Source organism: Sprattus sprattus (genome assembly GCF_963457725.1).
Source record: "Sprattus sprattus genome assembly, chromosome: 5".
In the NCBI taxonomy this organism is placed as follows: domain Eukaryota; kingdom Metazoa; phylum Chordata; class Actinopteri; order Clupeiformes; family Clupeidae; genus Sprattus; species Sprattus sprattus.
Window position 1 is genome coordinate 14495844 of NC_137924.1, and position 52135 is coordinate 14547978.

Consider the following 52135-nt stretch of genomic DNA (forward strand, 5'->3'; position numbering starts at 1 on the left):
TACAAATGGTTGACTAAATTACCTTAAATAAATTAGTAGTGTGTGTTAGTATGAAATTGACTCCCTCAAGCAGGTTTAACCTGTCACTGAATGGCTGACTGGCAGTTCAGGGCTTCTTGTGGGTTTTTGTCACCATTAAGGCTGCCGTATTCTGTTTCTACTTCTAACAGTAAGCACAATAATGTTTATGGGTATCATGACTGGAGACACTGAAGGAACCTTGTCTTAGACATGGTAAGGCAAGGTAAGACAAGATCTATGTGGTCTGGATGAACAGATAAGACTAACATTTCTTTTAGGGGCTAGTTGACAGCCAGGGTGTCTAACTGTTGGGGTGCTTGTACAAATCCACCATGAGATATTGTGCAGCGGACAGAGTGCTCCGTTTGCACAGCTGAACCAGGGCATCTTCCATGAGATGAGAATTATGAGGAATGTGAGGTCATCCCTTACCAGGGAATCTTGTAACATGTTAATTAGGAGTTTTAATTTACATATGGAACAAAATTCCTATGAGAAACACCAAATTTCCAGGATCATAATAGAGATGCAGCATAACCTTTTCTGTTTTTCCATGTTTTTCTCTGAAGTAAAAGAGAGACGTTTCGCTCAATTAAGGCAATGAATTCTGTCAGAAGTTGTTTCATCTGTAAACTTCTGTATTCTTTGTTCACACTCAATACTTCAATCATAAGCGAGCCAACCAGACATTATTTTTTTTTATTAATGACACTGAGTGTGCAGGTGCAGGTGCATGTGTCAGTTCAGAGGCAAAAAAGAATGTGAGAATATTCCGGATTCATAAAGCCTCCATCTCATGTTCTACAAAGGCATGACTCACAAATCCCTATTTCTGTTTGACTCCGACATAAAGCATTGTAATGAGATGCTGGCCCCTGTGAGGAAGCTGCCAACTGTTGGGTGTGAGAGAGGCTGAGAGGACGAGTGAGAGTCAATAAGACAGACACACTGATAATGGCTTTTCTAACGTCACACGTCACACAGAGTCCTACCCTCCTTCCATTGATATCAGGGTCAAACACCTTGAAAAGATGGTTGTGCCCTTGCAATGTGAAGTTTATTCCATTTTATTTCACCATTTTAACACAGGCTGTAGGGCAATCAAAATGGCTACTCGGCATTCAGAAGAAGTCCTGGCCTGAGAGAAACACTCCAAATGGCTTCCTATGTGTACAAATGACTCCTGATTTAAAACATGATCAACCTGAACTTTCTTCCATACAGCTGTGTGACATTCGTTTTTAACTTATTCCTAATTCATGCAGGAGATATCAATACAAACACTGATAACATATGACATATCCCACTGGGATTTTCATCTAACATGTCGATATCTCACTCTAAAATAAACAACATGTGCCTAGTAAGTCATTTGTGGCACACTGGTACCAGGAGGTGTTTATTTCCTAGAAAAAGACTTTCAGCTCATTGTAATTTCAGCTGAATTTAGACATAGGAAATCTTTTCTGTTCCACCTTCACATCTAAAGTTTGTGAGAGGATTGACAGGCGCAGGGTTTTGATGTGGACAGCACTGGGCTCTCTGTCATACTGTATGTAACTCCTGTTGTTGGGACAGGGCCTCTCCAGGGTGTTGATTGTGGCCGAAAAAAGTCCCTTTGGGCCTCGGCCAATGTCACGTCTGATTGGCGGAGAGCACGGCTGCCTGGTGGAGGTGGTCAATGATCTCGATAGCGACTGACAGCTCCAAATTGCAGCATGACAGACGCAATCATCTCCTCGGCCCGCTCCATGTACCGCGCTGGCAGCAGCTCTCGTTCTTTGAAGGCCAGCCTGCACGAAACACTAAATTGGAGCGAGACTGAAGAAAGCAGGTTGTCTACGAGAAAGAAATGTGTCTTCTCATAAATACAGGATAACGTCTTCTTATGCCTTAATACAGCTCCAACAGCATCATCAGTTGAAGTATTTTCATTAGGCAATAGCAAATCCTTGTTTTCTGGCTGTGAGGGATAGTTTTATTATCTGTCTTCTCAGCGTGAGCTACAGTGGCTGCATGAGTCACATCTCAGCGTGTTGATTGTGTTTATCCCCCCTCTCCATGAAATGTGAAAGGGATTTGGTATTCCAACAATACCTTCATGAACACTTGCTAACCCAGCCATAATCCTCTTTCCTAACGCTGTCACAATGACTCCATCAGGTTTGGAAGAAATTCAGGGAATGTCTACAAGGCATTATACGCCGCCATGTTACACAACAGCAGTGTGGCTATTCACATCAGGAGGCGTGCACAAGTGACATTATTTAAATCACAGCTGTTTTCAAATATTATCCCTCAATATATTTCCGAAAATACTTTCTGTCTTCTTTTTAGGGGGGTAAGCAGCAATGCTGTTCTGTCATGTAACAGAGTAATTTGTTGTATGTTGTTATCATTTCAAATGATTTACCAAGGGATTGTGTTCATTGATTTCAAATTAATTAAAAACATCTGCATTAAAAACGGAAAGGATTATGACGGTAAAATCCATTTATGTTTGAGTGTAGAAGCCCTGACGTATTCAGTCGATCCTGAACACAGCTGCAAATTTCCCTCGCGATACATAAAGTATACATCCATCCGTCCATGTGTTCCCTATAACGTCATCATTGCAGTACCTCAGGGTGGGTTATTTCATGCAATTGGCCTCTGTATTTATATATTTTGCATACAAATGCCAATGCCGAGTTTTGGCTGACCATGTATTAGCGCTATGAAGCATGCACTGCTGTTTGTGTAAAACATTCCAGGTTATCAGATGATTCGATCCATACCTTATGCCTAGTCTGTACAAACACTGATACAGAAATTTTGTTTACAATTTTTCCATCTGGTCAGTGTGCTGTTTACACTTGGGATTCCATAGTTTTCCATTTTGTTTATTTAAATCCATCGGGAAAAGAAATGTACACTCAACAGAATAAAATCTACCTCGTGCTTATAGATTTAGAGTACATTCCAAAGGCCACCATATTTAGTCATCCACTGGCCAGTTTTCTGTCATAACAGTCACTGGTGTTATGCTCCTTCGGAGTCAGAGTATGACATTTTAATGGTGAGTTTGAGGAGAGCTTTCCCTAAACACAGAGGTGTTTGATGGAGCCATGCATTATTCAGCCCTGTCTTATCATAATGCACACGGCCATTATCTCGCTCCTGTTTATCCTCCACCTCATCTATATTTCAGCATTTGTGTAAGACAGGTAAGACATTCAGGTAAAACGAGTATGCGATGGCGATATCACTTTCACAAAAATAGGGGCTTGCCATTGAAATTTCAATTCCATCTCTTGGGAGCCATTTTATGACCAAAATATGGTACTGCATATTTCCCGGGTCCCTGTTGGACCAGCCTTCAATTTCATGCAGTTTAACCCCTCCAGTCTGCACCACTTCAGGACCCACAACTATGGCAAGTCACCTGAACAGGAACAACATTAGGAACCTCATGCCATTGGACTTTCCTATATAGGGCAAAGGTTGTTGAAATCAAATGTAATCATGTCATACAACAGGACAGTCATTTCATATCATTTGTAAAATCACACCACACAATACTGATATATATATATGATGTACTTACATGTAATGATAGTTCTGTAATAATTGTGTGTTGTACCAAACTATGTGTAACAAACCAAATTGTAATAATCGCGTGAGCTTGTATTTGTGCAGTTTAGCGACATGAAGTTTTCACATTTGCACAAAGAAAAAACACAAAAATTAGACAAATTATTTTCATGATGTAAAGCACATATGTAATGATCACATAGTGTCAAACACTACACATTACAATCACAAATAAAGCAAATGCAACAGGTGTCCCTGAGCTAGAGTGGCAAACAGCTAGATGTCAAAAACCAGTTACAAAATGTAAACTTTTAGCAAAACAAGAGGACAGCACTGTTTTCACTCCACAACAACTTTGTGTTGGCATATTTCAAAACCCCTGTTCCCACAGAGGCACGGCAAGGGAACGGCGTTCTTTGGACATATCACGAAGTTGACTCCGTCACCATCTTTACCTCTCAGTTTGCCTCGGAGCTGTCACTATTGCTCTTGTGTCTCAGTTATGTATTTTTCATCAAATGCTTTGAGAGGTCTTATTTCCGGACAGCAGTGCCTGGAGCTCTTTGGGCTTAGCGCAGACAGGCCATCTCTGCACCCGTGACAACGGCCCTCTAAGGACACCTTGTGGAGAAGGCTCGGGGAGGTGTGTTGGTGTGTGTGTGTGTGTGTGTGTGTGTGTGTGTGTGTGTGTGTGTGTGTGTGTGTGTGTGTGTGTGTTGTTGTGTGTTTATGGGGGGGGCAGTAATCGGAGTGTACCACAGGTCCACCTCCATATCACAAATGTGCATCTGAAATCTGAAAGCCTTTTTTCCACTTTTGTGATAAGATGTAAGGCGCTGGCCGATGACAGATTTGCACGGAAAAAGCTGGAAGCTCATTCGGCCCTGTCATGTCTGTCATGCGGACAAAAGCCGGTTATGACGGCTTCGTTCTTACTCATTTCTGAGGGTGAAAGGTGACTGCTGCTGCTTTGAGAACATGGCAATCTGACCAAGGAACTTCTACCCCTGCAAACAGCACATGCAATGATAGGCCATTAAGGGTATACTTTAAAATTGTTGAGTTATTGTACTCTTTACTTTGCCTATCGTTTATTTCATAGATCTCTTTTGTAAATCTCTTATCTTGTTAGATTCTTCAGAACAAATTCATTCACTCTTTTTGCATGTTTCAAAATACACCAGATGAAATTCACTTTGTCCCCATTTGAACCCTTCAACAGCACAGGTTACAGCTTAAACAGGTCACTGTCAGGCCATGGGAAACTATTTGAATGTTTTTGCATAATATTCAGCTTGATTTCATGCACTGAAACGGGATCAGTCTTGTCCTAGCTGGCCCACTAGTTCTGTTCAACTTCCTCCCATCTGTTTGCTGCTGTCAGACTCTAGGGCTTAACTCAGGGGGGGGGGGGGGGGGGGGGTAACTAATTATACAGAGTATCCCGCATATAACAGCCACAATGTCAGACCTTTACATTAAAATAGTTGGTCAGTTTAAAGTTGAGTCAGTGAGACATATCATGTAATCATATCGACTACCTTTCATTAAATGTTACTCTGACTTTTAAACCACATGAAGCCTCAGTGACGTAATGAGTGCAGTATAGAGTGCATCACCACATGCCCCCTTCTGCTAAAGGTGGGGATTCATTTTGCCTATTGCATTTGCCTGACCCTTCCCCCAATCAATAAGAGAAGAGCATGCTAAGAAATCTCTCCAGTGAAATCCTTAGAGGGGATGTATTAAAGTGCACACCATGCTTGAGAATCCCTGACAAGTCTAATCTGATTTGCCAGTTGAGCAGGAGTCTTCTGCCGGAAAACTCACAGGGCTGACGGCCGTGCCCTGGGAATTCATGCCTAATGGTCCGCTGCCAGGCTCTGTCGCAGTCTATGAAAGTTCCTCTGAGTGCTCCGTGGTGAAACATCACCAGGTCATGACTTATTGAGTCTTGTCAAGCTGCTTGTGTGTGTGTGTGTGTTGAGGTGTTTGTGTGTATGTGTGTGTGTGAGAGAGAGAGTACGTTTGTGTTGTTGTGTATGTGTGTGGATTTTCTAGAAATACTTTCACATGCTGGGTCTGAGTCCATTATCGCCTGGGTCAAGAAAGGCAGCAGCACATAGATGTCTCGCCACATTAAACTGTATGTTGACATTTCCGAGAAGACTGTATTTTTCAGGGCAGGAAAATGAAAGAAGCAGTTCTTATGGGAAAGATAGAGATGGTAGTAATGATACCATGTGCGTTGTTGGTAAGTGATCAAAAGCATGAGCCAGCTGAACATCAGTGTTTTGTGCCTCAGCTTAGTGTGAATACATTGACGCCTTAGATGTATCATTGCATGAGCCTAATTGTTTCTGCATGCTAATGCTTTGAACACTATAAGAAGAAAGAATCTTAGTTCCTGTCAAGCAGATTAACAAACTATAGGTTCCATACCCACTTCTTTGTGTGCTTTAATATCCTTTTTCCTCAAAGATTGAGCACCAAAATCCGGTATATTTGTCACTGCTCAGAAGACTGCCTCATTTCTGTCCAGGGAGAATATAGCCTCCAGAACTCTGGGGTAACAGAGGTCCACATGATAAACCTCACAAAGAAATATTTAACTGGTAGCCCTTTCAGCAACGCCAAACATTCGTATCTTCAGCATACAGACCTTCTGTGCTTTGATGGTTATCAGCAACAATCTGCTTCCAGAGCACTTTTAATTTTCAGCCTTGTACACAAACGAAGACTCACAGTAAAGTCACTTCCGTGGAAATAGAAGAAGAAAAAAACCGATAGATAGATTTCACTTGGCAGCAGGGAGGGATAGCATCTCTGTGGAAAAACCTGAAAAGCCACGCTTCTTCTTCCATCTGCCTGGCAGATCGATAACGAAGGCCAGCTGTATGTGTGGAATCTGTGATAGAGAAAATTCATCAAACAGCAAGGCAAAGCAAAATTACAAAGGACCGTAAGCAAACAACACTGGCTCTATGCAGAAAATAAAATGGAGTGCTTATCAAAAGACAAACAAGTACATCTACTCATTACTGGTGGTGCTGTGATGAAACAAAGACTAAAACATGAATTCAGATGTTTAGGTTTCCTTTCTCTCCTGTATTGTCTTTTCTTTGTATGAGCTGGAAACCATGTAGAATACAGAATACAGTGTTTGGTCTGGCAGAAGATGAAAATTGCCAGACAGAGAGACTTTTGCTGGCAATGCTGGTTGTGGCCAGGGGGTAAGTCATAGAAAATCAACACATCCTGGATGGTGTGTGGGTGGCTTCATGTGACAAACACAATACACTCTACCACCAGCATAAGCCATTCCAGCACAGTGTTTTTTACACTGGAGTCCAAACACAAAGCTTTTACTCATATGTAAGGTGTCCTAATATGAATTCCATATAAATAATTTCAATTTCATTTCATTAATCGTTATAAAACAATGTTGAAAGGAATTCAAAGGTCAAATTTTAATCTCAATGTATGTGTATACTTCAAAACTGAACGCAGCCTTGAGTTAGGGCACTCAGAAAGTTACACTAGATCTTACCAATCTATCTGCATCTTTCTGGTTTCAGCTGAGGTGGTGGTCCACTGGGCACTATGCATCTGTGTGCATCTGTGTGCATCTGTGTGTACGCTGTAAAGTCACAGTCCTACCCTGCAGTCATATAGCTATGGGCAGGGGCACAAGGTTTTCTCTGGAATGAAGATACAAATACAGTAGTGGAGCTCGAGCCTCGACGTGCAGCTGTCATACCGAATCAGTGTCTGTGGGCGTCTGAACACAGAGCTGTTGTCATCTTACGCAAATCGCCATGGCAGGGTCACAGCCCGGCTGGCTGCTGCTAAATTAGATTAAACAAAAACACAACTTCAAACAGTCAAGTGGAAAAACTGATGTGTTGTAGCGGTGGACAGCCTGTACCTTCTTTAACATATGCAAGCAGACTGGATCAAGTTAAGATATAATCCTTTTATCCTAGTTGCTTGCTTCTCTAACCAATATGTACACCAGTATACTTCCAATATATCAATGTTGCAATTTTGTTTTTAGGAGGTGTGGGGTTGGTAATACAGTCTAGGTTTTCTTCGTAATGCATTACTCGTATTTATAACCTATTTTTCCTATTTATTCTGTTTCCCCGTCTCTTTGAACTGGGCTGAGCTGAGGTGAGCAGCCTGGATGGCCGGCTCATATCTCCATGTCCTCTGAGTACACCCATTTCAACAGGCTGATGAAAGCACACTGCCTCTCAGCTTTGCACCTGGCTGAGGTTAGCCTCTTTGATCCTTATCCCACTCATTTCGCCCCTTTGTAACCATTACTCTCTTCCTCTCTGTCTCTCTCTCTCTCTCTCTGTCTCTCTCTCTGTCTCTCTCTCTCTCTCTCTCTCTGTCTCTCTCTCTCTCTCTCTCTCTTTCCCTCTCTCTCGCCCTTTTTCTCTCTCTGCTGAAAGGGTCCAGAGATTGAATCAGTCGTTGAAAAAAAAAAAAACCTATGGCAAGGGATGTCATCGAGAGAGAAAGCCTCCATGTCTGTGCATCTCAGAGTCAGTGCAACAGCGGGGGGCAGCAGCTTGTGACACAGCCAGCCAGGATGTGTTTAAAAGTGTTGACAGGTCAGATAGTGCGGCGGTGCGCCTCAGAGAAAGGTGCGACTCGTGGGCAGTCGCAGCATTGTTAATCTCAGTGCACCAAAGGTGACCAAAGTGGCACGTCCTTTAGAGCCTGCCCAAGGCTTGCCCTCGGAAGAGTCTGAGGGAGCCGGTTTCAGAAGCCACGAGAGGACCGCTGACCTTCGCAGGCTAGCCATGCAGCTCACTGTCATTGCAATGCCTCTTTGCCCAATAGTGTTCTGGTGGACATAAGTACTGGGACAAAAATTCAGCATAGAAAAAAAAAAGAAAAGAGGAATAGAATTTCAGATTCATCACAGTGCACATCCAGGTCCAGGTCCCAGATGGCTTCGAGGGACACTTGAGTCCTGTCACGTTGCATCGCATGCTTTCTGCTCACAGCATCTGTTCTCAGCCATTGCTGATGCATGCGGCCAGGCTGGCCTGTGCTGTGCTGGACTGGGCTGTCTTGTCTCGTGTGAGAGCGCCCCGAGACATCTCCCACAGTGCCTCCTGGCTGTCAGAGGCCCAAACTGGCCTCACAATGCCTCCGTTTTTGAATGTTTTTTTTGCATGAGCAGGCCACCGCAAAAAATCGATGCTTATGAATCCATGCCATTTTCCGCTGCTTTGATTCTGCCCCTCTGACAGCCTGTGACATGACTGGTTTGGATGACACTTGCTACGAGAGCACATCACTCGTCTGTGACATCAGGGTCTAAGGGACAGCGATAACCAGGCACCACAACTGTTATTATACATTAACTGTAAATGCACCCTTACCTTTGGCTAAATGTGAGGTCATGAAATCTAGTGTCAGTAGAGGAGCTCATGTGGCCGCAGCTTGAGCCCATTGTGACTGTGGGCGAACGTTGACAGAATGCATAAAGACACTGGGGGCTTCCAGGGTAGAAATGGAATCCTATTGTTACGTCAGTCACGAGTCACGAGTCGCAAGTGTGTTCTGCGAAGCCTACAGGAGTTTTGGTTAGTGGCGGCATGTGAAACACACTGATGTCATTCTGTGATATTTTTGGCTCACTATTCGAGCGCTATGCGCCTGACGTCTCATTAAAATACCAAGACAACAATCTTTCGCTTCACACCAGCTTTACATTCACAGCTATCTCTGCCGTGGCATGGTGTGAGGACCTCTAGACAGCTGGTTAATACCTATCTATTGCGGTGTGCACAAAAAAAAGGCGGCTCCTGCTTGTGTTGTAACACCCAGTTTAGCAACAAGCCCCAAACAAAAGAAGCTTTACACTCTCAGTGACACTAATCCACTATCTCTGTCAGCCCTGTCATGTAGCCAATACAGTCCTCTGCTCTGTGGTGTGGGGGGGTGTCATATCTTGCCAGACACAAAGCATATCTGCGTGGCGGCACAAGGCAATTTAAAGCTGTTCTTTTAGAGACAGGTTTCACGGCTGCCTATTGATTCACAGGGGGGTGTGTGACGACTTAGGGGTTCATCTTTGGTAGGAAGGATTCCAAGTTTAGTCTAACTGTGAGCTGAAGGCACTCTGGCCCCCTAAGGAGACCCCCCCCCCCCCCTCACCCACACACACCCACACACACATGCGTCTCCTCACCCCTAAGGTGTACAGGAGGGAGAGATCCATGTCCTCGTCACGCAACCACATGAAACCACCCCCCCCCCACACCAGACAGACAGCTTTTCCCACATGTCAGAAAATCTCTCAGCTCAACACCCCAAAGATAGCGTGTAAATGCACCAGGTCTATATTTAGACAGACAAGTATCACTGAATAATTGTGCCCCAACCTTTTCATTTATTTCATGTGATTATGTGAAATCCGAAATTTGAGGAATTACGAGGGTTTTCAACGACATGGGCTAACCTGTAGACAATGGCAACAACCGATAGATCACACAACATGTTACCAAGGGGACAGGAAGAAGCCCCTTTTTGACAGATTTTCCTGGGAGCACTAATGTCCTCTGACAGCTAAATGACAGCTGTGATTCGTAAAGCAAGGAGCAGAGAGTGTGAGAAGTGGAAGGTGGAAATGGAGGATGTTGTAATGGGGTTAGACTGAGCTTGCTCTGTGGCGCCACCTCCCCGTTGAGGCGAAGTGCAGAGTGTGGAGTCTGATGGAGGCTGCACGTGGCTGACTGCTCAGAGAGAGAAGATGGGTGTCTTCAAGGCAGGGAAAATGTGGCACAATTAACGGTGACATTTGAAAGATTGCTCCAAGGGGAACTTTTACGATGAAATGGCAGCCATTATTGTTGTTTTCAGGTTTAGCTTCAAACCAAAAAATATCGTAGCGTGTGTGAAATGAAACCTCCTATGCTGTGAAATAACCTGTGTGTACATATGCACAATCTAATCAACTGTTTCATTTCTAAAAAAGGTTAACAAAAGATGTTAATGTGTATTCTGCACAAACACTACTTTGAAGTGTGGTAAAATTGATACAAATATTGATCAAAATACTGGATGTGCAGAAGGATGCAGTGATAATGTGATCTTTTTCTTCTTTGACCAAGGTCTGTGACTTCTACCTCTCTTTCATACTTCCGAATTCCCCACTGTGAAATGGTACAGTATACTGTATGTAGCCATAGCAACAGACTACATTTTGGAAGTGAGTGAGTTGAGGGTGGGAGGGGCAGACTTTGAAAAGTAATTGAAGTCGAGTAAACATTCTCAGGCACCCATTTTGATTAAATGTCAACCTTGTATCTGGGTGTAGTCTCTCTCCCTCTGTCTCTCTCTCTCCTTCTTTCTCTCTCTCTCTCTCTCTATCTCTCTCTCTCTCTCTCTCTCTCTCTCTCTCTCTCCTTCTCACTCTCTAGTGTGTTGAAGTCCCAGTGCTGGCATTCTGGCCCGTCTCTGTCACGCAGTCTGTTGTCACAGCATGGCAGCGACATCAGGACTGGCACGCCTGGCCAACTCTTTTGCGCCCCCCCCCCCCATAAGCCTTTCCTCACAAGGTCATCGCCACTTCCACCCTGACCCCAGACCAGATCAGTCGAGCCACTGTCACTGCCAAATACCAGACCAGACGAAGCATCATTTCAATCCCCCCCCCCCCCCCCCCCCCCTCCCATCCTATCCATCGCTCCTACCTGAAGTAATTCAATCAAAACATGAATACGTTTACCAGAGGACAATAAGCCGTGCAGAAGCGCAGAAACATCAGACACATTTCCATTGGGTGCATAGCATACACAATTTTTTCTCTGTGAGACTGGAAACAAAAGAAATACCACTGATTGCCTCCGCTCTCTTTGGTGTTTTTCTTTGTGCAAACCAAAAAGACCTTGGGAAAGCAATTCTTCCTGAGAGGCTGCCCGCAGTGCATAATTACCATCAGATCAAGACGCTCTCACCCTGGGCCTGCGAACTGCAGTTTTGCCAAATGCCACTCCAGGGGCTTTTCTGGAAGCTGAGTCCACTTGGGCTCTCTCTCTCTCTCTCTTTCCCTCTCACAGAAGAAAGCCTGGGGTGCTGATGCAGCCCCAACAGGGCCATCCAGTAATTTGGGGACGGTGTGCGTAAAACCGGTTTAGGGACAGAACCGACGGTAAAATGTCTTCTCTCAGAGATGTTAATGAGTCTTGTTACGAACTAAATGAAATGCTGCCAAGGACATTTTAAACCAATTCTACTGTCGGCCTCCTGGCAATGAGACACCATTACACCATTTCACAGCACACTGACGCTGATTAAAAGCAATTTTTTTCATCGTCAGGAATATCTTTCAGGTGTATGGTCTCCACACAGAGATAATGGTTTGAACAAGCAATCAAACTCTGCCATTATCGCCCGGGTGCTGGAGCTGATATTCGGTACGGTTCGCATGCGTTGTGCTGAAGGAGGGAGGGAGAGACAGGGCAGACCACAGCAGGGGTGCCATGACTGTCAGAGGCCATTATACAGCACAGATGATGGGTGCTCAGTGACAGCTGTCTCAGACTGGACAGAAGGAAACAGACTCTTCTCTCTTCTTTACGATTTCTACTCTGATTGAGCTCTGGAACCTTGTCAAGAGGACATCATTATTTATTAATCTTTTTTTTTTTTGCTTCCTTTTGATGGGCTGCAGCCACCTCATGCGGGGCCAACAGATGTCATGCTCCGATGCTGGAGTACAGCGCACACCACAGAATACACATACACACACACAAACGCACGCGTCATTGCTGTAGTGTGAAATGAAAACAAAATACTTCAGAATCACATTTGAGCACTAATCTTTCCACTGTCTATTAGCAGAGTAGCTTCACAGGAAAGTTTAATTAAAAATGTGGTAGATGAGAAACAAGGCATTTGGCCAACAAACGGATGTGAAATGCTTCAGAATGCAGGGTATGTTAATGAGAGAACAGAGCCGCGCAGGGCTGAGTCTGCCACGGATGAGCAGTTTGAAGATTCAATAAGCCAGTCTAATAAAGAACACCTGCCACTCACGGCTCAAGGAGTCTAGAGGGGAGAGAATGCAAGGCTGCTATCTCAGGTGCAAAATCACAAACTACTCAGAAGCTATTCACACAAACTACCAGTGTACCTGTGACACCTTCTTTGTGTCCTTGCCAGACTTTTTAATGCATCAGTAAAAAACACCTTTAAAAACTGTCCTCCTGAAAAACTGAAGTATAACTTTACTGACTACAGCAAGCCTACCATGTAGTCAGTACTAATGTTGTAATCTATTGAGCCATTCTATAAATGATGATTGAATTTAAATGCTACACTGAAATGAGAATAAATCAATCGGGTCACTGAGTGCATGCAGTTTTATTGGTATTAGGTTAAAGGGCAAGGGATTAATTAGCTTGAAACAGTGAGTGAGATGTCATGACTGATGTGCACACAGAAGCCCTGAGACCAGTTCTATATGTATCCATCTCGTGCCCAAATCAGTTCCTCCAACTCACGAACATGAAGCATCGATTCTTCTGTGACCTGCTGAACCACAGTGATGATGCCATTGCTGCTTTGCTTACAGGTAAAGTAACCGCATCAGTCTGAAGCCCGGCTGACAAGAACACCAAGGCCAGTCGCTGCTGCTGCCTTGACTGACACTGCTTTAAATAACTCCCGGGCGCATAATCACTCAACGTCGAGCTCATCTTTCTGTCCATATTATAGTACTGGGGGACACACAGGTTATTTTTACATAATTAATACATAGTGAGTTTTTTATTACGTATCCAAACTGTCAAAGTGCATAGAAATACTGAATAACTGTGTCTTATTCCTTGTGGTGATGTGATGGTAAAGGAATTACAAAATGAGGCTTAAAAACACTTAAGTCGAAAGGTTTTAATCCTGTTAATGCTTTCTATGATAAATAAAAGGTTAATGAAAATGCCATCTTCATTGTGTGGACACATAAGAATCTTGGAATATATTACTGTAGACACATAGACTATTACAGATCATTGCAGAAGGTGCCTTTGAGCTAGGTTTCATAGTTTGTTTTAATGCAGTTATTTGAAGTAACGATGAAGGACGGCCAGGTATCACCGTCCGGACTTAATTTAGCTGAATCCACCAGCTTATTTCCCTCTCCACTTAGAGTCCCCACACTGCTATTTGGTGCTAATGGAGCAGACTGGACAGCGCTGCTCAGAGTTGTGCTCTCATTATCTCTGGCTGCATGGTTCCCCCCACTTTGTAAAGTATTGGCAGTAACCTGACAGGACCTTAACGGGGGTGAAAATGGAAGAGGAAGAGAGAGAGAGGACACAGACATAGATTCCTGTTTCAGAGTTGCATAGATACACCACAACAAAGCTACTTTTTTTTAAAAAGATGGGAAATTGTGTGAATCATTTGTGTCAATTCAACATCATTTAAGATATTTAAAGATTCCAATGGATTATTGGTCAACTAATGATTCCATATTTGTGTCTGTTGATTTGAAGCGAAGCGCTTGCTGTTGCCCGGCGTGATATTAATGAACAGTGACAGATTGTCAACAGCCATTAAAGTACATGTCCTTAGAGATCACCGAAGGAGCAAAAGCTCCAAGAGAAAAATGAGACCTGCTCTTTGAGCCGCCGCAGCACCGACGGACAAGGACTGAAAAATGGAAACACGAAGGGAATGGTCAGAGGAGGACGCCTGCTTATTTATTTCCCTCACTTTTTTCACTCACAGCCGTGCAAGATTGTCTGTCACCTGTTGAGTGAATTCTTTTATCTAAATGGGATTCAGGTGAAACTGAGACCGCATCATTTCATTACAAACTGGCTCTCAAGATAATGGCCTCATTATTTTCTCCCGTGTTGTGCAAAATAACTCACATCGGACAGCTTTTGACATGCCATAAATGATAAACCCCGGCCTTCCTGCTGAAACACGTCCTGGGTGTAGAATTAGCTGACTATAGTTGTGTCCTCATTGTCAAGAAAGAAACCCTTTCAATTATTTTACCCCAGAATTAAATCCTTTTTCGTGTGTGATGGGGGTTATGACGGATACTGACATAAATGACAAGGATTTCCTCATTAAATGCATGTGTTTTGGAATGGCGGAAAGATCAGGGGCTGGAAATGGAAACATGGGGCCAAAGGTACCTCTTTGTTGATCAAAAGCAGGCCGTGTAGTCCACCCAAGCGAGACAAACACAAGCCGGGGACGGACTGTTTTGGTAATGAAAGACTTGTTTCAAGTCTTGTTGAATGGACCCTGCAACGTCTGGTAAAAAGGCACAAAAGCCTGGATCCACGTGTGAAGTCAGCCTGGCTGTTCCACGCTAAATGACAGCCAGTCGAGAGCTGGCAGCAGACCAACTGCTTCCTGGAGATAAGAGACAACTGAGCGTTTGGGATGGGGATAATTTATTAAGGAGGCAAGATAGCAATGCTTTAATGTGTAATCTAATGAACAATCTGGGATCAGAAGACATCACGGCGACACAAATGTTCTTATATTCAAAGGGGGGTAATGGTATATTTGAAAAGATCACATATTTAGTGAATGCTTCCCTCATGCGTCTGAGTAATCCATGGTGTCTGCTGGAAGTTAATCATTAAGGAGCAGGCAATTTCACAAGAATAGTGCCTAGACACAGCTATAAACAAAAGGAGTGACTAGTGTTTTAAATTTTAATGAACAAACTGTTCTGTCAATACATTAATCATGGTTATGTAAGCTATTTCAAGTTGTTTCACTGACTTCTTAGTATACATAAAACTTTTTTGTAGCTTAATTTGTACACATAAAGACTTGTGCAAGGCATCAGGTTCGTGTAAACAAATGGCAACTCATACATCAAGACATGAAACACATTTTTATTTTTCCTGGTTTGCCATGTTTCCTAAAATTGCTTTAAGCCTCATAGGGTTTTAGGGTGCTTCAGCTCTGCTACAAATGGATGAACAAATAGAACAATTTCCTGTGCAACGCGAGTGACAGAATACCTGTCTTATAACATTACTGTGGGAAAAAATAGCATGCTTTAAACAAAAATGTTCTCAATCATATAGCAATAGGTGATGGTCTGTTGGAGTAATTTGGCATCTTGAGCGATCCAGGCAGAATCCCAGAGAGAAAGCTGACTTTATAGCTTTTGGGGAGATTAAGCAGAGATGGAGGGAATTGGCAGCCGTCGCGACACTCAAATGAATTATCAAAGGCCCACACCGTCTGAAGTGGGTGCCAATATAAATGGAAGCCCTCCACCTGAGCTTCCGCGAGAGGTTATTATTTTTTACTTTGAATACGAGATCCCATCAGGGCCTCCATCCCTTCGGCTCACAGGAGGGCTCCGCAACCTCCACAAGCTCCACAAGCTCATTAAAGTGCAGGGAGCAGGTGGGCTCACCTAAGTGAATATTATAATGCAATGTCAGTCAAGGAACACAGTCGTCAGAGTGGTGCTGCCCACAGCCTGGCGACTCCCACGTGCCCCCTAACTTCAACAGCGCTCACTTGAAGTTAAGCAAAAGCTGAAACCAAAACTCAGATGCTCAGCCATCTACTAAATGTTTCGTAGAATTAGATTGCACTTCAGTATTACAAGGGAAGCATTCCCAAGTGTGCAAACGCGTTTTTTTTAATTACTGGAGAAATCACTCCTCAATGAGAACTTTCATGAGGAGCAATTGGGTGAAATGAATGAAAATGGGCACATCATCATCACCACCCGAGTCAAGGCCACCAGGGATCAGACCCCTGTGTTCCAAAGTCAGTAAAGAAATGCAGGTCTATTTCTGTAACTTAGCAGCTTGCCTGAATACAGAAACTATATTTAGGGGTGAAGGTGATGCATCTGTTCTGAACTGCATTATACATCTGTAACGACAGCTTGAAAAAGAAGGGTGCGAGAATGGGTAGTGCACAAGTGTTTCCTTCATGTCCTCCTCAGAGCATGTGTCTCTAAGACGAGGACACAGGCACGCAGGCAGTTATATAGCGTTTATCAAAGTTTTGTTTTTTCTTCTTCTTCTCCTTCTTCTTTTTCTTCTTTTTCTTCTTCTTGTTCTTTTTCTTCTTCTTCTCCTTCTTCCTCTACCCTGTTTCTCATTCATTTTAGGTTGGTGATATGACATACTTAGATTTCACCAATCCACATGGAACTTGGTATGGTTGTAGTCCCACATTGCTGATATGGAATAGAAGGTTGGTAGCCCCAGGTGTGCGTTTCCCTTGCTACTAGCGCCCCCTGAAGTGGGGTGGGGTCAATACAGTTAGCCAAAAATGTTTTGGCAAACTGGCTTCTAGGAGGTGCATTTACCTGCCTCATTACATTTAATTTGTGGAGTGGCGGCACCTGATTATTCACAGTGAATAATGTTCAAAGCAAAAATCCAGCACTTCACTAGCCAATATCTTGTGATGTTAAGGTTCAAACTTCAGGAAATGTGAGACCCTGCATTGGTACCACATCCTTTCGATCCACACCGAATTCGTGAAATTGGGATGCTGCACCTGACCCATCAGAACCGCTTAAACTAAAATGCTGACATTTTCTATGATTATACTTTGCTACATTGGCTTACATCAAATGGAATGTAGTTCCATTTGGCTCCTTTGACAAAATGGCCACCAAGGCCAATCAAAAGTCAGAAGCCAATACATTTAGGGATGGGAATTGATAAGATTTTATTGATACTGATTATCGATTCTGATAAATGTTTTTGTGAGGAATTCCCTTTTGTGAGGAAACTAATTTTCTATAGATATACAGTTGATAGTTGACAATATAACTTGGAAAACAAATGTAAAACTGACTGAGAAAATAAACTTTTCACCTTTAAAGAAATAGGCACATATGCCTACAAACATTTGAAGAAATTGCAATACTGTTTTGCATTTAGCAAGCTTGTCAAACCCTCAACTCATTTAATTTTCCCAATTCAGACCTTTGGTGTTATAAGGGCTATCCCACAGTAAAGTTATCTAAACTGAGGCTATAGCCTAACTACAACACCTTTAAGGCTCGGACACACAAAGCAGGTCCTGTTACTTCAGAAGATCATGCTTATAACGTGATGGTTGTCACGGTAAACTGGAATAAGGTAAACCACGCAAAACTTAACTGCTGTAGTCTCTCTTTCCCAGTTAAAGTAAACCCCAGTAGCTAGATCCGTAACACCGAATATCACTGCTCATTTCATGATACTGTCAAAACAGAATGGCTCTGCACAAACATGATCTCATAAAGCTTCTGTGATTAGGATTGTTCATTGCAGTTTCACTCAGTTGAAGTAGTCTAATCTGCAGTCAGTCTATGCGCCGTACTACCATATGTGGCCAAATCAGTCATCCTTCCACTATTTGGGGCAGTTTGCACAATCTGCTTGGACTCCCATGATTGCTGCTTGCGGCTATCTCTACACCGGTTATTATTACCCCTGTCCTGTTATAAATGTTGTATTTATGTACATATTTATATAGCATTTACTCTACATTTAGTATGGTATTCTCTAGTTCCTTAGATTTTCACTCAGAATAAATTATACAACAAACATTTTAATCTATTGTTGCCAGACACATAATCATTCAAGATAACACACTTTTCTTGAAACGGAAAATGTCTTAGTTATTTCAATTAATTCTTGCTCATTCTCTCACTTTATATTACGGCACCGCTATGCAGTATGTCTCGTTTACAATTGATGTAACAACACTGCTATCTACAATGCCCCAGGTTCTCAGGACTGCCCCTCCTTCTCCCTCACATTACATCAGAGCTGGTGCTGCCTCTCCTAAAGAGAGACTTTAACTCCGCCATCAGTAAAGAGTCTGTATTATTATTCCTAATATTACAGAACAAAACCTTACCCTACAACATTGTGTCACAAGTGTCAAAGCATGAAGTAGCCCCCCGTGTAATATATGCATTAGGTATTTACCACAGCAGGGGTTTCTCTAATTCAGATTTCAGCTCTCACCAGCTGACTGCAATAGCATTGCCTTGCCAAACCACCCTTAGATGAGTGCCAGGAGTGATCATTTCACATCGCTCTCTTGTTCAAACACTCACATACATAGGTAGTAAGAAAATCACACACACACACACACACACACACACACACACACACACACACACACACACACACACACACAGTGTGTTAAGTGGCTCTCTTCCCTGGGCTCTGATAATCTCATCATACACCTCTAGTTACTCTCTCACCTCATCTGGTACTACCAGCCCAGTGTCCCAAAACAACCCTTAATTCCTCTCATCTCAGCCAGGATGCATCAAGCAGTAGCAGGTGGACTTTCTGCAGGCATTGGAACTGAGGCGAACGCATCGACAGCTCATTACTCAGTGGGTCTGCACGAGAGCGACGCCGCAGATTGTTTTTTTCTGAGGGACTGAATGGAGCCGGAGATGAATCCATCAGGAACTTACAAGAGGAACTAATTAAATGTGTTTTTAGAGATGATTAAGATTCTGCCCCGTCCATTAAATACATACAAGCAGCCTGAGTGAAAAATCAGTTATGAAAAGCTGCCAGACTGGCTGATAGAGGCCATTTGTTTTTGCCAGTGGAAGCCTGAAGTATCTGCCTGTCCTAGATTCACTGCCTCACCGCCCTGAATATGTAGGAGAAATCACCTACACAAACACTCCAGTAATGACAACCTGTCTACCAAATACAAACAAATGATGTACATACAGGCTGTGCCCACAATGAATGATGGAATTGCATCAACCAGTGCTATTTATCCAGTTATCTAAGCTTAAAGTTATGTACAACATGTTGATAACATAATCATTAATTCAGATGTGAATTCAAAATATGTTGCTTCCATATAATAGATATTGTGTGGTGTAGAGAATAAACGGTGAAGTAACACTGATATTTTACCATGTACAACGTTGTCTCCTGCCGTTGTTTGCTGGAAGGGAAAGGTAAATGTCTATGACAGATATTCATGAAATCAACCACTCTCTGAAATAGTCCTAGAATTGCTCTCTAGCAATCAACATCTTTGTGCCAGATGTGAAGCAGCTTGAATGAAAAATGAATTACATACAGCTCTGAATCAAAGGCAGCACTTAATATGTCCATAAAATGACCTGTTCAAACTTTAAGCCTTTTCCTCATAACTAAAATGTTAACGTGTATTTGTTTCTGAACATTTTACACAAGGGTGACACTACTTCAAAATGTATTCTAGTCTCATTATAATTTCATGAACTTTACCGCACTTGTCACATACTAGATGAGATTATGCGGTTATGATTTAATGCATGTTCTACTTTGAAAGTAGTTTCATGAATGTACTGTCTAATGCCATAGAAATACCATCCCAACAGGGAAAAAAACTGATCAGTGCAGACATCAAGGATGGCACCTCATGACACATGTTGTCTCTATGGTAACAAACTCCTGCCTTCCTTCCAATCATTGGAGTTGAATATCTGAGAACCTAGACAAATTAACCAAATGAGAAAGACAAAACATGAAGAAGACATTCTACACCCATATGACAGCTGACACTACAGACAACTGTTCTCCACCAAAACATCTCTCTCCATTCTAAATCTGTTCAAGAAACATTCTCTCAGAGCAGATTTAATCTTTCTTTAGGAACAGGTATCATACTAGAGGGTGACAGCCACCATGTTTCAGACGGATCAATAGAACTTGGGCTGACTAAGATCAATATCTGCTAGTGGGACAAACGTGCTTTTAGTGGAACCTACCAATTTTTGAGGAGCATTAAGCATCATGGCTTGGCTATAATTTACCTTTTCAAAGTGCCGCATACAAGAAAACAAAAGTGTGGATCGTAGGCTGATGTGATGATTACACCAGCCAAACGAGCTCTATTACACTTGTTATCAGCTGCTTTGGTGCATTTTTCAGAACAGAATTAAAATTATCATCAATTTCTCATTCTTTTGAACATTTTGCAAAAGGCTATGAACAATCATCTGCTGTTTAGTTTAACCCCCCAAAACAGGAGATCTATGAATTGTGTAAGTCATGATATGAAATTGGGTGTGACCAGGTATGATTATGTGTCAACCACATTTGATCAGTTTCAGTATTTTTGGAATATTTGCTAAATGCTTGACAGACTTGACATTCAAAAGTTGATTGTTTACATCTGATTGATGAGGATTGGTTTATTTAGTCTGCTGTTCTGTTCTACTTGGTAGTTTATCCAGTCGTACTGAGCAGCCAGTGATAACAATACTTGGTTCTCAAATAATTTACATTGCATTGCATATATCTACTCTGTTACAAAACTATAGGCAAATATGTCCCTATCACTCAAATCAGAATCTATGCCACCAGACATACAGTATGACTTAAAGGAGGCTACAGAAAAAAAGGAATGTGCCCTTTGGCTACATTCAGCTGCCGTAAGATTCTTTTCATTTTGACACAATTTTTTGTTTCCAATTAGATATACCACCAGTCATCCCCGGCCATTACCTCTCATGAAGGTCAATTTGAAGAAGTGGAAGACTATTCCACACACACACAAAAAAATCATTCACTGGTTGAGTTATTTTCTCATTTTGTTTTCTGAACAGAAAGCTTAATAGATTAACCACTTGACCTTGTTTTTATTTTCCCTGGACTGTCAGTGTAAAATATGTGTCTGTTTATGGCCTAAATTTTGAAAAATGGGAGATAGGCCAGGAAGTTTCTGGTAAAAAAAAAACTCTCTCTTTCCTAAACAGGCCAGTCCATCAGAGGAAAGAGTGTGGCTCTGTGGCTCCACAACCAGGGCAAGTGGGACAGACGTCATTACATAAGCCAGAACACCAAACAGGCTTCCACTAAACATTTGACACAATTGCAAATGACAGGAGTGCAAGATGGCCTCATAGAGATGTTTTGCCTCAGTGCTGTCTCTCTGCACTTCAGATAAGGGCAGTCCAATTGGTCTTGTTCATGATGATCTGTTCCTTATCCCCCGTTTGGATTATATAGAGAGGGAACCATATCAGATGCGTCAGTAGAGTTTAAGGGGCTTAATTTCACCTGTAAACAAAACTGTGTAAATTCTAAAACTTTGATTTGTGTGCACTAACCATGTTTTTCAGAGCTTCAAAGAAGCTAGAAGTCCTGTAACTGCAAAGTGCAGGGGGGACATGGGCTCTGCACATCCCCATTTGCCGTACGCTTTGAAGCCACCACTTACCTCAATCACCTATGATAGAAGCCAATTTGACAACAATAGCCTTTTGTTCCTAAAAGTATCTCCATCATCATTTTGGGGTTTCAACATCCACATCCGGAGATTTTGTGATGAATCAATGAATAATTATGTCCTTTATTTACCTAAATAATTATTGTGTTGTTCACTCAATGTATTCACTTCATGATGCTGCCAGACTGGTTTCTGAAATGGATCTGTAATAGATGAGTCTATAGACGATTATAACAGATACATTTTGCATTAACTTATCAAATATAAGTAATACATGTGTTTTTGTTAGACAGGAAACTAGAATAAGTCTCAACCAACGAGTTGAAAATGTGGATTAGAAAGCATGAGCCAATCCTAAACCACCCAGGTTTAAAACTGACAGTATATCCCTTAGAGACAGAGTGATTTCAGTTTCTATAAAATAAATCATAATGACTTGGGCTCTCATGGCGGGCTATAATATGCCTTTTGCCTCAAAATATGACCTCCTTGAGGCAGAGTTAAAAGACAATTTTCACAGATGAAAGGTAACAAAGTTGCCCAATTAAAAACTAATGATAAATGACCATGACAAGGGAAAAAGTCCGCCCAGATTTCCCACACTCCCTGCAGAGGATTTATATATAGACGGTGTGCCAGCCCCATTCCAGACACAACAATGCTTCCTCTGCCATGCATCATGTGCAATGCACTCTGTGGGTGGTTGCGTCGGTTTATTCTTTTCACAAAGGCAAATGACAAATGGCTGCATTTGCAAAACATGACTATTATACTGCTTTGTGCACAACTAAGGAAAGCACTAGATGAAGCTTAAAAATGTAAAGGTTAAAAATTAAACCTTGCTTTATTTGTTCATTTTACAGTATTGATATAACATGCCATCTCCAGAAATACTATTCAGTGATATTTTTCTTTTTCTTAAAGCTCAGATGTTGAAAAGAGATACAGAAATCTGTTGCATCGAGGACTTTGTGCATAACTAAATATAATCAGTTACATATGCCTTATAGATAAATGATAAGAAATATAAGGTCATCCACTGCGGAATTTAAAGAACAGTCATAGTTCGGAGGCATTAAAAGGGACTGGGTCAATTATACTAAAGGTATGATGAATTTGCGCAGCGTTATCGCAGGCAGAGGTTAATGTACGCAATATTTCGTAGGTTTGCAAATGCCCTTTGAACTTTGATGCTCTCGTCCAATCAGAAGACAGATTATTGAGGGGTGGTGAGCTGGGCCGCTAAATACTCAGCCAACATGGTGAGTGAAGTTTCTCTCTATTTCCCTCCCTAATATCATAATAAATGTTTAATCTAACTTTAGAAAATAATTAAATATGTTATTTGAGTACTCCGCGACATATTTCCAGTCTCTTGTTTCATTAGAGGCAGAAGTAGCACGTTTTAGTCATGATTTGCTCACCGGTTAGCATATAGCTAGCCATGATTAGCATTGCTAGATGCTATATGTGGTGCGACAACATGGCTAACTAGAACAACGTTTGAATGAGTGTTAAGAAGCACATCTTGGGCTATTCGTAGATAGCTGGCTAGCCATAAGACGTATAAAAGCTGAAGAAACTAGCTAACATAGCTAATTAAGGCGCTGTATAGCACACTTTAACTTCACCATTTAAACAATTCACCACCTCACTTTATGTCTTTGTATCACCCAATATTAGCTAACCAAATTGATTAAAGTGTCCAAGAGGTAACATGAAGTTGTGTTATGCTCATGGTTAGCTAGCTAAACTAGCATTGCTATGTTGTGGCGGTCTTTCATACTGTCTTGTCTTATGCATGTGCTATGGGTTAAATATACTTTAGAACACACTATATACTTCTTAAGTAATATTGGAGTTAGACATTTTATTAGACCGTTTTTCTGTTACGTCAATTTAGTAGTATTTAACGCTCATGTAACGTCATTCTTATACGCACAACTACCGGCACAATTAGTGGCCAAGTCAACAGAATAAGATGACGTTATGAGAAGCGATATCTATTCCCGAAGACATGGCGTTAACTGTCATTAGTCTACTGTGTAAGGATGTTGTATACAATTCGACAACTCACCGGTCTGTTCATATCATTTTGCAACAGACGTATTTGTGTATGTCTGTAGATATATGCTAGTCATTTAACGAACATCCACTTCAGGAGCCCACTGTTTCACTGATTGCCTGCTTACTTTTGGGAAGTTGTCATGGAACTGCACCAGTTACTCTTACCATAAGTTATTACAGTCCTAGTAGCCTGGGCTGTAGTAGTAACTGTTTGGGGTCTCTTGTTTATGACAGTCATCAGATGCTAATAATGGTCCGAGCCAAGCACCTCCTTTTCCTGGTATCCCACTAGCAGGCATGCCGTCTCCCTTTGTAAGTCGGTATCGGAAAGCTCACTTCTTTCGTTTATTCTGTTGGCATCTATTTTTCGTGGGGGCTTTTTAGACCAGAAGATGGTTTAGACTCGATTTTTTTGTTTTGCCTTTTCAAAGATGGGACCACCTGGAATGCCGCCTCATTACCCTCCCATGGGAATGCCACCAATGGGACAGAGGCCCCCCAACATGACTCCAGGCATGCCACCTGGCATGATGCCACCCATGATGCCGCCGATGGGAGGGCCACCTATGGGACAGGTGAGAGAAAGATTCCACGTCATTGTCTATTGCACATCTCATTTTCATTGCTGCTTTTGTGACACATATAGTTTTTTTTGTGCAAATTGACTGTTTGTTTTATAGTTACTTCACCAGTTTGTGAGGTGCATTGTGTGCTTTCACTGCAGTAAACATATGTCGGTGTCAGATGTGGCATCAGTGTCAAATTAACCTGCAGGCTTTAGCAGGATGGTATCACTATCACAGCTGGCATTTCATTTTGCTGCCTGTGTGATGACATGTTTTTTATTGCTAATTAAAAAGTGTGATGTCAAATTGTGAGGGGACTGTGGGATCAGGAGGTGGCAGTGGGGTGCAGATCGTAGCCATGGCACGGACCGTTTTGCACAGAGCCACGGCATGCGTTAACACTCAGAAGAGATGCGCCAAGTCGCTCTCACCTAGGCTCGGCTCCGCCGCCTCTTGCTGGGTATTCATACCCACTCCTGCCCCCCCATGGGTGCCAGGCAGGCAGGAAGGGGGGAATTAACGGGTCAGATGAATATTTCATGAAGCTCTTTTATTAGATGCCAGGCATGATGCCGCCTATGATGCCCGGGATGATGATGCCACCTCGCATGCCAGCTGCGTCACTGCAGCCGACGGGACCGGTAAGCCACGTGTCTTCTCACAGTTTTTTTTAATGCTTTTGCCATTCATTACGTGCATTCAAAAATAGATCCCACAAGCTGTTAGTGGTGGAAGCATTAACATAATTAACACATCCTCAGTGTGGGGAGGGCACCTGCCCTCACCGTATCTACTGATGTTGGTGACGTGGGAGGTTGTCGTACACACCTGCGTGGTTTTACAGCCATGAGGGCTTTTGCATGTATTACAAAGACTTAGAAATGGCCTGGTATTGTGCTTTGACTCATTGTATAACAAAGGGAGTTCACAGCTGTCCATCAGATCAATCCAGCGAAAAACACGTATTTAATTAAAGTAGGTGCACTGCATTGATTACCTTTTTGAATGCTTGAACCACATCTCTATATAAAGGAGGTGCTGACGCAATGCTGGAAGTGCGTAGTTTTTTGCTCCTATTAATTGACCCATTCCTCATTTTGAAGCCAGTGCTGAATGACACTTGTGATTTTAGCATGGAATGGTGCAAATGTCATGTAATTGTCACCTAGTGTTGCGAAGTGAGACATCAGACAGAAGCCAGCTGCTTGGCTTGCTGTTTTAAGAGCTGACGGAGAAAGTTTCCACCCGTCAAATCGCATCCTTCAACATTTCCATTTTTCACACCAGAGTTTGGCAGGAGCTGTACTTGTGGAAATCAAATCAGCCTTGAAATGCGCAGCACATGCACCCAGATTTCCGTTTAAAGGCCCTGTAAAGGGTGCTGTTTGAAGAACAAAGTGAGCTTTGTGCCACTCACATCAACAGGTGTTTTGAGAAAGTAAACTGTGATCTGTTAGCCTGGATACCAGCCTGAACTCCGCCCACAAATGTTTTGCTCTGGGAGATTCAGTCTGGAATCGAGTTAGTTGGGAGAGATTTAACGTTTCAAAAAGGTTGAAACGCAATCTAAACCAATCAAATTGTAAGGGCGGGCTTTATACGTTGATGGACAGATATAGATAGAATATACCGGAATATACATCGAACAAAGATGGCGCCGTCTCGGGAGCTTAGTGGGACATATTTTATATGATTTAAGCTATCTACACGACTTTTTTATGTCTACATTGACTCGGTTAGTTGTGTATACGCAAAACGAGTGTTGCCGAGGATTTTAGGTCCTAACTAAAGCACTCTAGACCATTATTGATCGGTTATGCTAACGCGTTGGCCAAAATAATCGTTGAAACTAATGGTAGCTTCTAGCCTTGAGTGCTAATTAAGTAACGTGAGCAGGCATATCTCAGCAGATATTGACAGCGCATTCATTTTGAAAGAGGAACAGAGAAACGCGATCAAGGCATTTGTCGATTGAAAAGATGTTTTTGCCGTCCTTCCTACGGGAGCAGGTAAAAGTTTAATCTGTCAGATGGTAATACTACGTTGCGCTGATTGGTTCTAGGTATCCAATTCAGCGAAGAGGAATTTTCTTTCCTGGTTCGTTGAAACACGCCCCATAATCACAGCCCAATTGTCCGATCTCAGACTCATATTCTGACTAGAATTATGAGTATGACATCGTCAGGCTAGTGATCTGTTAGACACCATCAAAAACCTCTCTTTTTCTTTAACTTGAATTTCTCTTGTATCCACAGCCTGGTGTGAGCCCTGTAGACAATACTGGTAAGGGCTCTGTGTTGATGGAGATAGTCTTTTGAAAATAATGACAATGTTTACATATATTGTGTGATCCAAAAATAAATAATTAAATAGATAATGATGTTTACTTCCTCTTTTGCAGGCTTGAGTGCTTCTACGACAACTGTAAGTATGCCTCCAAGCCAGCTGTGAATAGCGGTTTACTTTCTAATTGACTCTATAATGTTCCTTGTAATAATGGTAGATGGTGCCCATGAACAGATTTGCTTGAAAGTCTGCCATTGTTTAGTTACTTATGAAATTGCATTTTGTCAAAATATTTCAAGATGACTTATTTATTATGTGAAAGGCAGCCACGTCCAATGTCTTTATTCCTTTTATTTGAATTCTCTCTGTTTTAGTCGAGCACCACAGCAAACGGCTCCCCACACGATGACCAACCAAAGAAGGTAAAAATGATACTATAAAATTATATTAAGAGAGGCTACATGCAACATGGGGCTTATTTGTGTCGTACATATATTGTAAAACTCATCTCTGTAGACACGGGCCAAATCTCTTAAATAATCAAATAATAAGCACATTATAACAAAGTTATAGTCGACTGACTGACTATGTAAAAGGGTAAACTCTTTTATCCTCTGCAATCCTTAAAGCTTCACACTGCAAGTCCTGCGGAAATAACTAACTAACGTGTCAGCGTGTCAGATCTAAACTGAACTAATGAGTGATCAAATATTGCAGTGCTGATGCTACTTAAGGTCTCTCATCCCGGAGCACATTTTCTGTTCTCAGAAGTCTATGTGGACGGAACACAAGTCTCTGGATGGGAAGGTCTACTTCTACAACACTGAGACGAAGCAGTCCACCTGGGAGAAACCTGATGAGCTCAAGTCTCCCGCTGAGGTAGGGTCAGGGCCTGTGAAAAGTACAAATGATTGCGCTATTCTTTCTTTCTGGGTTTTCAGGACCAGTTTTCTTTTTTTTTTTCTGCCTGTCTGTGTACTACACAGGGATGCCATCATCGGTGACAGGCACAATTAACTTTTCTTGGAGTGTTGGATTTGACTGTTTGAAATTAATAATCTTCAGAGGAGCAGGTGCAGGTATATGGGAACAATGGTCCTCCTTAGTGGATACATCAGCCTCGGCTAACCTCTTATCAAATATTTTGTCTGGTCTAGTAAAGTCAGTGTTATTTGTGATTGCTTGGTAAAGCCAAAATCGTGAAATACGACGTCATCTGCCGCGCCCTCCACCAGAACCTAGGCTCAATGTGTGTCTTATCACGGGTGAATACTTGGCCTGACAAGATTAGGATGGCTGTGTTATTATGCAAATGCCCCCGTGGTAGCAGAATTGCGGTGAAATAGCAGTGTCTCTCTGGCATTAAACCGGACTGCAGGTGTCGGATCTGTTATCAGCAGCGTAGTGTGTGCCTGTCAGGCTGCTGTCCTGGCTCCACGAGATGGACCCAGCTGGTGTTAGTTTCACAAAAGGTGCTGTATTTTTGGAGCTGGATGGCGGGTGGGGGGGCAGCTTTCTTTGGCATTTTCCCTGCTGAGACTGGGAAGAAAAGGTCATGCTTTTACCCGTGAGGGGCTGTCCAGATAGCAGCCTCAGTCGGCCTATCTCCACACTGTGTGTCCAAGACCTTTCAGGCCATCGGTGAAGGCCAGCTAGGCTTTCTACTCCCCCTGGACAGCTTCCTAGACAAGCTTAAGCTTAATCCTTAGACAATGTGTTTCTCTGGCAATTCTATTGAATTATTGTGCAAGACCCAATGGAAGTGGTTTGGTAAAATTGCTGTTTACATCATAATTGATACACCCTGTTTGTTCCTCCCAGCAAATGTTGTCCAAGTGTCCATGGAAAGAGTTTAAATCGGACACTGGCAAGCCCTACTACTACAACTCCCAGTCGAAGGAGTCTCGCTGGACTAAGCCCAAAGAGCTGGAGGACCTGGAGGGTGAGTGTGAAAATCAATAACCTGAGACTGAGCTAAATTTAGACCTTTCAGATTGTGCCTTCATTGCGACACGTCTTTCATTATCGCCTTTTATATGTGCCATGTTAAATAAGTGCCAACATAAACTGAAAATTCAGTGCCTGATATGGTAGGCAGGGTGTGGAAGGGTATTGTCAGGTGTTTATGTGGTGTTGAATTGGAAGCAGGGCTGCTCAATTTTAATCTCCCATGCTGGTGTCTTCTCCTTTTATTTTCAGCTATGATCAAAGCAGAAGAGAACGGGTAAGTCGTGACCGATGTGCTTAATGTTCCTTATCTGTTCAGTCATTGAAAAAACTCGTGTTGGAGTACTGTGTTCTAATATCCAGAAATGTGATGGATCAGTTGACCAAACAATAAACATGAAACCTTTGTCACAGTAATGTAGCAGCATATAGAGAGGTGCGGCTATGTTGAGGTGTTTTATGTGTGTCGTTGTGCGTTGATGAATTGCAGCACGGCTGATGCAGCAGCTCCAGGAACGATGCCTACTGTTGCCGTGACCGTCCAACCAGAAACCGCCATTGCCATGGCTCCGGTCGCTGACCCCGAGGCCGCTGCCGCCGCCGCCGCCGCCAGTATAACTGCTGCCGCTGTCGTTGAAGAACAGACCATGTACATGACGGCGCCGCCTGCGGAGATCCCTCCGGAGATGCCAGTCAACAACATAGAGGAGGCGACCAGTGTGGAGGCCCCCCTCAGGTACCCGGGGTTTCTAGACTGTCTGTTTCACTCTCTCTCTCTCTCTCTCTCTCTCTCTCTCTCTCTCTCTCTCTCTCTACACCACACTCCCTTTCGCTCTCGGTGCTCCTATCCCCTTTCACAACAAGTGCTAGTGCACAGAGCATACATTATACAGACAGTACCATAAAAAAAACACCACTGTGAATAATTCATTGGGCCCTCGCCGTGTCTGTCAAATCCACAAGTGTTATGAAACCCTCTGCAGGGTTCCCACAGGCCCCTAAGAACGTCTTGTGCAGCCGTCATGCATCACTGGACAGCCGGTTGCGTCTCATGTTCTCCTTTCTTGTGCCAACCTTCCTATCAATATGTGTAATGAGGACTTGCATTTTGAGACATGACAGAGTATGAGCCCCATGAGCTGTCCAGTGCAGGTGCTGTGCTAGTGTCCTTGCTGTCTCTAATGTCCTCTCCCTGTCCTTGGTGGGTCCACAGCAATGACGTCAACAAAGACGAGCGCCCAGAGCTGGTGAAGAAGGTCTACAAGTGGAACACGAAGGAAGAGGCCAAGCAGGCCTTCAAGGAGCTGCTGAAGGAGAAGGTGAGGGATGCTGCTGATCTGGGCTGACACTCACACACGCACACACACGCACACACACCTACACACACACCCCCCTCCTCCAACGCACCAATGGCGTTAGGCAGCAAGGGATAAATGATCACTGCTGTTTGTTTGATTTTGGGTGGAGAGTGCATGCTGATGAAAGAGAAGCCCGATTCAACTCCCCTACTCCGTCCATCACATGCACTCACTCACTCACTCACTCACACATACACACATACACACACACACACACGCACACACCACCTAATTTTCCAGTAGTCACGTGAGCAGAGGTCTGAGATGAGCCCCTGTTGCTTGTGTGCGTATGTGTGTTGTGTTGTGAGGTTTGAAGAAAGCAGGGGGGCGGAGGATAGAGTAGCTGCCTTTATGTTTCTATATTTAGCACGCTTTAATTTGGCGCACAAAGCTGTCCTCTGAGAATCCACAGCACCCCCCCGCCCCCCTCCTGTTGTTTCCTGCGAGCTCTTAATTGCTGTGTCTTTATAATTGGAGTTCTTGGATAGGGGGGGGGATGTGAGCACGCGCTCAGTCAGGGAATAAGACGGCGAGGGGGGGAACTGCATGCTCCGCTGCGTTAGAGTGGAATTAAGTCTGACGAGGCGAGTGGAACTCACAGATATCGGTTCATAATGGATGAAGGGTTATCTCTGTCTCTCTCACTGAGACAGGCGGGGGAAAAGGGCACTTATGTAAGCCACTGGCATTTCTATAAATTACGAGCTGTTACTCGACGCCGCTGCTGTCGCTGCTGCTGCTGCTGTGCCTCACACTCGCCGCTAATTAACTAAATGCATCACCTGGCCAGGCGACTGCCAAAAAGCAACATTTGGTCCTCACCGCGCTGTGTTGTTGTTCTGCTGGATTAGACAGACTGTCACATTCACCCACACACACAGATGGATGAAGATGCACACACACGTGTGCTTACACGCGTCCTTACGCAATTTTACTTTTGTACCCCTCATGTCCAAACCCACCAGACTCATATGGTAGGGCACAAATAATTCACACCGACTACTTCTGTAGGATCGTCTGAAAGCAATGCCCCTCAGACAGACTGCTGAACTTTCTTCTCTCCTTTTTTTTCTCTTCTCTTGTCTCCTTTTCTTTTTCTCTCCCCTCTCCCGTATCCCCAAGGGTGTCTCGTCCAACGCCTCCTGGGAGCAGGCCATGAAGATGATCATCAATGACCCCCGCTACAGGTAGGCTCCTCTGGGTCTCTGCTCCTCTCCCTCAGGGCCTCCCTGGGTGTGGGGCTGTCTTGCCATCTGGCCAGTCTCTCTTTTTTTTTGTATCCCACATCCTCCCACAATCCTTCTCTATGTTTTATTCTTCTTTCTCTCTCTGTGTCTCTTTTTCTTTTCTTTATCTCTCTCGCTGTGTCTTTCCCGTCCACAGCGCCCTGCCCAAGCTGAGCGAGAAGAAGCAGGCCTTCAACGCCTACAAGGTGCAGACGGAGAAGGAGGAGAAGGAGGAGGCGCGCATCAAGTACAAGGAGTCCAAGGAGACCTTCCAGCGCTTCCTGGAGAACCACGACAAGATGACCTCCACCACCAGATACAAGTGAGTGCAGGCCCCAGTGGCCAGGCCATGCAGAGATGGCGGAGGCGGGGGGGGATTGGGTGGTGTGGGGTGGCTAGTGGGCTGAACCACTGGAACCAATTAGTTCCTCCTGTGACCCTTACAGGCTTCGTTTCCCTCAAGCAGTAGGGAAGCAGCCATTTTGGATCTGCACATTTTGCTTCTGAGACTGGATGGTTCATTATGCTAAATATATGGCGCGCCCAGAATAGATTTGCGGGGCATATTGCTGTCGTAGTGGGTTGATCTGGAGTGCCACAGGCACAAAGGCTTTCATCAGGAGCCACGGGTTCTTGGAGCAGTGATTGTGCTGTGAACTTGACCTCCCGCCAGTCTGCGATTTTTGTCGTTGTCATGGTTACGCCCTGGCATAGCTTCAGTGGATGGTGAAAAGGGGGGCTTTGCACGTGCCGTGTCGTCTCATCATCATTGCCACATGCTGTGAGCTATTTGCGAATAATTTACAAGTCGTATCATTTGCATCCGAGCAATGCAGTGTCGTATCGGCAAACTTTACAAGCAGCCGGCTTCCCAGCGCGAGCTGGCCAGATGTGGGCTGGGAGATTTCAGAAATATTGTACTGCCACCGTGTGGACAGATGTGGGTTCTGCAGGAGAACACGTGTTGAAACCTGACTGTGTGTGTTTCAGGAAAGCGGAGCAGATGTTTGGAGAGCAGGAGGTGTGGTCCACCGTCCCAGAGAGAGACAGACTGGAGATCTATGAGGACGTGCTGTTCTACCTAGCCAAAAAGGAGAAGGTAAAATCACTGCATAACACCCTTGGTCAAGTGAGCATGGTTTGACACTTGGACTCAGTCAGGCAAGTATTGAATGGCAGAATTGGTTGAGTTCCATACTTGTTTGTATTCCATAACAGAAACAAGTAAAAGTAAGCCACCTCCGCTTAGCAGAGGACTACAGGCTCAGACTTCCCCTCATGATGTGTGAAATAGCCCTCAGCTACCATGCTGTCTATTAGTCTATTAGTTTGATGGGGAAACTGAGCTTGTGGAGTAAGCAGCTTGCAGCACAGTCCTTTACCACACATAGACGCATACATAAAATACCTTTGGGAAGAATACTTTCTTCCTTCTTGACTGAAAAAATGTGTGGATGTTTTGTCATGTTGTTTTTCTTGGCGCCTCTTGTCTCCCTCGTCGCTGCTTTGTGCCGCAGGAACAAGCCAAGCAGCTGCGCAAGAGGAACTGGGAGGCCCTGAAGAACATCCTTGACAACATGGCCAACGTGACGCACCGCACCACATGGTCGGAGGCGCAGCAGTACCTGTTGGACAACCCCACCTTCGCCGAGGACGAGGAGCTCCAGAGTACGTCCCTCCCCTCCGCCCCCCTCCCTCTCCCTCTCCATCCAAACCTCCACCTTCTGTCCCTCTGAAGGGCCGACCCCATTTCCCCGTTTTCCACACGAGCTCAGAGGCCGGAGGCTTGCTGTAGGAAGATAAAGTCGCCCTGCCTGCTCCTGTGGTGGCTGGCTCTGTGTGCATGCATAAGTAATGCGGGAGAGTGGCGGCCTGTGCAGGCTGATAAAGCAGGGGCTCAGGGTGGCAGTGGAGACACAGAAGGAGATGGACGATGCAGTGTGTGTGTGTGTGTGTGTGTGTGTGTGTGTGTGTGTGTGTGTGTGCATGGTTTCGTGGGCTGTGTGGGGGTGTGAAGACTTTGTGAAAGCGAGCGGGTGAAAAATATGCCATGTGACTGTCATCCAGCTAGGGTCTGTGAAGTGTGTGTGGAGAGTGAGTTCAGCTGCGTGTTACTTTTCTCAGGTAGTTTGGAAGTGTGTGTGTGTGTGTGTGTGTGTATTTAGGTTGATAAATGTGGCTGCCAGTGTGCTTAACTTGTGTGTGTGTATATATACAGCGAGAGTTTGGAATAATAACAGCCATAGGTATGAGGGAAGTGTGTCTGTGTGATGGTGAGTGAAAGAGTACATTGGAGGTATATATGTCGTGTGCAGGTTTGTTGCAGATGGGAAGGTAATATTTATGTATACACAGATTAGGATAGACACGTATAACTATCTTTCCCCCACTGACGTGTGTTGTCTCGTGCGCAGACATGGATAAGGAGGACGCACTCATCTGCTTCGAGGAGCACATCCGCGCCCTGGAGAAGGAGGAGGAGGACGAGAAGCAGAAGGGCCTGCTGAGGGAGCGCCGCCGCCAAAGGAAGAACAGAGAGTCCTTCCAGGTGAGCCCCCCCCCCCCACCCCCCCATCCCATCACCATGGGAACGGTGCCTCTCCGCCACCCGCCAAGGAGGAGGAGCCGGATGACCTTTCTGCACGGGCAGTGTTGATGCCCCCCCCCGCCTTGGGCTGTGCCGTTATTAAGCTGTTCTGAGAGTGAATTTACTGTCACAGTGGTGAAGGGTGACACATAATGGCTGATGCTCGCTCTCTCTTTCTCTCTCTTTCTTTCTCTCTACCCTCCTCGCTCAGGCTTTCTATCAGGGGATGTTTTATGTCGGGGTGTTGACATCTGAAATGTCATTTTGGGGTAATGCAGTAACAGCCGGCCTAATAAAATGTGCCTTATGGCAGCTAATGGACTGCCGAGGGAGCTCAGTGGGAAATGGCAGTCTGTACGAATGGGGCCAGTGCAGTCGCATTTACTTACACGCTTCATTTTCAGAAATTCCTGGATGAGTTGCATGAGCACGGGCAGCTCCACTCCATGTCGGCCTGGATGGAGATGTACCCCACCATCAGCTCAGACATCCGCTTCAGCAACATGCTGGGCCAGCCAGGTAATGGACTAACTCACACACACACACACACACACACACACATAGCATATGCACACACACACACACATATGCACACACACTCATATGCGAAAACACACACGCATATGCGCACACACAGACACACACACATTTGCGCACACACGCACACACACACACACACACACACACTCTTCCACACGCATATTCATGTGTGCAGCATCCCTGACATTGTTGACACACGATGTTGGTTGTGTTGTGTGCACTGTAGGTTCCACACCCCTCGACCTATTTAAGTTCTACGTGGAGGACCTGAAAGCCCGCTACCATGACGAGAAGAGGATCATCAAAGACATCCTGAAGGTCTGGACAAACATTTCCTCCAAACTGAAAATTCCCCTTTGGCCATCAGCGTTCAGCCACACTCACCGTGTACTCTTCTTCCATCACAGGATAAAGGCTTCCTTGTGGAGATCAACAGCACCTTCGAGGACTTTGGCTCGGTCATCAGCTCAGACAAGAGAGCCACCACACTGGACGCAGGCAACATCAAGCTAGCCTTCAACAGCGTAAGTTGAACTATGGGGTCAAGCATCGACAACTGTACTCAGATGATGTATGATTTCTATCAGAGGTTATTGGCTTAGTGTGTGTAGTAATGTGGCACAACGGGTGAATCACAGCACTGTTGAGTTGGTCTGAGACACTTCTGAATTTAGTCATACAGCTAATAAGACGATGTCCTAGAGATTTTTGGTAGTTTGAATTTCGATAAACGATTTAACTTTAACATATGGTGCGCGAGTCACGGCCCAGCTGAGCTCCCACTATCAACATTAGGTGTTCGTCCTGCCCAAACTCAGCGGAACTGGACAAACTCATGCTTGCCTTCCGGCATATCGACACAGTTAGCCAAATCCTTCCTCACCTACTTGCTAGCAGTTTTATTACACATGGACATATCCTAACATACCTGAGGACACCCTCCTTCTGAAAACTGATGTGCTGATTTGCCCAGTATTGATAAGTCCTGTGTGTATCTGTGTAGTTGCTGGAGAAGGCAGAGGCGCGAGAGAGGGAGCGGGAGAAGGAGGAGGCGAGGAAGATGAAGAGGAAGGAGGCGACGTTCAAGAGCATGCTGAAGCAGGCCACACCGCCGCTGGAGCCCGAAGTCACCTGGGAAGAGGTGAGTGTCCCGCTGGGCCGGGCAACCGCTGCTCAGCCACACACACACACACTCACACACACACACACCTAGCCTACGTGATATACATAGTGAAGCAAAACCTCACTTATTTTTAGATGTATGTATGTAAGTGTGTAGCTGACTGTGTAGTGACATTAAATTTAAGTGTTGCCATACTGCTTTAGTATACAGTATACTACGATAAATCAAGTAAGCGATGTTAAAAAAATGGATTTAGACATAGATATGGTTGTATGTGCTTTGATGGGCTTTGCTCCAAACAACCTATTTTCCTGCTCTAATTATTTTGTTCTCTGGCCGTGGTCTCCTTCAGGTGCGAGAGCGATTCCTAAAGGAGCCTGCGTTCGAGGACGTGACACTGGAGTCCGAGAGGAAGAGGATATTTAAAGATTTCATTCATGTCTTGGAGGTAACTACGCACTATTTGAGGACTCTATCTGGCACACCCTCGTCACCAGCCGTGTGTGTTTGAATGCAGCGAGTTAGTCCTAACACACAGTCTGTCTGTCTGTCTGTCTGTCTGTCTCTGTCGTCCTGCAGCACGAATGCCAGCACCATCATTCCAAGAACAAGAAGCACTCCAAGAAGTCGAAGAAGCACCACAGGAAGCGATCACGCTCTCGTTCGGTCAGTATCCTCCCCCCCCCCCTCCCCAATCTTAGCCGTCTAGTCTGTCGGGTGCGGAAGGCAAGCGTGCCAGAGTCCCACAACAGTTTATCAACACCCCAGATGTGGCTGCACCACACATAGCAGGATGTGTTTACTGTCTTGCGTCTTTCTTTTTTTTCTCTCCTTGGTGTCTCACACCTGAGTATTTCCGTGTGGAACAAGCTGTTCTTGTTCATTAACAAGACGAGCAGTAGTCTCACAGCGTTTAACCGTGGATACGTTTCTTTCGTTTGTGTGTTTCGTTAGCCGTGAATGTGCACTCCCTCACTAACCAGTGAAATTGTATGTGAACAGATTGTTCAAAACCAAGATATGCAAAGGCAAATGTGGAGAAGTGTTAGAATAAGTCAAATAAAATGGAATGGCACAGTGTTTGATGGTGTTTTTTGTTAGCCTGTACGACATAGTAGAAATAGTTAAGTATAATCTTGCTTAAGTAGAGTCTTGTCCAGAAGGATGTGTCCTCATTGTGCCGCCTGTCTCCTGTCCCCCTGCAGGGCTCTGAGTCTGAGGAGGATGACTACCACGGAAAGAAGAAGAAACAGCGCTCAACCTCCAAGTCCCCGTCAGAGCACTCCTCCTCCGGAGAGTCAGGTGTGTCCCCCCCCCCCCCCCCCCCCCGCTCACACAGCCAGGGACGAAACAGATCCCACTACTGCTGATGATGCCCAAGTTGTTGACGCCCGCAGGCTAATGATTTGCTAACTGGTTTGTTTGCAGAGAGGAGCTATAAGAAGTCAAAGAAACACAAGAAGAAGGGCAAGAAGAGGCGTCACAAGTCGGTAGGTGGACAGCGGTGAAGGAGCCTGTAGTACCACTTGAGTCCCCGTGATGTAGACCCAGAGGCTGGGCAGGGCTGTGCTACTGTGTGCTGACTGTGCTTCTTACCCCCCACCACCCCAGGCCTCTCCTGAGTCCGACGGAGAGAGGGACCGGAAAGGGCGTGAGAAGGAGCGAGAGAAAGACAAAGAAAACGACAAGTCCAGAGGCAAGCCTCGCTCATCGTCCAAACAGAAGTCGCCCAAGAGGAAATCGACGAAAGAGGAGGTAAGGCCGATCGCTTCCCACACCAAATGACCCCGCGTCACCGCAGAGCACAGCGTGAGTCTCAAACATGCCTTCAGAGATGTGTCTATAGTTTGTGTTAATTCTGCCTTCGCTTAGGTGAACACACCTGTCTCTGGGTATCAAAGAATGACTGATCATTTGATTACTTAATTAAGGAGCATTCGAGCATGATTAGGTTTCAGTCATGCTCTGGGTCCTCTGAGCTTAGTAGAATGACACTGGGCAAGGCTCTGATAAAGAAATATTTGGAGATTTGAGCCAACCAGTGTATTGAAATAAGAAATAAAAATGCGGTACCAGTCAAGTTAAGGGACCACAGAGGATCATGGTGTGAATTTCACTGGGGCTGAAGGTTGTTGCTTGCTTGCTGCTTTTTCTGCCTGTTCTCCTTTCTCTCTAAAGTGTTTTGTTTGCTGTCAGAACCGTTTTATAAAATGTCTTCTTCCACCGCACCTCTCCTGTGTCTCAGGGGGGCTGGGATACATCTGGCAGTGAACTGAGCGAGGGCGAACTGGAGAAGAGGAGACGGACCCTTCTAGAACAGCTGGATGCCCCGTAGTTTGTGTGTCGTTTGTTTTTAACCCTCCCTGTGCCGTAAAATGCATTCCTCCTCCAGTTTTCTCCCTGTCCGCTCACTCCCCAGGCCACCCGCCGCTCACCGCACGCCTGGGTCACGTCTCTCCTGCATGGGGCAGGGTGAGTGAATGCGCTGTTGGGAAAACGCTGTACTGGTGACCTTTTTTTGTTTTAGTTTTTATTTGTTTGTTTTTTTGTTTTGTCATCAGACACTCAAACAGATGGTTTCTGTGTTGGTTTCAGTTCTTCTCTACTTGCTGGTAGTCACAAGGTTACCAGCACCCAGATTTGGCTTCTCTTTAGCTACCTATATTGCCATTTTGAAAGTATTTTTCTTATTTTTGTAGGTAGCCGTGTATGTAACTCGATTGATAATTGGTGAAAAAAAAAAGCCACCCACGTTGACTGTGAGTGCCTTATTGATAGCATTCACATGCAAACTTAATCACCAATTTCCTGTGAATAGTTTTCACTGCTCTGAGATCATATTCAGGGATAAGCCCGTCTTATCTGAAATGGACATTTTGTTTTTGCATTTGGTACCAAGGGACTGATTGAAGCAACCAAGTTTGCAAGCATCTTGGAAATTATTTTAAATGTAAGTCCTATAGGTCATGATTCATATGTAATAAAAAATAATTGAAATGGACAAGTATATTTGTATGCGTTTTGAAATATTTGTTGGCTATAATAGGTAAGCAGACTCACTTTCCTGGGGTTTTAACTGAGTGAAACAAATTCCATATCTGTGGGGTACTGACAAAAGAGAGAAGAAATTCACAGAGAAGTATAGTAGTGTAAATACTTTTATTTAATCATAGTCATTGAGAAATCATGGATCTAACTTAGAGATCTGTTATTAAAAAGTATTTTTTGTGATACACACATATTTTTTAACTGGCTAAAATACATTTCTGATCAAAACAAAATAAAAAAAACATGCCAGTTATTAACCCAGTCTATAGGATGAAGTTGAATGTGTTAAGACAGCAGATGGTCGCACTATAATGTTTATGGCCTCTACAACCTCTGAAGTCCAGACAAACTGTCCCATTCCTCCGTGATGTTGGTCGATCATGATGCATGACCGCTTCCATCAACCCGCTATTAGCCAGATTCATGTTCTCAGCTTAATTTAATACACAAAATGAAACAACAAAAAAAACTATAAGTTAAAATAACATTCAAGATGTGTAGCACAGGGTGTTGTTTTAAACAATATGTACAATATTATCCTTTTTTTGCAAATGAGTGGATTAAAAAGTAAAAGTAAAAAAAAAAAAAAAAAACAGAACCAAAAAAACAATTTTGTAGCAAAATATCTGTACATTTAGATTTTTTTTGTTTGTTTTCACTTGTAGTATTTAATAGAACTAAATGCTGATATGGACTGGCACTCCCATCATGTGGAGCTGAACTGAATGAGTGGCTAATGGTCTTAGTGGTTAAATACTATACAATAAAATCATGAGTGGTGGACACGAGTGCCTCCATTCTTGAAGGCAGCTTTTTTTTTTCCAGACTGCAGAAAATCAGAATCCAGTTTCACCTCCCGATTGGTTTTGTAACAAGCCTCTTGTGTGTTTGATTCAGCGAGCGCTATGAACTGTAATCCTACAGTACCCTCCATTGTGAGTTTATGCCTCTGCTTCCCGTCTATGTCTCATCTCTCTCACCATCACTCTTATGATTTTATCATGTTCTTGTTCGCACAGGTTCAATGAGTGGCCACTTCCCTCTCTAACTGAGATGGTGATCTGCTACGAGCTCCTCCAGCATCTGCCCATTTACACGGCCTGGTCCACTAACCCATGTTAACACTGATAAAGGCATTGCCAGCGCGTTAGCATGGGCAGCCTGCGATTGTGTTCAGTCCACATTGGCCTTGTCCCATCCACCCTTACCCTCACACCTGTCCCCCCACCCATCATCTCCTGTGCTCCCTCTGCCACTTCCTCTTGTCCTCCTGCTTAAGCAGAACATCTGCCTGGTGTGTTACATACAAACATACAACATGCTGCACTTCGACTTAAGCGTACTGGTTTGGATGGCTGGAAGCAAGATATATTCCTCTTATAAAAAGTAGCCCTTGAATAGAAGGGGGGAAATGTTGTTTTGAAGTGCTGCTTGAGCACTTGGAATGATCCAAGCATGATGGCGATGGCACCGGAATGTAAGAAGATACTACGAGATTTCATAGTATGGCGACATTTGTTGGAGTAATGTTCATGCTTACAGAAGTATGTCTTTGACATTAGGTTCTTTCTAAGAGTTAAACGAAACGGAGGTAAAGCATTAAAAACAACCGTCTCTTTTTGTGTCCAGTTTTACATGTAGGAAAACGAAAACAATGACAGAAAGTTTAAAGCCTGATCAAGTCAGTACTTGAAGTAAACACAATATCCGAACAAAGTCAAAAACATTTTGATCGTATCCGCACAAAAAAAACAATTCATTAAGTTCAGGCACTTGGCTTGTCTTGAGTTCCCATTGTGTGACCTCCCAGACCCCATCTTCCTCAATCCCTATCCGTTCAAGGTCCTTCATCCTGAGTCATCCGCCCTGTCCTCTTCCTTCTTTCTTTCTCACTCTCTCCCCCTCTCATGTTCTCTCTCTCTCTCTCTCTTTCTCTCTTTCCCCCCATATCACATACTCTCTTCCCTCACATCACCACCTCTGAGTTATTGAGCGGCCGCAGGTTCTGATCATCAAAGCGCCTCCGCACGCTCCTCCTCACCGCGTCGGCTCGTCTGTACGGCTGATTGCGAAGATCTGAGGACGGGGGGGGGAGAGGGAGAGAGAGGGGCTGTCAGTCATACGTCGCCATGGTGACAGCTGGGTGCAATCCCCTGATAACAAAGGGCTGCATGGCTGACTGGCAGTCACACAAAGCAACTTGAGGTTTTAAAAAAATAAATAAAGTAACGCAAACTAACGTGACAAAAATAGAATCTGTTAATGCCATACAGTGATATCTGTATGTTGGGTTTGGGGCATGATTAATAGCCATCAATGATTGCCCTGTCAATGAAACCGGCCTGCTTGTCAGTAGGTGGGATTCCCCTGTCTGTGTTTGTGAGAATATGATCTTAACACATCTCAAAGAAATACCAGTGGAAAGGGAGTTAGACTGGGGATTGACATTCCACATTATAATTTCACACACAGTAGTCTGATTGTTTGGTGATCATGCAAAAGAGGTAAGGAAGAGATGGGAAAGACTGAGGGGTTAACTGAACATGTAAAGTTATCAGAGGGAGAGGGAAGGGGGGATGGGGTGGGGAAGGGATGGGTCGAGGGGGGAGAAGGGGGATGGGAGGGGAGGGGAGGGGAGGAGGTAAAAAAAAGAGGTGCTTGCCAGGTCTGGGTCACATCCACCACCACAGGGGTACTATTGGAGGAGTTCCTTACCCTCGAGTGGACATTGGGAAATTTAGTAATATTATTCTTCTTTAGGGCTGGATGAAGAGAAGACAAAATGGAGGTTAAAAGAGCACAGGTGGGTGCGACTGCACAGAGAGAGAGAGAGAGAGAGAGAGAGAGAGAGGGGCTCTGGAGCACTGACACTGGCCTTACAGCTGGGGGGGAAGCAGGGAGGGGAGGGAGAGGAAGCAGAGGCTATGAACAGCACAGGGGTAAAAGGGGTAAAGGGCTCATGGCAGAGGGGGGGTATTAGGGGAACAGGGCGTTAGCCAGACTGGCCTTAGAGGCAGTTAACTGACATGGCAGGCAGGCATTAGGGTGACAGACAAAAGCAGCTCTGCTGATTATTTCTCAAATGTCTCAATGAACCTAGCTTGCTTTGCTTAGTGACTACCAGCAGACCAAAACAAATCTCTAGTCAAGCTCTTAACCGGCTTTCAACAAAAACTCAAACAAAACAAAGATATTAAAAACCAAAACAAATATTTCTAAGCAGTACACAAGACGTATCTTTAAAAATGAAAAATAAAATGCCAGTCTGAGGTTGGCTGTTGACAACTGAACACATGCTCACAGCCAGGTACATGCCTTTTGTTGGGTTCAACTGGCATGCAATGATGGTTCAGTGGAGATGGAGCTGACCGAGAGGGCCACACTGAGTTTGAGAGTGTGTCAAGCTATCAGGTCATGTATCTGGCTGTGTGGGTTAGTGACGTCAGGAACACAGGTGTACCGAAAGGCCTGTTTCCTTAACATGCCATGCAAAACATTAAAATAAAACAAAATAAAAACTCCATGTTTCATGCAACAGACAAGAACCATGGCTCCTTGCGTTATTGGTCAGGACCACAGGTGATGTCAGCATGGAGCCAAGCGTGAGGGGGAAAGCGAGCTGATTAGTAGGGAAGCGCACGGTGTTGTGGGAGCAGTGTGCAAGCGAGCGAGCCAGCGTCATGCAAGAGCCCAGACAGACAACAGCAGTGACACATCATTATGGATGAACAGTCATGATCTCATGGACAGATGAACACACACACAAGCAAGGTATAATGCCACAAATGTTACAGCCACTGAGATCTCCTTGGTGGTATACTTACAACACACTGGGAACAATGGCCTCCTAAAAATATGTCTATGACACAGCTTCCAATACCATTTAAAACATTGTGAATATATGAATGTATACATTGTGAATATATTCATTTATAGAAGACTACCTAAGTATAACTCCCATTATTGTTCTGCATTTTGTCCCAGTATTGTTCTGCATTACACTAAATGCGGTCAGGCTGTATACTACTCACAGTCCAACTGTAAGTAAAGCATTTAATATTAGTGGCACTCAAATATCAGTGCTGGGGTGTTTGCATATGGTTTTGCCAGCAGAGGGCGCTCAAAGCCCTATCTTCTCCCAGAAAGATATGGTACACTGCGACGGTGCTAAGCTAATATTGACAGAGGAAAATTGAGTCGCATCTAATTTTGACCTCAGTGGTCTGGTGCATAGCCGGGGCGAGTGGTGTGGTCTCCCATTCTGACGTTCTCTGTGACATTATGTTTGCTTTGCTTTATTACACTGATTGATGGGTGAGATCTGTGGTGACACACTTCATGCAGGAGAGAGGGGGAAAGGGGCCCACCGACAGCCCCTTCCTGGCAAACACACACTCACACACACACACACACACATAGGCACACAAAAAACAACACTGCCTCATCCAGTGAGAGGAACACTACACACACAACCACACACACACACACACACACACACACACACACACACACACACACACCCTCATCCAGCCAGAATAACAGAACTACACACTCACTCCACTATCTGGCTCTTTCTCACACATCTTACATAGGACACCACGTATAGGCTACGTGAATGGCCCGCTTCAACAGGAGGAGGCTGGTGCCCAGTTTCCCCCTCTTTGTCCCCCCACCCCAAACTCTCTCAGACGGCGAGAGAGAGTAGTACACGGTGAACAACAGTGAGGCGGAAAAGTAGGGTGCGGAGTAAAAAAATAAATAAAAAATACATCACACAAAAGAACGGTGAAGGGGTGAAAAGAGAGAAAGAGAAAAAGAAGAAAGAGCTTCTTTTTGTTTGTTGGGGGGGTTTTGTTTTGTTTCCAGAAACCTTTCAGAGAGAGAACGTAAGCTTTAGTAATGGCACTCCTCAGTGAGTGCCGACTCGCAGAAGAACCGAGAGCCCCGCTTGGCCGTTCGGGCGGTAAAGGGCACGCTCTTCAGCACTGCAGCCAGACGACAGCCGACAAGACCAGACAAAACACACAACACAGACACAAAACGTGAGGAAGGAACAAAGTTTTGTCAGTCTACAGACATGGGTTACATGGCAACAGGTTAGCACAGAACTGGTTAACAAGAATCTGAGGCTGATTGCTTTTGTTTAGCTTAGCATGTTAAGGCACTGTCTAATGGGCTACAGTATAAAATGGACCATCCAGGCTGCATAGTGGTTGGTATTCATCTGCAGATTTAATTTAGCCTCTCAGCTTAACTGAGCCTACAGGTTATATCACTCCCATCAATTGTTTTTAACATTAACATGCACCTGGCATGGCGTGGTGAGTGTGTGTGTGTGTGTGTGTGTGTCGTATCAGCATGTTTTCTCTGTGACATATCCTGAGGATACATTCTTTTGGCTACAGACTGCTCTGTCACTGGCAGTCACCCCAGTCTCTGTCACCTGAGGGGTCTGCAGTGGAACTGACACGCCATCTGTCTCAATACAGGCGATCAATACACAGACTCAATCTGAGTGCACTCTAAAGCCTGGGCCCTCTAGCGCTATGACTGTAGCATGCACCCTAAAACAGGTAAGTACCGATGCTGCACCCATTTGAGCTAGCTGCAAATGAGTCGGGATTAGACACATTGAAATTCTCCCTCGTTAGAAATTTTTAGAGGCCATTTTAGTTGAATCACCATGAGTTAAAACTGTTAAAGGCTTTGTTAGTAGTTTCAAACAGTAAAGAGCCCAGTGTTATTGTCTTGGATGAGGAATGGGGGAAAGCCTACATGCAGACTGAACAGTGTGCCTCACCCAATCCCAGAAGCACACTGCTTTGCTCTAGTGAATGTGTTTGTGTGTTTCTGAGGCTTTGTGTGTCCACAAATGTGTGTGTGTGTGTGTGTACATATAAGAGGGAGTGTGTTATGTACGTATGTGTATGCATGTGTGTGAGGACAGAGAAGTATAGGGTTGTATAGTTATAGAGACAGTATGTGAATGTAAATGAGCTTTGTGTGTGTGTGTGTGTGTGTGTGTGTGTGCGTGTGTGTGTGTGTAACCCAGCTGTTCTGTACCCGTGATGATGTCTTCAATGGCGCCGTCTTTGCCCTCGTAGACATGCCTGCTGTCCTTCACCTGCTTCTTCCTCAGCTCATGTATCAGCTCCTGCTGCTGATGACGCTTGTTTTTTTGGGACGGTGACTGCACACACACACACACACACACACACACACACACACACACACACACACACACACACACACACACACACACATTATTGTCGTATTCTTGCTGGGACTGCTTTCCACCCTCTTCTGAAACTCTGGGTATCACTTTGGACTGTGCACCTATACACTGCGTCACTGCGTGAATTTGTGTGGACATAAGAAGGGTAACTGAACAAGTATGTAAGTGTGTATGTGTATGTGTGTGTGAGTGAGTGAGTGTGCCTGGCCATAGTGATAGTAGAGAATAGTTGGTGTGAGTGTGCGTGTGTGTATGCACTGGGGTGCTACATGTGTGACGGTAGTGTGTCAGTGCGGTGGCAGCTAATCCGTGTGATCCATCTGATGGAAGGTGACACGCTGGAGGAACAGGCCACGCTAATCAGCCCTCGGAGCACCTGCAGCAGATTAGCCATTACTCCTGACCTCCACCACCACCACCACCACCACCACGGAGGGGGGTGGAGGGAAAGACAGGAAGGGAGGGACAGGACCAGGGCTAATCAGGAAATAATAACAGAGAACAGGAGGAAAGAGGAGAGATGATAACATAGCGACAGGCTGTAGTATAAGAGAAGCAATAAGGCCAATCATTCATCCCACCTTTGCAGAGAGAGGGAGTAGGGAGAGAGGGAGTAGGGAGAGAGGGAGCAGAGAGAGGGAGTAGGGAGAGACTGACTCCAGGAGATGGGAGGGGGAGATAGAAGAGATGACACAGCAAACAGGGAGAGGAGAACTTGTGTAAGGAGAGAGAGGGAGAGTCTGAGAGGGAGGTAAGAAAAGATTGGTCAGAGGGTAGACATGAGAGGAGAGGAGAGGACAGGGTAGGCATGAGAGGAGAGGAGGGGATAGACATGAGAGGAGAGGAGAGGAGAGGAGAGGTTAGGAGAGGAGAGGAGAGGGGAGGAGAGGAAAGGAGAGGAGAGGAGATGAGATGTTGGTGGCTCTGATGTACCTTCTCGTTCTCCTGTTCATTCATGGCCTCCTGCTCCAGCCTCTCCATCAGCATCTGCTCGTGCCTCTTCCGACTCTCATTGTCCTCCTCTGCTTGCTGTCGGGCGAGCAGGTGCACACACACACACACACACACACACACACACACACACACACACACACACACACACACACACACACACACACACACACACACACACACACACACACACACACACACACACACACACACCCACACACAGAGACTGTAAGACTGACACCTGTCCATCGGATCTTTGATCCTCTGTTTACACACATCCAGTAATCACTAAATGGACTTCCTCTGTGAAACACACAGTCATACACCTCTCCTCTGAGCCAGGGCACCCAGGGTTCACCTAAAGGGTTAAGTAAGACTGTTATATGTGACATAGGAGGTAGGAGTTGTAACAGTGTGATGCTTCTGGCACTAAGCAAATCATGGAATAAAGTTAGTGCGGAATGACTTAAATGACTCAATTCACTGAAGTCTACGTTCAGAAATAGTTCATTCACTTATCCAGGCTTTTGAGTGAGCAAATATCTAATGCTTTTGTGAGTTTGGTTGATTCCCTGATCTCCTTCAGCAAGATCTTAGTTCTTTAGCTATTTAGTAGCAAACGAGAACTGAGGTCAGCGATCACAGCATGGCATACACACCTTACTCTGCCTTGCCACCTGTTGCCTTTGCTTTAATTGACTTACTTTATTTTGCTATTAAATCTGCTTTACTCTGATCCCATTATTTCATTACTGTGACTGATTTAAGTCTGGCCCTGGCTATCACATGTACTGTATAGTATATATAGTATAGTCTTGATACCAACACTTATGATTTCTCTTGCAAGTGCTCATGCCTCTCCTAAAGCGTTTTCTCTTTGCTGGATTAAGACTAGGGTAGACAGGCTGTCAGATTAAACCAGATAAAACATGTGTCACATTCAATTGGATAAAATGGAGTCTGAATTATCCAACATCATATTCTGTTTCCTCTGTACTAACATCTTTTAATCACTCCAAATGAGCTAAACACACTTTCTACACTGACTGCTACATAATCTAGACTATCCTTATATATTGATAAATAATATACATCCTGAATGTCCTACCTGCGCCACACAGTAGCGTAACGAGCTGACGTCACTGTGTAACGACTCTATATTTAACTTCAAATGCAACTGTGAGAAAAACACCATTAAAATGGAAACGGCCTGATTAAAGGGCTTTAATTGGGAGAGCTGAGCCAGAGATTGCCGGAAACTCCACTTGAGCCTCCGGTCTTTCCCAGCATAGCCCCGCTCTAGACCTCTAAATCCTGCTTTAGCAGACGGCCCGGCACCCCGTGGAGAGAGGCGGGCGGGTGTGGGTGGGTGGGGGGGCTTACCCTGTAGGCCCTGACAAAGCGCACAAACACAGGGAAGAAGACGGAGGGAGGTGTCGTCTTGGAGTTCTCCCCGAAGAACTTCACGGCCTCGTCAAAAGCATCCTTGAGTAGGGGGGGAGGGGGGGAGAGTTGAGGCATTCAAAATGAGAGAGGAATACTTTGGGCAAGTTTCTCATGAAAATGCCTGGAAACTTCTATAAATGTATGACATTGAACAATCGCTTCACCTTTAAGCCCAAAAACTTGAATATAAACACCTCCCGATGTTCTGATGAAGCATACCTGTGCAACCTTAGCATCTTCCTGCAGTTTCTTGAGCTTGGCCTCGTTCTGGGCGATGAAGTCCCTGAGGAGAGTGTTGGTGCCGTGCATCGAATACTCCCTTTTGGTCAGGTCCATGCCCCTCTGGAGCTCCCTCACATCCAGCAGCACATTATCTAATGATACTGCAACACACACACACACACACACCAGGTTAATACTGCACAGTCAGGCTGCAAACACCCACACTGCAGACAGGCTAATAACACGTCCTCAGTGCACTGTGTTCAGACTGGGCAAGGACTCTTGGAAGGAACATTGGAGCTTTGTGGAAGGAACATTATTCAAGTGCTTGTCGACACCTTAAGCTCCCGTAGTGCCGGTGTTTACTTTGCTATGAGGGGGTCTCAAAGGTTCATCAGGACTGCTCCTAGTCATCACACTGCTCTTGCTCTCCCTTTTTAACATGACCTCAGAGAGACGGAGCCTGAGGGAGGACACAACCCACCTGCCGCGGCCTTCTCCACGTAGTGCAGCTCGTTGTAGAAAAGGGCCACCTGCTGGTATTTCTCCTTTACCACGTTAGCGATGTAGTGTAGCAGTGTTAATTTGCGGTCCGTTGATTTAGTGTCTAACAGCTGCGGAGGATAAAAGAGGGACGTTAAATATAGGTGAGGGTAGGCTAACACAAGGTGAACCTTAATTGTAGCAGTGAATGCTTGAATCAGAAAGAATAGATTTACAAATAGAATAGAATAGACTTACCAAATCTAAACTCTGGAGTTTAAAACCGTATACCGCTCCTCTTTTACTGCTGTTCATGTAGTTTCCAAGAGCCAAAATGATCTGGAGGGCAACATTCATGAAAATGTTATTCATTTACAAACAGACCTGGACATGAGGTGTGCATACTTCGTCTCTCTTATCTATTAAAATGGGCAAAAAGCTAAAAGAGGAAACACCATGACTCACTTCCAGAATCTTCTTGAGCTTCTGTGAGTTTTTAATCGACACGGACGCCGCAATGACTGCATGGAGTTGCTGTGAAACAAACAAAACAAAACAAAACAAATCAATACCGCTAAATGAAACCACAGGTAGAAAAGCAAACATGGATGATGGCCGGAGGAGTTGTGTGGGTGGAGGTGGAGGCTGACTGACCGGTGTCAGCATCTGCACGCTCTCGGTGAAGTTCCCTAAGAAGGACATGATGGTCATCTTCTGCATGAGGCGCTCGATCTTGCTGAACTGCATCATAAAGCGGTCCTCGTCCGCTAGACAGTCCAGCGGCCTGCGCTCCTTCTCGTACTGGCGCATGGTCTTCACCTCGTGCTCCGTAGGCAGGAAGCGCATCAGGCACTCCACGAAGTCCACCGGCAGCGTGCGCAGGTCGAACCTGACGGAGGGTGAGAAAGCACTTTAACACCCAGATACACGTGCAAACACTCGGACACGGACACAAGAACATGCAAACACCTCCTTATGTCCTCCCGAGGAGCGCCTACTCCAGAGAGTCTTCAGCACACACATATACCCCCAAAATGCTTAACGGGGGTTAATTTGCTACGACGATGCATGTCAAAAGAGAAGTAAGGGCACACATACATCCAGACGAAGGCACGCGGGAGCACATACGTAACCCTAGCAGGTGCACTTTAAAGCCCTAAGGGTCACCAGCTCAGGGTCACCAGCACATACCCACACACCACCACCAAGCTAAACACGCGCAACCTAGGTCAGTTGCCATGACACTGTGGGTCAGACTAGAAGTAAACAGAGGATTACAGGGTGCTGAGACCCTCACAAGCAGACAGGTTCAAAACCAGATCAGATTAGATTAGATCAAGACACAGAGAGTCTATCATAAACTGTCAACCTGTCAGTTTTAGAGGAAAACCTATACCTTAGCATCAACGTATAGTGGACACTGTTATACGACAGCGCTCTGGACAACATTGATTTTTTTTTGGACTGACAGGAGTATGGCTTACATCTGAATGCCCTTGCAAATCTCCTCCGGCATCTTGCCCACTTTCCTCAGGGTGATGGCCAGGTTCTTGGCCCGGTTGGAGTCCAGCAGAGACACCTTGTTGGGGCCCTTCTGGATAGACTTCTGCTTGCTCGAGGTCAGGTCGATGGCCGGACCCTGGGCTTTGGTCTTGAACATCTCCTCAAACTCGTCTACATTCAGATCCTTTGGGGTGAGAAAGGCAAGAAGGTGAGTTCTGAGTGAAGACCAACTGATCTAGAGTCAGCACTGCTGTGCAAAGACCAACTGATCATTAGTTGTTTTCAATGGTACTACAGTCAGACTCAGTTTTGAGAGCATTCTGCAACTTAGTTGCATTTCAATAATTGACCAATAGCAGATCGTAGTCCTAAATAATAATGAACGCATGTGTGCATCTCTGAGTTACTTGGGAATAGAGAAATGCAATAGAATAAACAACAGTGAACACATTTATGCCAAATCATTCTGCATTATTTATAATCATAATAATAATAATAATAACACATTTATGCTATATTTGCCCACCACAATTAACAAGGTCTTTTCAAGGTCTGCTCACCTCTAGGATCCTCTCGTCGTCAATCTCATTGAAGACGGTTCCGTTGATCTGATTGGGCTTCAGTGCCACCCAGTTGAAGACCGGCAGGCGGAACTTGGTCTTGATTGGCTTCTTAATCTTAACAGCTGTCCAGAACACAAAATGCGCAGAGTCAGACCAAGTCAGGCACACGGTCACCCAACACACACACCAGACGAAGGGGGGTCAAGGAGGGGGACGGGGGTGAAGGATGGGGGGTAACACATATGGAAATGTCTGCATCAACCGGATGGATAAATGTGCTGAGGGGTGACATGTCAGCCTGAGCCTCGAGATACATAACACATTTATAAGACCACACTGACAATCAGAAGGCCCAGCGCTGCTGCTGCTGCTGCTGCTGGTCACCACAGGGGAAGCTCTGGGCTTTCTGTGGCCTAGATGCCGTGCCCTAGAGTGGGAGAGGGCCGTGCTGTGCTGTGGGGGTGGCGAGTGGGTCTGAGGTGCAGAGGGAGAGTCACACGATCTTTCTGCCTTCTCCTCAGAGTGGGTGCAGTGGGAGATTGGGAGGTGGTGATGTTGACGACCCAGACTGCCAGCCTCCAGTGGTGTGGCCAGAGATGGCTTATCGCTGTTCAGGAGAACTGGAGCTTGGCAGCAACAGTGCTGCCTGGGCATACATCCACACACACACACACACACACACACTTACATGCACATGTTCTCACACACACATAATACACACTTGGAGTGAGATGAAGATTGAGAGTGTGGCTGATGGCATTCCAGGCTTGCGCAATACTTTCCCATATCTGACAACCAACCGCCTGCAGCGGCACGTAAATGTGTTTCAGCATGCAACACAGGGCACAAAGACACACAATTCACAAATCTTCACACACACACACACACACACACACACACACACACACACACACACACACACACACACACACACACACACACACACACACACACACACACACACCACAGAGAGCAGAACCAATAGCACTATAAGGTTGAGGGGAAATGGAACATGGTATTTTCAGCCCCGTTCAGAATCTCGATGATGTGACTAACTGGCACAGGTTTGAATCACTGTCTGCATGTCATCCGGTTCTATTGATGAACCTCCGATAAGACCAGAGATGAATCCGTTACAAACTGAGGATGACTCTAGCAGTAATCAACCCGATAGGTGTAAACATGTGGCTTTGGACATGTCAAGTCTAGCCTCTGTGGCGAGCTCTGCGTAGGGAGGCCTTAGAAGGTTTGAAAACTATCGCAAGGAGCTGGACGTGCAATTTCATGCACGGCTTGACGGAGACCAATCAGAATCCACTGCCCGGGGGGAAGCTCATCCCAGCATTGGGCTCTACCTCTGTTATGTCTCTGTTGGGCTTCAAATACCATTTCCAGACAGACAGAGAGAGAGAGAGAGAGAGAGAGAGAGAGAGAGAGAGAGAGAGAGAGAGAGAGAGAGAGAGAGAGAGAAAAAAAGGTGGGACTCAGTGATAAACACAAGCACATGACAGACCACAGAGAAAGAAGGAGAGCAAAACAACCTACAGAACAGTTTGATGGGTCCCTCTTTGTTGGCACAGAGGAAAGAAAAAGCGGCAAAAGAAAAACAAGCAGATAGAAATGGTCAGAGAGAGAGAGAGAGAAAAACAACAGATCAGCAGGGATTTTTATTTCCAGAGGTACTATTAGCAGATTTTCCATTTGCTCACAGTTGCATAAAAACAGAATCATAAAAAAACGTGTTTGTTTTAACTTAAGCTTTGCAAAGAGAAGGAGGGGAAAAAGAACAAAGTTAAAAAAGCAAAAGAGCATTTAAAGCCTTGATCACATGCTATCACGCACTGCCCCGGCAGACAGCTAGGAGTGTGTTTACGGTCACTCTCTCAGCCTCCTCTGACACCAGATAACAGATAGCAGGGCTGATTAGTCTCCAGTCTACACTCAGCAACAGCAGGAGTCAGATGGGGTCAGCAGCTCTGACTGAGGGCAGGGGAGCGCTGTGACTGGAGGAGGTGACTGTGTGGTGTGTACACATAGTCAGGTGACTCAGGCCCAGGATAGTGACCCAGTGGTGGTTGTGGTGTGTGTGTGTGGGTGTGTGTTTGTGTGTGTGTGTGGGTGGGGGGATTGGTGAATCAGCCTGGCCTGCCCCTAGTCTGCCC

General features: G+C 44.8%; 2 protein-coding genes across 2 annotated transcripts in view; one reads left to right on the forward strand and one right to left on the reverse strand.

Annotated features, from left to right (window-relative positions):
* The first annotated feature begins 23048 nt into the window (after nucleotides 1-23048).
* On the forward strand, nucleotides 23049-38503 carry prpf40a (PRP40 pre-mRNA processing factor 40 homolog A). The gene is made up of 26 exons (XM_080838240.1): nucleotides 23049-23084; nucleotides 24321-24464; nucleotides 25013-25096; nucleotides 26711-26738; nucleotides 26857-26879; nucleotides 27116-27163; nucleotides 27510-27620; nucleotides 28563-28683; nucleotides 28941-28965; nucleotides 29179-29424; nucleotides 29902-30007; nucleotides 31169-31233; nucleotides 31430-31594; nucleotides 32263-32371; nucleotides 32790-32940; nucleotides 33687-33820; nucleotides 34264-34378; nucleotides 34626-34717; nucleotides 34807-34923; nucleotides 35403-35540; nucleotides 35875-35970; nucleotides 36102-36188; nucleotides 36728-36824; nucleotides 36951-37012; nucleotides 37134-37277; nucleotides 37768-38503. The coding sequence occupies exons 1-26, from the start codon at nucleotides 23082-23084 to the stop codon at nucleotides 37855-37857; spliced, it is 2601 nt and encodes an 866-aa protein (XP_080694366.1). The 5' UTR covers nucleotides 23049-23081; the 3' UTR covers nucleotides 37858-38503.
* Nucleotides 38504-40536: 2033 nt separating this feature from the next.
* The window catches only part of fmnl2a (formin-like 2a), a gene marked incomplete at its 3' end in the record, with an annotated part of 57181 nt that continues 45582 nt past the window's right edge, over nucleotides 40537-52135 (reverse strand). Inside the window, exons 16-26 of the mRNA XM_080839409.1 lie at nucleotides 49971-50095; nucleotides 49392-49594; nucleotides 48562-48796; nucleotides 48373-48441; nucleotides 48166-48246; nucleotides 47909-48038; nucleotides 47422-47585; nucleotides 47140-47241; nucleotides 45739-45834; nucleotides 44634-44760; nucleotides 40537-40646 (exon numbers count right to left, since the gene is read on the reverse strand). Of these exons, the coding sequence (XP_080695535.1) occupies nucleotides 40537-40646; nucleotides 44634-44760; nucleotides 45739-45834; nucleotides 47140-47241; nucleotides 47422-47585; nucleotides 47909-48038; nucleotides 48166-48246; nucleotides 48373-48441; nucleotides 48562-48796; nucleotides 49392-49594; nucleotides 49971-50095 (1442 nt within the window). The remainder of the gene's footprint in view (nucleotides 40647-44633; nucleotides 44761-45738; nucleotides 45835-47139; nucleotides 47242-47421; nucleotides 47586-47908; nucleotides 48039-48165; nucleotides 48247-48372; nucleotides 48442-48561; nucleotides 48797-49391; nucleotides 49595-49970; nucleotides 50096-52135) is intronic.

Bases quoted from the DNA above. Each gene is read 5' to 3' on its own strand.
- prpf40a (XM_080838240.1), top strand. The intron at 26,880-27,115 runs GTAAGTATGCCT...TCTCTGTTTTAG, and splicing joins TGAGTGCTTCTACGACAACT to TCGAGCACCACAGCAAACGG. The intron at 30,008-31,168 runs GTGAGGGATGCT...CGTATCCCCAAG, and splicing joins AGGAGCTGCTGAAGGAGAAG to GGTGTCTCGTCCAACGCCTC.